Below are 62981 nucleotides of genomic sequence, written 5' to 3'. Positions count from 1 at the left end.
CCGTATTCGTTATTTATCACACTTTAGTAGATAGTACACAGTAAATCTAGTTTGACACTGCGAGATTTACTGTGTAGAGAGGAGGGCTGGTAGAGAGAGAGGAGGTAGAGAGGAGAGGAGGTAGAGAGGAGAGGGAGGTAGGGAGGAGAGGAGGTAGAGAGGAGAGGAGAGGAGGTAGAGAGGAGAGGAGGTAGAGAGGAGAGAGGGAGTAGAGAGGAGGGAGTAGAGAGGAGAGAGGTAGAGAGGAGAGGAGGTAGGGAGGAGAGGAGGTAGGAGAGGAGAGGAGGTAGGGAGGAGAGGAGGTAGAGAGGAGAGGAGGTAGAGAGGAGAGGAGGTAGAGAGGAAAGAGGTAGAGAGAGAGGAGGGAAGGAAGATAGGGAGGAGAGGAGTAGAGAGAGGACTGGTACACAGTAAATCTTGCAGTGTCAAAATAACATATTCCCGAGTGTATTTTGTTCCATTTGACACTGCAAGATTTACTGTGTAGGTAGTAGTATAGTTATAGTAGCATAGTAGGTAGTAGTATAGGTAGAGTAGCAAGTATATATTGTATAGGCTGGGGGGAGAGAGAAGGTGGATAGGATTGGAGAGAGATTGGAGCGAGAGATTGGACAGACAAAGATAGAGAGAGAGAGAGAGAGAGAGAGAGAGAGAGAGAGAGAGAGAGAGAGAGAGAGAGAGAGAGAGAGAGAGAGAGAGAGAGAGGGAGAGAGAGAGAGAGAGGGGGGAGGGAGAGGTAGTAGAGGCAGGGAGGGAGGGAGAGAGAGTTAGAGAGAGAGAGAGAGAGAGAGAGAGAGAGAGAGAGAGAGATAGAGAGAGAGAGAGAGAGGTAGAGGCAGGCAGGAGAGATGGGAGGAGAAAGACAGCACTGTTCTGTAAGAGAAGAGAGACCAACAGAGCAGGATGGGGGAGTCAATGAAGTAGAACAGAGTCAGACACAGACAGAATGCATTGCATCACATTACACTGCAGACGCTAGACAGGAGGTGAAAGGAGAAAAGGACGAGTGTGACAGAAATGTCAGTGCAGTTTCCCTGCAACTGCAGTTTCCCTGCTGCATGTTAGTACAGACAGAAAGACAGAGAGAGAGAGAGAAAGAGAGACACAGACAGAGAAATAGAGAGAGAGAGAGAGAGAGAGAGAGAGAGAGAGAGAGAGAGAGAGAGAGAGAGAGAGAGAGAGAGAGAGAGAGAGAGAGCTATCAGGAAATTCGCTTACCGTCTTCTCCAGAGAGAGACAAGAAGATAGATACCAGTTTCCTCTGTGCGTTCAGTAGAAAGCTATCTGGCTGCATGTTAGCCTAGCTTAGCACAATGAATGGAAGCGGACATGGCCGGTTAGCCTTCGGGAGAGGTGTTAGTTGGACAATGCCTAGGCTAACTGGCCATGTCCGCTTCCATTCATTGTGCTAAGCTCTATTTCCCAAAATGTTGGCATGTTCTTTTAGGTCAAATGCAAATGAAATGTGCACTGTGAGTCCTGGCATTAGACAGAATCACGAGGAGTGGGCAGTCCCCATGGCGTCTATATTAATCCCAGCCGAAGAGTGCAAGAGCGCTTCCGCATTTTGCCCTGATTGGCCCCGGTAACGCCCTCCAAATGCGCATTTTCTTTTCCCCCGCTCAGACGCCGAAATGGAATACATGTATATTATCGCGACGCGGACCAGATTCACTCGCAACGCCATAACGTTATTTCCCTGTACATTGCAACGTTAACACAACGCAGCTGTCAACTGTACTTTACATATTATCCAAACGAGGACCACATAACGCCATAACACGCCATAACGTTATTTCCCTGTACATTGTAACGTTAACACAACGCAGCTGTCAACTGTACTTTACATATTATCCAAACGAGGACCACATAACGCCATAACGTTATTTCGCTGTACATTGTAACGTTACATATTATCCAAACGAGGACCACATAACGCCATAACGTTATTTCGCTGTACATGAACACAACGCAGCTGTCAACTGTACTTTCATAACGCCATAACGTTATTTCGCTGTACATTAACACAACGCAGCTGTCAACTGTACTTTCATAACGCCATAACGTTATTTTGCTGTACATTAACACAACGCAGCTGTCAACTGTACTTTGTAACGTTATGTTATTTCGGGCATTCATAACGTTATTTCGCGTGACTGTACATTGTAGCCCAGCTGTCAACTGTACATTGTAACGTGCAACTGTAGATCAAGACCCACAAACACCACTATCTGTTGTTGTCTGTGCCCGTGTGCTTGTGTGCCTGTGTGCCTGCTGCGTCCATCGCGTATATATATATACCGTATTAGCGCTTTAATATGGCGTGTTCTGTGATTAATGTGATTGACCAGCGTTAATGTGATTGACCAGCATTGCGACCAGCGTTGCAAATATGAACCAAAGGCTTTAATATGGCGCGTTCTGTGATTAACCGTGTTGAATGGGGGTCTGAAACCAAGCGAGGACCTCATGCGCATGCGCGGCGAGCACCTGGGCGAAGGAAAAGGAAATGCGCATTGTTTACCGGCGAATGGGGAAGAATGCGGAAGCGCTCTTGCACTCTTCGGCTGGGATTAATATAGACGCGTCCCCATGCCCTTGAAGTGCTCATTAAGTGAAGGGGGGGGGGGGGGGGGGGGGGGCATGAAATGTAATTTTTTTTTACATTGGTACAGTATGTATATGTACCAATACAAGCCAAAAAGAGATAAACCCATCATTCATTCTGGGGTGTAAAATCCCTATTTTATAACTTGTAAAAACCCTATATCTTATAACATGTAGGCTAACCCTATCGTATAACATATAAAACCCCTATTTTATAACGTGTAGGTAAAACCCTATCTTATAACATGTAGGTCAGCGGTTCTTAAATTACGGGTTGCGACCCAAAGTGGGATCGTTTTGGCAAGTAAAACTATTATAATAATCATTTTTAAAAAAGAATTATGTTCTAGCAACATATTTTGGCTAAATATGCCATTTTATAAATGTGTATTGATAACATAGTGCTGTAATAAAATGTTCTAATAAATATGCATGATCATGTTCAACAACGTGTGCTTTTATTTTGATATTCCTTAATTCCACATTAAATACATTAAGTGTGGGGTTGCGAAAAAAAAGTCCTAAATAAAATAGGGTTGTGGTATAAACATTTTGAGAACCCCTGATGTAGGTAAAACCTGATCTTGTAAAATGTATTTATTAAAATAATCCCACTTCCCTCCATTTATGTGAGGTTTTGTCCGCTGCTCACCTACTCTTTCCTTCCTTTTAGCCTACTGTTTAGGAATTCCCTTCTCACTCACTCTCACTAGCCCCCACCCTCTCGTTCTTTACTCTCGTTTTCTCTCAGTGGCCACACCTGTACTACCTGTCATTATGTGTTTGATTGGTCTGGTGCCGAACTCACACTTTTAGTTCGATTATCAATTACCTCTCGCACCTGTGGTGCATTCTAATTAGTTCCCCTGTGGGCTTTAAATACCTGGCTCTTCCACTCTGTTCCTCGTGGGGTCGTGTTGTAACATGCCGTAACTTTCGGTATCATATTCTCTATCATCAAGACTCCTTCGGGAGGTCCTCTGTTCTGTCTATGCTGTTTTTATCTCCGGCGTAAAGATGTGCTCCAGCCTTCGCCTCCTGTCGCCGTTGCCTGAGGGAGAGACTGGACTGCGCTCCCTAGACTTCCACGGGAGGCATCCCAGTGATCCACTTCAGACCTCCGCGCAGCAGTCGTCCTGACGCACATCCAGACCTCCGCGCTGCAGACGCCCAGACACCATCCAGACCTCCGAGCTTGGCACGCTCCTCCGTACCAGCGCGCACTCCCAGCAGACGCGCATCATCCAGACCTCCGAGCTTGGCACGCTCCTCCGTACCAGCGCGCACTCCCAGCAGACGCGCATCATCCAGACCTCCGAGCTTGGCACGCTCCTCCGTACCAGCGCGCACTCCCAGCAGACGCGCATCATCCAGACCTCCGAGCTTGGCACGCTCCTCCGTACCAGCGCGCACTCCCAGCAGACGCGCATCATCCAGACCTCCGAGCTTGGCACGCTCCTCCACGCAGACGCACTCCAGATGCGTCTCTCTGTACCGGCGCACACTCCAAGCAGTGGCGCACCACTCTGACCTCCGCTCGGACAGCCGGCTCCCCGGTGGCGACGCTCTCGCCCCGCTGCTGTTCCAGCGCTCTTTGCGCACAAACGTCTGGGTGAGTTTTTACTGACTGTCTTGATCAAATTCCGTTTTCGTCTGTTTCTATAACACTGAAGATTACCACCTTTTTAATCAGACAGTCACTCACCCAGCGTGTGCCTTTGTTTGTTTTCACTGGGATAATATTTTTGGACTTTACATCTCCCACTGTGTATTTACACGAAGATATTTTTCACTTGGGATTGTGTTTTGGAACATTTGCTCACAGTGTGTTTACTCTTTTCCAGTATGCAGCTCCTGCCCTCGTCCTGTTCCAAGGCCTTACCCTGTTTGTCCCCAGCCCGCCTCCGCGGGCCTCTGTCCCTTCTCCCCTTTCTAGTCCTCCCTGTCCAGTTCCCCCTAGTTCCTCCCTGTTCCTGACTTCCCTTGCCTTCCCCTTAGCCAGCTCGCCTCTTAAAGGCACTGTACCTTTCCTTTCTTGTTATTTCCAGTATTTTGTGTTTCTCCCTTAAAGGGACAGTGCCGTTTTTTCCTTCTGTTTCAATAAATGCCCGTTTCTTGGCTTACCCTCATACCTGTCTTGTGTTGTGCGATTGGGGTCGGTTACAAACCATAACAATTTATCATGTAAACATTCTTCTTATTGTTCCTCATCAATGGCCTCAAGGCTAGGCAAGGCAAATAATCGATCAAAGTCGACTTTTGTAATGTGGTTGAAAGACTTTGGGTTGTTAACTCTTTGCCCGCCAAACCATGCGTTGAACACCAAACCCAGAGATTTCTCTGGTTTTGGTCCTTTGATCTTTTCCTTTGATCCCTGTTCTATATGGTCAGCCGGAGCCCTCTAGGTGTCTTTGATTCATCTGCCTACGTTGGAATTGCAATGACGATCGAATCTCACCAGGTGGCAGTATCGCCTACTTTTTTAACTCTGATTGTCTGAACTAAACTGTCTCTGTCCTGCTCCTTTTCTTTCCTGGCTCGCTCTGAGGGGGAGGAGCTCTTGCAGAGCAATCGCTAGGAGATCTCCTCGCCTCAAAACCTATAGTTTCCCATATATGAGTAATTATATAAACGAGTAATCACGACCGCCGATGGGATCATTGGAATTATTCTTTTTGGAGTACCTCCTGGCTAAGGTAAGGTATATTCTATGTCTACTTTACCGAACCTGAAACATGTTTCTGTAATGATCAGTGTCATCTTACCGGACCTAAACCATAACGCGCCTTATCTTGCGATTTATGGAAAAAGACTGGATCGAAAAAGCTTGGTTTAGGTCCGGTAAAATAAGACACTGATCATTACAGAAACATGTTTCAGGTTCGGTAAAATAGACATAGAATATACCTTACCTTAGCCAGAAGGTACTCCAAAAAGAATAATTCCAATGATCCCATCGGTGATCGTGATTACTCATTTATATGTAATTACTCTTGTTTACGGGAAACTATAGGTTTTGAGGCGAGCAGATCTCCTAGCGATTGCTCTGCAAGAGCTCCTTCCCCTCAGAGCGAGTATTGACAGAAAGGGATCAGTAGAGACAATGTCTGAACTGGACTATCAGAGTTCAAAAGGTAGACAATACTGCCACCTGGTGATATTCGATCGGCATTGCAATTCCAACGTAGGCAAATGAGCCAGGGACACCTAGAGTGATCCGGCTGACCGTTTAGAACAGGGATCAAAGGAAAAATATCAAAGGATCCAAAAACTCGTTATTGGCGCTCAAGCGTTGGCGGCGAAACACGAGTATACTCATTTTTGGCGACGAGATACAACGTAAGGAGGACAGTAATAGAGGCAGAACAGGCTGATTCCAGAGGTATGTGGCAGGGCCTCAGAACGATGACAGATTACAAAGGCACCTCCCTCAAGCTGAACAGCGACATCTCCTTGGCAAATTATCTCAATACCTTCAATGCGAGGTTTGAGGCTGTGAATAACAACACCAGCGTACAAACCACTGCAATGGAGGGGGGGGCACTGCCGATGGAGACTCAGTGTTCAGGATAACAGAACATGAGGTGAGGAGGACCTTTAAGAAAGTGAATATCAGGAAGGACCGGACAGTATCCTCGGCCGTGTCCTAAAAGTCTGTGCCGACCAATTGGCCCCGGTATTCACTGACATATTTAACCTGTCCTTAGAACAGGCTGTCATCCCCACCTGTCTGAAGAAGTCCACCATTATCCCTGTACCCAAAAAATCTACGCCCACTTGCCTCAACAACTACCGCCCTGTAGCCATGAAGTGTTTTGAGAAGCTAGTGAAGGGCTACATCTGTTCCTCCCTCCCCATCAACCTGGACCCGCTTCAATTTGCATATCACCCCAACAGGTCCACGGAGGACGCCATAGCCCATGTGCTGCACACAGCAGCATCACACCTGGACAAGAGGCAGGGGAACTATATATGAGAATGCTGTTCATCGACTACAGCTCAGCATTCAATACCATAGTCCCCTCCAAACTCCAAGCTCAGGGACCTGGGCTTGAACTATGACCTCTGCCAGTGGGTTTTAGACTTCCTGACGGGTAGACCCCAGGTGGTGAGAGCAGGCAACTGCACCTCCTCATCCATCACCCTCAACATAGGGGCCCCCCATGGCTGTGTTCTGAGTCCCCTCCTCTACTCGCTGTACACACACGACTGTGTGGCACAGCGGAACAACAACACAATCATCAAATTTGCTGACGACACAGTAGTGGTGGGCCTGATCTCTGCAAACGATGAGAGGGCATACCTGGAAGAGGTAGAGAATCTGGCGCGGTGGTGTCAGGAGAACTGCCTCTCCCTGAACGTCAGCAAAACAAAAGAGATGATTGAGGACTTTGGGAGGTCGGGGGTCAGGGACTACAGCCCCCTCATCATCGATGGGGCACCGGTCGAGAGAGTGAACAGTTTTAAGTACCTCGGAGTCCACATATCCGAGGACTTGACATGGACCACAACCACACACATTGACAGTGTAGTCAAGAAGGCACGGCAACGCCTCTACTTCCTTAGGCGCCTAAGGAAGTTCAAAGTGAGTCCGAAGATCCTCAAGAACTTCTACTCATGCACAATAGAGAGCATCCTGACTGGCAATATCACCTCCTGGTTTGGGAATAGCACCGCACAAGACCATAGCAGACTACAGAGAGTGTCCCGTTCAGCCGAACGCACAATTGGAGGGGGGCTTCCCACTCTCCAAGACATTTACATCAAGCGTTGCAGGAGTAAGGCTAAGAGAATAATCAAAGACTCTAGCCACCCAAATAACTGCCTCTTTGAACTGCTGCGGTCAGGCAAGTGATACCGGAGTCTCATGGCGAGCACAGAGAGACTCAGAAGGATCTTCTATCCCCAGGCCATCAGGATGCTCAATAACACTATGTAACAAACCATAAAATACACTCACAGCTAGGGCTGCACGATTTTGGGAAATAATCTAATTGCGGTTTTTCTGACAGATATTGCGATTGCGATTACATTTGCGATTATATATATATTTTTTAAGCAGCCCCACAGAGGTTTATTGTAAAATGCGGCTTGTATCTTAAATGTTTATTATCATCAACTATCCAGCTCGTTTTTATAGTGCAACGTTTTTAAACTTTTCTACATTAATTGAACCAGTAGAGAGAGAGAGATGCCCCCCCCCCCGAGCCCCGCTCCCCCCCACCCTTTCCTTACTCAGCTCAGATGTTTTCTCTGTCTTGAGCAGGGTTAGCTAGGAACAGCTTTCTCAAGCTTCGCACCTTGGGCATGGAATGGGCTACAGGACCATTATCCACTTAGACACCCCGGTCTCTCTTGGTGAATTTAAATCTGTATTACATAACTTCCTACAAGAAGAATGTTGCTGCTTTCTGTAGTCGGGTCCCAACTGCAAAAATACTGTATTACCCGGTATTATACACTTTTACTATCATGTAGACTATTCTGCTTTGTGTTTTTGTGTTTACATGTGATGTATTGTATTTTGTATACATGCACATTTATTATGTTCTTGTGTGATGTCGCACATTTTATTGCTGTGTGATGTATTGCAAATGTTATTGCTGTCATCTTGGCCAGGTCTCCCTTGCAAAGGAGATCTTGTATCTCAATGGGAATTCCTGGTTAAATAATTTTAAAAAAAAAGAAAAAAAATGTTTAATTGCAGGCCTGGCAATTTTTAATTGCATCCTTTCAAATCCTTTCAAATCACAAATCACTCACAGCACACACATCCACACATACACACTCACTATAAATAAACAACTCAATGTAGCAACCACTTTACCCACTTTAGACACTTTAACACACTTTATATTTATTGGTAAAGAGATTTGCACTACAACTCATACCTCATTGCACCTTACCCTAAGTTGTACCTCATCCCATTCTTGCATTGTACTGTATATTGTATTGTAACTCAGTTAAAAAAAAATCCTATTCTGTATTGTATATTGTATGTATATTGAACACTTTTGTTTACACTTGTTTACGTACTTGACTTTATATTTTATCTATTTTTATTTTTATCTAGCACACTCTCAGGAGCAGAACGGAAAAAAGCATTTCATATAAAAGTATTCTGTATTTTTGTATGACAACTAATAAAGAAACTTGAACTTGAAGTGTTAATATCGTGGGCACCTTAGTATGTATCTTTATTGAGACAGTACTCGTAGACAGGCAGAGAAGGAGACAGAGTAGGAGGAAAGGTTCTAGTGGGGACCAATCTCAGACTGGCAGGGGTCAGAGGTGGGGGTCCCAACCACCACAACATCCCTGGGCAGACTGAGCACACTAAATAGAATAGAATAGAATAGAAATACATTAATCATCCCGATAATGTCAAATTTCCCTCGGGATGATTAAAGTATTTCTATTCTATCTATAATACCAGTGCCTTATTAGCTAACTACACGTAAGCTAACAAAATTAGCGATCTTTTGTATGCTATGTACGCTAGCCGCAGTGCTAACTATTATAATGGTAAATCCCAGTCACATTAGCACGTAAGCTAACAAAATTTGCTATCTTTTTGAGAGCCTAAACTCTTTGTTCTTGGTGGTAAATTATGTTGATGTTGGTTTTGTTTCATCAATAAATGAGGCAGAATACACAGTGAATGTATCCTTTTTCGTTTATTGCACTTTGTTCTTGGTTCTTTGGTATCACTTCTACCCGCTTGGAACCTCGAAAAAGCAGGTACTAAAAGAGTACCCGGTACCAGGTACTATCCGCAAATGTTGGCAATGGAAAACCGAAAAGGCAGAGTAGAGTAGAGACGAGTCGAGGTAGGTACCATGCAGTGGAAAAGAGGCATAAAGGGCATTTTACCAGCTATAGTAGCTCTCTCTATAATGTATATGCTCAAGGATTTAAATGTGTAGCATAGCAACCGGCCAAATGCTGGTAAGTCAATTCCATAAGCCACTTTGGCAGGTGGCCAACCTGTGTTCAATCAGTCAGTCTTCTCTATTCTGACGAGGACACACAGTGTCAGAGATGTGAAGCATTGATGCATGGATTAAAATGCTTTCAGCTGCCACTAGGGGCAGAGTGGCCAACCGTGAGTGAATGACTTACTGACTGAGTGGCTGGGACGCGTCTATTCGAAGCGAAGCCCAAACAACTCGTGCTTCCGCGTTCGAGTTTTGCGCTCTGATTGGCCACTGACCTACGCTATTACGCCCCCCTTATCTACACCAGTTATCTACGCTACGAATAGACGCTACAGGGGCAGCGTGGGGCTCTGAGAGTCACAGGGCAGGTAGTGGCAGGAAGCAGAGAGCCTTGCTACTACTAGCCGCGGAGCTAGTCTCTGTTTCACCTAACACTATTGCTCCGTGATCATAGCCATTCATCTCTAAAGCTAACCACTATTTGTAAAAGCCACAACCACGTTACCATATTTGTAATAATGTACGCCATTGTGTCGTTGTACATATTGTGTATATAACGTTAGTAGCTAAGTTAGCTAACGTAGCTTAGCTTGGTAGCCAGCATTCTCGAAACTCCTAACAATGCCCGATTTAAAATGGTTCTCTCCTCTTTGTATACCTTTGTCCTCACAAGTATTCTGCCAGGGAACTTATGGACACGACAATAGTAGTAGTTATAAGGTGTTTGAGCTTGTAACGTTAACGTTAGTTAGCTCATAGCTATCGTGGTAGCCCGTTTCGTGACTGATGCACCGAGTGGGGCTGCGTCTATTCGAATCCCAACCGGTTCATGCTTATCAACATGCCGTGACGTGTAGCTTGCTAGCCGGCATGAATGGCCGATTTAAAATGGTTCTCTCCTCTTTGTATACCTTTGTCCTCACAAGTATTCTGCCAGGGAACTTATGGACACGACAATGAGAATGCTGGCTACCAAGCTAAGATAAGCTACGTTAGCTAACTTAGCTACTAACGTTATATACACAATATGTACAACGACACAATGATTTACATTATTACAAATATGGTAACGTGGTTGTGGCTTTTACAAATAGTGGTTCGCTTTAGAGATGAATGGCTATGATTACGGAGCAATAGTGTTAGGTAATGCTGGCTACCAAGCTAAGATAAGCTATGTTAGCTAACTTAGCTACTAACTTTATATACACAATATGTACAACGACACAATTATTTACATTATTACAAATATGGTAACGTGGTTGTGGCTTTTACAAATAGTGGTTCGCTTTAGAGATGAATGGCTATGATCACGGAGCAATAGTGTTAGGTGAAACATGGCTATGATCACGGAGCAATAGTGTTAGGTGAAACAGAGACTAGGCTCTCTGCTTCCTGCCACTACCTGCCCTGTGACTCTCAGAGCCCCACGCTGCCCTGTAGCGTCTTAGATAACTGGCGTAGATAAGGGGGGCGTAATAGCGTAGGTCAGTGGCCAATCAGAGCGCAAAACTCGAACGCGGAAGCACGAGTTGTTTGGGCTTCGAATAGACGCGGCTGGGACAACTGCTCTAGCTCTTAGTCATTGTACTGGGTACTGTATCAGTCAATCATCTAGCAAATCAACTGTCTCCATTTAATGCCATATTCTTGCCAGTGGGGCTTCCCATTTGTTTACATTTGGATCACAGATTATGTTTTTATCAGGATCCCCATTAGCTGACTGCTGGTCTTCCTGTACAACAATAAAAGCAAAACAGACACTCACAAAAATACACGAATCAATCACATTGGGCCAACACAGGTCATTCCCAGTAACTGTCTTGATGTAATTTTAAAGGGGTTTAAGGTTGGTTTCTCGCATAAATAAGAGATGTATGTCTTTTCCTTATTTCTATGAAGGTGAGGTATAATACATTGAATATAGACTGCCCACCTCTAACAGTGTTTTATTGATAGCTTAGGACAGGGGTGCCCACACACTCTTTGACATGGAGGGGCCAAGGGTTGAAACATAATGTTGTTGGTGGGTCGAGGAAATAATGTGACTGGGAATTGATAATGTTGAGAAACTGAAAATAAACTGTCTTACTGTCTTTTACTATTATATAGCCTACTATGCTACTACTGTTTATACTACTATCTACTATGTACTATGCTACTATGTCTAGACTACTATGCCCTCAGAGTGTAGCACTCAAACTCTGCACTGCTAGATGAACAATATCACTGACCCTTAGCTGCCAGAGTTGTACCCCTCTTGCTGACTTGTTGTACACAATTTGTAAGTCACTTTGGATAGAAACGTCAGCTAAAAGACAACATTCATAAGCAGCCAATATAATTGATATAATAGATAATGATTGAATACAGGTTGGTTAGTTGGTTACTCACGGTACCTGGCTGGTAGCCTAGAACCACACACTTTAGATTCAAATGTATTGTCATTATACAGCACAAGTACATTACAACAAAAAGAGGTTTGGCATTTAACCAGAGTACAGATGTAACAGTAATAAAGTGCAATACTATACAATGTACAGGAGATTAAACTGGGTATAAAATATATAAATGAGTACTACTGAGTAATAGTGCTAATTAGTACAGTACAGAGTTGTAGTATTAATATGTACAGTGATACAGGTATAAAGACACTATGGTAATAAGTCATACTGGCCAGCAGCTAGTAAGAGTAGGTAAGAGTACAGATATAGATAATAGTATCTAGATATGTCAATTTTCTTTTAAGAATTATAATAATAATAAGTGGAGTGAGGGGGGGTTGCAGAGTGTTACAAAGGTTCAGTAGATCTAGTCCATCTAGTTATTAGGCCCATCCCCCTTTTTTGTATATTTTGAACCGTTTGTCGTAGAGACTTGCGGGTTGTGCCATTGTACTCAGTAGGGATATCCTCTTTCATTGGTCTATGTTGACCACGCCCCCTATTCTTAGGCCATGCCCCCTTTTTTATCTTTTGAACCGTTTGTCATAGAGACTCGCGAGCAGTGATGCAGTGGTGGTACCACTCGGTACCACGCCGTCCTAGCAGTTCGCTGAGCAGAAGTGCGCGCACGGATGTGCATGCGCGTGCACGCGCGCACACACAAAAATGCGTTCACAACTTTCACTCTACTGTCGCGCTGTGCGCCAAGTACCCGGCACTTATCACCTAGTCTTTGCATAGCATTTACAAAGAAAGAGAAGTGCAAGACCAAAATACAAGCCCTGTGGGAGGTTTACTTGAGCTGGTCTGTGCACACGCGAGGGAACATGTATGCGCGTATGCGGGAGCGCGCGTGCACGTGGCGTCCAGGCAGTTCTGATATTACGACTGCACCCCTGCTCGCGAGAGACCCTCTCCTGTTGGCTGGCGGTGCACAGGCATCACCCACACTTTCACAATTTCCCCAGCGGAATTGTCTAGTTATTATTATTATTCATTGCCAGCTTAGCATTAGCATCAGGAGGTATATAGGCTGCAGTCACAATGGTATAGCTGTAAATTCCCTGCGCTGGTAGTCTGCACTTAACCATGATATATTCCACATTAGCGGAGCAGTGACTCACAATGGTGGTGTTGTTTGTGCACCAAGTTGTATTTGTATTTAAATGCATAAACCTTCACCTCTGGTTTTTCGGGAGCCATCAGTTGTTCCATCCTCCCTGTGGAGAGTGTGGCATGGTAGCTCACGCGCTGTGCATGCGCCACCATCTTGGTGTCACACGCTCAAAGCGGACTCCACGACACCAGTTCCATTCGTGAGGAAACGGGGTGGGTTATATTGACGAGGCTTGACAACAGAGGTTCAAAGATAACTTCATATTTATTGGTTATTCGTTTCTTTATATCGGGCATCCAGTTTCCATCTCTGTGTGTTCAACTGTTCATGTGTTGACGTTCGAGTGTGACATCATCGCCTACGGCAACTTAGACGCTTAAAGCGCAAACTTAAAACAAAGCCTGTCTATATAAATTGTCTTAGATGTAAATCAATTTTAAAAAAGTTAATTAGTGTGTCAGTAGACTACTCTTAGTACATTTTCATTTAATTATTTTTTAAAGCATCTTCATGGTTTAATAATGCAAACATATGTTGCAGGGACTATTATAATCATCATATTGGCGTGACTGTATGCATCAAAGGGTTAAATCAAGCATTTTTAAGTGCTTTAGACTTTAGAGAAAATGTCAAAATATCGCGATATATCGTGTATCGTGATATGGCCAAAAAATATCGCAATATCATTTAGAGGCCGTATCGCCCAGCCCTAGCTCCAAGTAGACTATAACATGTCAACGATTAATGCAAAGCAGCTTGATTTAATACATAAAAGGGCGTTATCTCAGTATTAGCCTATAGGCCTATCTCAATAATTTTGTCTAATGACCCCAACTGATATTGTTCTGTACAAATAATTGATTGGCGGCCAAACAATACGGTTGTACTCTGAGTTGGTATGATATCGCCTGGTTAAAAGGCAGTATTGGTAGCCTACATCATCATCATCATTCACAACAAGGCCAAGGTCCTATCCCGTGTCCTTTTACAGTAGGCCTACTTAATAATAGGAACCACCGGAGGCAGGGAAATGTGTCAAATCCTTGACAGAATCATAGTCTTGCCTACACAGCCTTCCAGTGTATGGCCTAGGATGAAGCACAGCCTATAGGCCTAGGTAGGATATATAATGGTGTATGACAGACAGGTACAAGGTTACACGAGGAAAGTGTATGTTGTATGAGAAAGACCTGCGTGCTGATAGATGCTGTCAAGTGACTTGTGGGGTAAAACTAACAACAGATGAGGGTTGTTCTTGGAAAAGTAAAATGTGCCCATACAGTACTGTACCATTATAGAGACACGAGTCACGACCCTCTCTATTTACAAACTGCCACACACACAGAGGGAGATAGGGGGATCGAGAGAGGGAGAGAGAAATAGAAAGAAAGAGAGAAAGAAAGAAAGAGATAGATAGATTTCCCCCCTTACCTGCTCTCTCTCTGCCCCTTCCTCCAAAATGGGCTCTTCTGCGGTCGCCGTCTCCTCCTCCGTCTGCATCTTCCCTCTTGTCCTTCCTTCCTCCACTCTTCTAGAACGGGGCCCGGTCTGTTCCCACCCCGGTAGCGGCCCACGGCAGGGACCTCCCGGGCGGAGCGGGCTCGGTCACCCCATCCGCCGCAAGTCGGTATCCGATTTCACGATGGCGGAGCCTGCGGCAAATACGCATTATCTCCGCCGAATTTAATAACGGTCGCCCTCTATCACGTTACCCCTCTCTCTCTCTCTCGTTCCCTTTTCCCTTTCTCTCTCTCTCTCACCCTCTCCTCTCTCGTCTCAACCACCCGCTCGGCGTCTCAACCTTCACCGTCTCCATCCCTCACCTTTCCCCGGTAAACACGTGAGGAGGACACACACAAATAACCGTTGTTCTCTCGTGAACACAAGGAGCCTATAGAGTAGACGACCGTTTGCCCTCTTTGCCCAGCTGTTTTCTGCTGCTTCTTCCGATGCGCAAGGGAAGCGATGGATGGTGTTGTAGCCGAGTTGAGAGAGAGTGTGCGTGTGAGTGTGTGTGTGCGTGTGCGTGTGAGCGCACGAGAACGGACGGTTTCCCCAGCAGCAGCAGCAGCAGCGCGAGGGCAGGTGGACAGCAGGCGTCCCAAGCAGCACGAGCGGCTGGTACTGTGGTGGGATTCGGGAAGATGGATGGAAGACGGGGGATGGATGGATGGAGGCTGCAGACTAGGGAGGAGGGGGGGGGGGGGGGGTAAATCGGTCGGTCATTTAGGTGTATATTTGGTGTATATTTTTGGTGTATATTTGGAGAAAAATGGATAAAACACGACCTTGAACTTGTAATGGGGTTTCACTTTTTTTCCCTCAACGTGAAATAAAAGCACGTTTCACAAACACATGTACACAAAAAACTAAACACAAACATGCACACACACACACACACAGTCTACAGAGGCATAAATAGTCAGATAACAGTAAGGATTCATTTAAGCTAAACAAAACAAGCTATGTTAAAGGAACATTCCAACATTTTGGGAAATTCACGTATTTGCTACCTATCTTCCCCAGAGTCAGACAAGAAGATTGATATAAGTTTCATCTCTGTGTGTCCAATAGTTCCTGAGAGAGATACAGGTGCATGCTAGCCTAGTTTAGCACAAGGACTGGAACTAGTAGTAGGGAGCAGCTAGCCTAGCTTAGCACAAGGACTGGAAGCAGTAGCCTACTGTATATCTTGTATGTCGTAAATATCTGGATGAAACAGTATACTGTATATCTGTATGTCATGTCTTGATGAATTGAAAATGGGGGACCCTGGTGTAAACAAGATGAAAGTCTTTTTCTGGTCTGCATCCCCTTAACAATTGTTTATATTGAGCCGTACTGTATTGTACCTATTCTGCAATCTGTTAATACAGTTTTCAATCAATCAATCAATCAATCAATCAATCAATCAATCAATCAATCAATCAATCAATCAGTAGGGAGCAGCTAGCCTAGCTTAGTACAAGGACTGGAAGCAGTAGGGAGCAGCTAGCCTAGCTTAGCACAAGGACTGTAAGCAGTATAGGGAGCAGCTAGCTTAGCACAAGGACTGGAGGGAGTAGGAAGCAGCTAGCCTATAGTTAGCACAAGGACAGGATCGAAGCAGTAGGGAGCAGCTAGCTTAAAAAGTGAAGAAACATAACTTCTAACAACTCCAAAACGTAAGCAAAGAGATAGGAGAAACATAATGATGAATGAATGATCTTTATTGTCATTGTACAATGAAATTTAAGGTGCAGACCCTGGGTGCTAGTGAAACACACAACAACGATAACGAGACACGCAACAATACACACAGTATTAATCGGATAATAATATAAAAACAATTTAAAAAGTGATCGCAGTGCCTGTGCAATATATTGCAGTGCAAATACAAAAAAAAGCTCACTATTACACTATGCCAGGGGTTCTCAAACTTTTTTATACCACAACCCCATTTTATTTAGGATTTCTTTTGGCGACCCCACACTTAATCCGCGGGCAACAGCACAGACTGCTATACCAAGAAGTGAATTCACTGCTTTGTAACGTGTCTGTGTCTTTTGAGGATGAGAGTGAGTTTAACCCATATCACCGCTACTCACCCCAGTCACTTCACAACATCTGAAGTCCTTCGTGACGGTGCTTTGCGGTACCATCCGTTACACTCACCCTCCTTAAACTCACTCCACTCCACCCAAGGCATCCGGGTCAGTCGGCACCATTGTAACGGTTGTGACATTGTCACCTTTTTGCGTTGTGTTAAACTTTGATGCCCCGTCGGAGTTTCGAACCCGGGTCTCCCACGTCACAGGCAACAGCACAGACCGCTATACCAATAATAATAATAATAATAAATTAATTTTATATAGCGCCTTACATTAGGAATCTCAAAGCACTTTACATACGTGGCATTATAGCATACAGACAAACACAATACAGGGACAAACACAGTACATGAACTTTCACAATGACGACATAGTGGGGATAATACAGAGATAGGGAGACAACTTAGAGACAAGACAGAGAACATTTTAAAATAAATAATAATACTAAAGTATAGGTCTGTACAGATGTGAAAATGTAAGTGATGCAGGGGTTGGGGGGTCAGGACTCAGGAGTGAGGGTATGCAAGTTTGAACAGGTGGGTTTTGAGGTGGGACTTAAATGTTTCTACAGATGGGGCTTCTTTGATGTGTGATGGCAGCTGATTCCAGAGTCGGGGAGCAGCGGAGGAGAATGATTTGTTTTCTGTGGATTTAAGGCGGTATAGTGTGGTGTGCTCAGAAGGGCTAAGTTGGATGAGCGGAGTGAGCGGGAGGGAGTGTAGTGTTGAAGAAGGTTGTAGATGTAATCAGGTGCTAGGGAGTGGAGGGCTTTGTAAGTGAGGAGACAGATCTTAAAGTCAATCCTATACTTGACAGAGCCAGTGAAGTGAGGAGAGGACAGGTGTGATGTGGGAGAATTTGGGGCAGCGGGTGATGATGCGGGCTGAGGTGTTCTGAATTAGTTGAAGTTTATGGAGGGATTTAGATGTTGAGCCAATGAGTAATGCATTACAGTAATCTAGACGGGAGAAAATGAGGGCATGGACCAGCTTTTCAGTGTCGGAGGGGGACAGTAGTGGTCTAATGCGGGAAATGTTCCTGAGGTGAAAGTAGCATGTCTTGGTGATGTTGTTGATGTGTGGTTTGAATGTTAGTTTGGGGTCAAAAAGAACACCCACGTTTTTCACTGTGGGGGAGGGGAGGATAGAGTGGTTGTTGATGGATATGGAGCAGTCAGGGTTTTTACGGAGAAGGTGAGGTGTGCCCATTACCAGGATTTCAGTTTTAGTGCTATTGAGTTGGAGAAGGTTGTGGTTCATCCAGATTTGTATTTCAGAGAGGCAGGAGGAGAGGGCAATAGTAGCAGCAGTGGTGTCGGGAGGGGAGTGAATGTATAACTGTGTGTCATCGGCGTAGCAGTGGTATTGAAGACCATGTGTTCTGAAAATGTGGCAGAGGGGTAACATATAGAGGGAGAAGAGTATGGGACGTATAGGACTGAGCCTTGGGGGACACCAGATGTAACAGGGAAAGAGGTTGAGGTATGACTGTCCATGGTAGTGAATTGCTGTCTGTCTGATATAGGAGTGAAATAGGTGGAGAGCTGAGCCTGTGATGCCAACTGTGTGTTCTAAACGGGAGAGTAGGATGTTGTGATCAATGGTGTCAAAAGCAGCGCTGAGGTCGAGGAGGATGAGTATGGAGAGAAAACCGGAATCTGAATTTAGCAGGATGTCGTTGGTGACTTTAACAAGAGCAGATTCTGTGCTGTGATGAATGAATGAATGAATGAATGAATGAATGAATGAATGAATGAATGAATGAATGAATGAATGAATGAATGAATGAAAAGTTTATTTCTTGGACATGTTATTCTTCTTATTTCTTCAAACAACTCACAGTGTCTTGATCCGTCAGACCAAACAATCATAACAACAAATTAAAAAAATCCTTAAAGAAAAAAAAACATTTAAAAAAAAAGAACAAAGAAAAAACAGGAATTATAAACAAAAGAGCAATGTGTTTGGTTGGCAGACATGTCCAAAAAAAGGAGTAGAGGGAAGCTTAGCTTATTGATCCCTACCCCTTACATTTGTATTTGTTCTTCCATTAATATGACTAGAATTTACATAATTTAGTATATTACAATATAGAATATTATTTTTACTTATATTAAAAGTTTACAATAAAAAACATGATTCACTTGACAGCAGTGAATATAGTACATCACTACATACACAATATAACATAATTTTGTTTATCCTCACTACTCATGTCTGTATTTTTCTAATGCGTATTTTTTAACTGCTTTTTAAATTGTGCCACATGTTTACTCAGTTTGATGTAATCGGGTAAATTATTCCACAACTTCACTCCACACACCGATATGCACATGCTTTTCAGCGTGGTGTGTACCATTGGTTGTTTTGAGATTCCCTCTCCCTCTTAAATTATATTCACCTTCCCTGTCTCTGAACCATTTTTGAATGTTGCCTGGGATTAGCTTGTATCTGGCTTTGTATACAATGAGGGCAGTTTTGTAATCCACTAGGTCCATAAATGTCAATGCTTGTAGCTTTATAAATAAGTTATTGGTGTGTTCATAATATCCTACATTGTTGATTATTCTTATTGGCTGTAGAGTGCTTTTGTAGGTATTACCCCACACCTCCGCACAGTAGCTCATATATGGTAGGAAGAGTGTACAGTACAGTGTATACAGTGTTTTTTGGTTTAGAATGTGTCTTGTCTTGCATAAAACACCAACAACACCTGACATATTTGATATGAGGTTTCCAGTTGAGTTTGTCGTCTATTATCACACCCAGAAATGTATTCTCAAATACCCTCTCTCTCCAGTTTAATACTATCAAACCTTAGTTCAACCGGTGTATTTACTTGTATATCACGTTTACCAAATATCATGAATTTTTTTTTTTTTAATATTTAATGATAATTTATTTACATCAAACCACACTTTCAGCTTGGTTAGCTCAGCTGCGACATCCTTTAAAAGCATTTGGAGGTTCTCTCCCTCACAGAAGACATTTGTATCGTCAGCAAAAAAGTGATGTTTTCGGAAGCCTGATTGAAAGGGTTCAAAAAGGGAGTTGTTCTCTAGGTGGGTGTGGAGCTGGTTGGAGATAATCTTTTCAAGTGTTTTGGATAGAAATGGTAGGTTGGAAATTGGTCTGTAATTACTGAGGGTATTGGGATCCAAATTGGGTTTCTTGATGAGGGGGGTGACAGCTGCTGTTTTCAGTAATGGGGGGAAAACACCAGATGAGAGGGATGTGTTGATGATGTGTGTGATGGGGGGGCTGAGGGCAGAGATGCAAGATTTTGTGAGAGAGGACGGAATAGGGTCAAGGAGACATGTTGTGGGTTTGGATTGCATTATAATCTTGGTGACAGTATCTGTAGAAACGTCAGTGAAGTGTGAGAGTTTGGTGCCTGTGAATATAGGATCTGGGGGGGGCTGGGTGTGCTGGGCGGTGTTGGCTAAGATATCTTTTCGAATGTTGTCAACTTTGTTGATAAAAAGGTTCATGAAGAGGTTACATTGGTCAGTGGATGCTGGGAGTGTGGCTGGTTTAACTGGTGCAATGAGAGTGTTGATGGTGGAAAAAAGAGACCTGGGGTTGTTGCGGCATGTTTCAATCTGGGTGGAGTAGTATTGGGATCTGGCAGTTTGCAGGGCTTTAGAATAGGACTGTTGATGGGACTGATAGGCAAGGAGGTGGATATTTGAACCAGTTTGCAACCATTTGCGTTCAAGCTGTCGACCAGTTGTTTTTAGGGAACGCAGTTCAGGGGTATACCAGGGAGCAGAGCGGGAAAAGGAGACTGTACAGTACGTGACTTTAGGGGGGCAGCTTTGTCTAGAATGGCGATGAGAGGTGAATTCACTGCTTTGTAACGTGTCTATGTGTCTTTTGAGGATGAGAGTGAGTTTAACCCATAGCACCGCTACTCACCCCAGTCACTTCACAACATCTGAAGTCCTTCATGACTGCGCTTCGCGGTACCATCCGTTACATATATATATATTGTAGTGATTGTTAATTGTACATAATTCACCCACGTAACTATTGTTAGGAACAAGAGTTCCGCCCGAACATTATATGAGGTGGCACTACCTGCCACCACAAGTCAGTCGACTGCAAGCAACGTAGCAGTAGCATGTTGTGTTTGTCTCACAAATAAATGCTGTTCGCTCTACCTCGAGCTACCGTCTCCGACTCCCATCTCTCGGCACTACAATATATTGATTATTTATTTTATTACATATTTTTTTACTTGCCACGACCCCACTTTGGGTCACAACCCATAGTTTGAGAACCGCTGCACTATGCTATACACTATATGCAAACATGTGCACAATTCCACAGGATATTGCATGTCCTGTTGCACGTCCTTTTGCACGGGAGAGTATGTTTTAGCAGCATTTAGTGCACTAATGGCCCTTGGGAAGAAACAGTTTTTTAGTCCATGGGACCATGTTTGGGACCATGTTGGAAACAAGTCGACAGACTTTCACATGTTATCCTTGTACCCCTTGTTTTTATACTTTTGTATAAATTGTATGTACTAAATAAAAATCAAATCAATCAAATCTAGTCTGTTTGTGCGTGTACGCGTGGTTATAAAATGTTTGCCCGAGGGCAAGCGTTTGAGACGATGGTTACCGGGGTGAGATGGATCCTTGATGATCTTCACTGCCTTCTTAAGACGGCAGGAGCTGTACAGTTATTCCAGGGAGGGGAGAGAGGGCATCCATTTATCTTTTGGGCAGAGTTGACGACCCCCTGGAGCATCTTCCTCTCTGCGGCTGTGCAGCTGAGGAACCACACACAGATGCAGTATGTGAGGATGCTCTCCACGGAGCAGCGGTAGAAGGACACCAGCAGATCCTGCCTGAGGTGGTAGTTCCTGAGTACTCTCAGGAAGTAGAGTCTCTGCTGTGCCTTCTATTATAGGGCCGTGGCGTTGGTCCTCCAGGACAGGTCCTCCTCCAGGTGAACGCCCAGGAAACGGAAGCTCGAGACTCTCTCCACACAGCCCCCATCGATGTACAGGGGCTGGATGGCGGTCTTCTTCCTCCTGCAGTCCACGATCACTTCCTTGGTCTTGTTCAGGTCCAGATCTCTCTGCACACCACTGACAGCTGCCCCACCTCGCCACGGTACGCAGACTCGTCACCCCCGGAGATAAAAAGATATATCATTACACAACAGGTAACAACTAGGGCTATCAATCGATTAAACTTGACAGCCCTAGGAAACAACACATAACAACACACAGGACATATCAACCAACAACCAAGACCACCCCCTCCCCTCCCACAGGACTTCCATAAAAAGGCACCCCAGACCCCGCCATGCCCACCACAAGCGGCCGCGAGCACAAGCCACGGCTCTCCCAGAAGAACCGCATTACCAACCCTGCACTCAGAACACCTAAAAAGTCATGCCATCACCTCATGGCAGGGGGCCTACAAATTTCCACACCCTAATGTCTCCAAGGGCTTTAACCCTTTCAGTATCACACTACAGACAGTTAACCGTCTGTAGTGTGGTAGTGAAAGGTTAACCGTCTGTAGTGTGGTAGTGAAAGGTTAACCGTCTGTAGTGTGGTAGTGAAAGGTTAACCGTCTGTAGTGTGGTAGTGAAAGGTTAACCGTCTGTAGTGTGGTAGTGAAAGGTTAACCGTCTGTAGTGTGGTAGTGAAAGGTTAACCGTCTGTAGTGTGGTAGTGAAATGGGTAAGCAAAGCAGCGTGAGGGTTCAGGGACCACCCTGCGCTCCAAAATGACTGCCAGCCCTACAACAGGCCAACAGTGGCTAAAGTAGCGACTCCATAGTTTCAGCAGCATTAGCTAAAACAGTTAAATGTTCTTGTTTTGCCCCATGTATCAAGTGCAACAGACTGTTTCCATATACATTATATCCAAATAGGCCAGTAACCACTGCTGCTTTGAAAGTGAATGTGGGGCCTGCCAACGCAAGGCAAGCATTTTCTTAGCCGCTGTTAGGCCAGCCAGCCAGCCAGCCAGCCAGAGCCCACGTTGTTGTAATGAGAATTTCAACTTGGAGTCATCATTCAACAATAGAAGTAATGGAGAGCAGGGTACATAGCAATTCAATATGTTGGACAGACATAAAGATACACAATTCCAAAAATGAAATACTTCCGGACACTCCCAAATCATATGGAGAAAAGTACCAGGAGCCACTTGGGGGGCAGAGGGTGCAGTTTGGGGATTGAAAAACGTTCATCAGAAATAGTTTGCATGGGGTACAGTACGTTCTGAGAGTAAAATGATACTGTATCATTTGGTGGTTTGGGTTTCTTGATGAGAGTGACATGTTGGTCCAGACTCTGGCCCAATCAATTTCAAAGTTAGTTAGTGATAAAAAAAACTTTTTTCCATATGGTGTCAATCAGACTTGGCTTCAGTGTTGCTTTTAACAGCAAGTAATATGTTTTGGAGACCAAACCTTGAGTAGAGTGACCTGTATATGCTATGTATTGGATGCAGAGGTATTTCTTCCCCCCAGGGAACTCCATAAGCACACAAGGCAGATCAAAGCTGCAAATAAAAGAAAAATGGAAGTGCCCGGGAGATTAAACTGTTACTGTAGCTCCTGAAATGTACGGAGGCTAAAATCGTTGGTAATATTGGATAATGTGTGTATCCCTCTGTCAGACCAGCGGGGAAATGAAACAGGCCACCTGCCCAAGAGTAAAGCATAATTATGGAATAATGGGATATTGGGGTGGAATTTTGGATTGACCTTGGTGCGGTTGCTCACCAAGCGGCATACTAAAATTAGTGGTGATATAATTGGACCAAACAGTCTACTCTACACTGTTTAAATTGAATATTAGAGTAGATTAGGTCTTGTAGTCATATGGGGAGACACTAGGTTCTCCTCTAATGGGCGCCAGGACGCCTGCACATTTCACACGTAAGGTAGAAAATGTTATACGAGGGCGTTTACCCTTCCAAATAAATGTAGACAGCATTGAGTGCAGCCTATCCCAATACCCCACTGGAGGTGAGAGGGATCATGGAGCTGTAGGAGTTGATGCGTGGTAAAACATTAATTTCAATGATTGAGAATCGAGACTGTATGGAGTTTGGGATTTGTATCCAATATATCTAAATCGGCCTGTGGTGGTGTGGTGTTAATTATGCTGGCGTCAGGCAGGTTGAAGTCACCCATTAGGAGGAAGGGGGTGCCACCTTCTGGAAAGGAGCTTAAAAGCATGTCCAGCTCGTCTTGGAAGTGTTTAGGGGATCTGGAGGGCAATAGGGAGTAACAACGGTGAGATTGAATGGATTAGAGACAGATACTGCATGACATTTGAGAGTGACAGAGCTGGAAGTGATCATATTAGATTTGTAGACCATGAGGGAGAGGTCAAAAGACCAATGCCTCCACCACGTCTGGAAGGTTGTGGTGTGTGAGTGAAGTTGTAGTTTGTAGATAAGGCTGCAGGCGTCTTTGAGTTATCCAGGTCTCAGTAAGAGCCAGAGACTGGAGGTTTTGACTATGGGCGTAGGCAGTAATGAAGTCTGCTTTCCTGATGGCTGATTGGAAATTCCATAAGCCTCCACGTACAGTGACAGGTATATTTGTGGCCGTAGGCAGGTAGCAGAGGTTGGCAGGGCGTGGGTGGCTTGAAGCTGGTCTGGAGGAGGGTAAGGTAGGGATGGGTAGGAAGCACATTGTTGAAGGGGATAGGTGTGAGTAGCAGGATGAAAGGTGAGGTTTGCAGGTGAAGAGGGGAGGAAGAAAGACAGAGAAATGCCAAAGAGGAAGGGAAAGGAGAAATTCCAGAATGGAGTAATAAATAGAGTAACAGTCTATTTAGCGCTCTGATGGGTCGGTTGGTTTCGCTCGATTTCCTCCTCTGGGAACTCTTGCAGGAAAACTCCCTGTCTTTGTGGGTCAACAGCACTTTGCTGGCGCTGAAATCAGCATGCGTTTAAATCTCTATCTCTAGTTACTAATGTCAGACACCTGTGGATAACATTTCCATTTTACATTTAGTCATTTAGCTGACGCTTTTATCCAAAGCGACTTACATGTTCTGTAAGTCAGTCAGCAGGAAGGGTACAACTCTTACACAGCCGAGTAACAATGTTCATCAAACAGTGCTGAAACTTGGGTGCTGCAGTGATGAGTGCATAGTAGTAAAGACATGTTAGTAGGAAGAGTGCATGATAGTTTAAGACAGTAAGAAGGTTCGTTTTTTTTTCATTTCAGATATTGATTGAAGAAGTGTGTTTTTAGTCGACGGCGAAAGATTGATCGTGTTTCGGCTGTCCTAACTGTGGTGGGATAACGTGAAACCTGAGTCTGACAGTTATAGCTCAATTAGCAGAACAAAAGGCAGAGGCAGTTTTAACACGCAGAGCGTCACTACACTCATATAACTATGGTTAAAGACATAACCGTACGTTTTAACGCGCCCCCACCCAGACCCAGTATCAGCTGACTGAAACCAGGCTGAATTTAAGATTTACTTGAACAGATTTAGTCAAGTTTACTCACTCTTCCAACGTTGCATTCAATGTTACCGAGTTAGACTATCCTATCCTTCTGGTCGGTGTTGTCATACGGGAGTGTTACCGTGGGCTGTATACAGTATGGCAAATTGTGGTCGGTCGGTCGGTCGGTCACTCACTCACTCACACATGGAGGGACATCTTGAGGGACGTTTTGAAGGATGAATGTGCTGGTCATGTAGGTGCAACACAAAAGCCTACACGTTGTTGTGCCTCATGCTTGTTCACTCCCATATTCACAAGGAACCTCATCAGGAACCAGTTGAAGAAGGGACACCGAACTGATGTCAAATGCCACTAGTTTTGTGTTTTCACATTTGAGTCCCACTGTTCTTCAAACATGCATTTGAAGCTGTTGAGATATGACATATAGAGACATGTGTATATTGTATGATGTACTATTGTGTACCATGTTGTTTATGTGAGTTAGCTGTGACTACCACTGTGTCCAATGGGAAGCGACGTTGCACTGTGTATTGTATTTGTCGCACGATTGTGATGTCACCGTCAGGGTATAAAAGGGGCAGTGACACACCCTGACGCTCTCTCTGAACGCTCTTATCTCTCTCTCTCTTGACACACCTGAGTTGTGAATAAACTATGCCGAATGAAATGGCTAAATAATACCACAGTGTGTGAACATTACGATCATTTTTTTATCCACTTTTTCTCCTTCTTTCTCTGTTTTTCTCCCATCCCAATTTTTTGTCGTGCCAATTCCCCCCTCCCCTGTCTTGATTGTTGCTCGCATGTGCCCCGCACTGGTCGGTCGTAGGGAGGGTTGAAGAATCTATCGCATGTCCCCTCCGATACATGCGGAGTCAGCCAGCCACTTTTAGCCTTTATTTACCCATGGTAGGTTCCTGAGCACAGATGCTCTTTTTCAGCTATGCCCTGCACACAGTTCCATTCACACCTGGGAGCTGCCCAGTACAACCACAGTCTGACACTGTTGCCCACTGAGCAACTCCACTGGAGCAGTTGGGGGTTAAGTGCCTTGCTCAAGGCTGCCCCACTTTAATAGCTGCCTGCAAGTTGGATGTGAACCAACACTAAATAACCCTATATCTAATCTGGTTTATTCAGACAAAAATGCAAGGAGTTAACATTTTTGTTGTATGTGCCTTGCAGAATCATAACAGTTAAAACTTGTTTACACAATCCAGTAATATCACATTCATAACATTTTTGTTCATCCATTTTTCATACCAACACATAGCAACCGTTGCACCTGCCAATATGGAGGTGAAATGGGCATTCTAAACATTCCATGAATGGCCTATTTGTTCTGATGTTGTATTAAATAAATTGAGGGGTGTGTCTTGGATGGGGATTGACGTGTGGGGTGTTTGGGGGACTGGCTGTTCACAATGCCTTCGAGCAATATTGTAATTATTGTACTTATTTTATGCCTATTCCTATATCTGTACGTTTACGTTGCACTACTTTTATACCTATTCTTATGTCTGCAATTTTTCGTTGTTTTTATTCTGTCAACTGTGTGCTGATTTTATGCCTATGTTCATTTTATACTAATTGCTGTGGGGCACTCTGGACTGTGGTCCATGTGTGAAACCTTGTTGCTGCTCCTCCTCTACAATCCTTCTTTACAAGAGAACATATATAATAATATACTGTATATATAATATAATAACAATGTTATTGTTAAGGCTGTGAAACTGGATCTTTGGGCTAAATTCCCACGGTGGCGTAGTCGTGTTTGACTGAGGTTGGGGACACTATGTCCCCCCAGTCACATTCATAATATAGCACAGTGCACCATCTGTGAACATACCCCTCTGTCTGTCTCCTGGGGGACATTCAAAAAGATTCCACCCTTAAAGGTGCTATAGATAACATTTAAATGTATCCTACTGTAGGCCTACAACTACATTTTTAATTAGGCCTAATTATTTCAGTGGCACAGGATCTTTTGCCAAGCTTTTGTAAATGTTCAAATAAAATAAAAAAAACTATAATTGTGTCTTATGTTAATCTTGTCTTATTAGTAGTAGAGGAAATGGCATGTTTGTAGCCTAAAATTAATTCTAGCCTGCATCTAGACCAGGTTAGGTGGGGCTCTGAAATATTTCCAACTACCCAAGTGGGGCCAGATGGAAAAGGTTTGGGAACCACTGTGCTAGAGGAAATGTCACAGGGTTCACCGAACTCAATACAGTTTTTATCCCTGCAGTCTTGGATGTGCACAGCATTTTATGGCAATCTCTTCAAGATATCTTGTTCTCAGTTTGGCCTGGTGGAGGCGCAAGAGGAAAGGCCACAAGGTCAATAGGGTTCTTCCTCCAGGGATTATGAATGTTCACAGCAGATTTAGGCCCCGTTTAGACGAGCGTTTTGTGAACAGAAACCGCAAAAGTCATCTTGCGGTTTCACTTTTAATTTTACGTTTAGACGAGCGTTTTGGGATGGAATTCTGCGTGCAGACGACGCTGTAACGACTCGGGACGACGGAGCCCCACTGTCACACGATTGGCGCATATGTCACATGACGTGCTGTGAAGACCCGCCCTACTCTGCCTCTGATTCACAGACTGTGGATGGGGAATGTGATTGCACCAAAGCAGAGTCACTCACAGACAGAGGGTCCAGTCACACCGCGGGACAGATTCTTGTGTATTTAACCGTTTCACTGCCACACGACAGCCGGTTGTGTGATAGTAAGGGTTAACCTTCTGTCGTGTGGCAGTGAAAGGGTTAAAAGTACTGCCAATGTAGCCTTCAGGTGATCTCCGTTGATATAAGTCAGACATACTTGCTTTGTTTACGTCTCGGCTACTGGCGCATACCTGCTACCTGTGACGTAAGCAGTACGCGCGACCAGAGCCGTGACAACCCTTTCGTCATCGTTTTAACAGATTTATACGTTTTGATAGTTTAGACGAGATCGCAAAGCTTTTGCGTTTCTAGGAATTCCACCCTGGAAGGTAGTCTCACCTTTTTGCGGTTTCACCCCGTAAAAACGCCGTTTCCGTATAAACGAAAGGCACATCAGCAAAAATATTTTTGCGGATTCACCTGCTAGCGTTTCCGTCTAAACGGGGCCTTAGTGACTGTATAACAGGTCAGAGATCATATGTTCATTTGAAAATGAAAGGTGTGGCTTTGTAACATGTCCTCCCCTAGGGGTCATGAATGTGGCCCCACCTTGGCGGACGTAACGAGTGGTATTTCTTCCAAGACTCCGTACATTTAAAGTGCAGTTTTGGATCAGAACACATAAAGTTAAATTGTCCTCTCAAATAGTTGAGGACAATACACACACCCATTAGGAACTACACCCCCCCCCCCCCATCTAGTTTTTTTTTTTTTTTTTAATGATGAGTGTGTATGTATTGTGACTGTATGTTGACTTTTAACCACTGCACAAACGAAGTTCCGAAAAGGAAATAAAGTAGTTTGAAATTGAAGTGAAAGGGTAAGTTCAGCCCTATTTAATACTTATGTTTATTTATTTGCACAATGAAACTAAATAAATATATCAAAGCAAATATAACAAAATGTGCAGGTGAAATCTTACATAATAAACCTACCTCAAAAGCTATCTCACCTAATAAACAATACAAACAATAATGAAACAGACTGAAAGAACATATCAAATAAGCACCAGTAAATAAACAAGGACATGATAGGTAATAGGTCAAAATAAAAATATATTCATGTAAAGAAAAATAGCATAACATAGCTAAATAACATCACTATTTAAATGCAGTGTCAGTACTTATCAATGATCGGTAGAGTCCTTTACATTTTTTTTAATCCACTTTTTCTCCTTATTTTCTATTTTTCTTCCATCCCAATTTCGTGTTTCCAATTCTCCCCTCGCCTGTCTTGAACGTTGCTCGACTATGCCCCCCACTGGTAGGGTTGTAGGGAGTATAGAAGCCTTGCATCACGTGTCCCCTCCGCGTGTATATTTTCCCTAACGGAGTTGCACTTCCGCGTTTGGTTTGCATGATCTGATTGGCCACTGACGTTTTTTTCAGTGCCAATCGCGTTACTCCTAACAATCGCGCCAGCAGGCTGTTACCCTAACCCTAACCTTAACCAACTAATCCTAACCTAACCATAACCAACTTCGAAAGAGCGCAACTTCGAAAGAGTCGCCAAGCTTAACCAGTTTGTTAGGAGTAACGCGATTGGCGCTGAGAAAAACGTCAGTGGCCAATCAGATCGCGCAAACCGAACGCGGAAGTGCAACTCCGTTAGGGAAAATATACACGCGTCCCCTCCGGTACACGAGGAGGCAGACTGTCACATCTTTTCACCTGAACAGCGCGGACTCTCAGTGGCGAGGTGTAACGCATGGGGGGCTCACACTACCCCCGCTACTTCCTGTCTCTGCTGTGCAGGCGTCCCCCAACCAACCTGTAGGAGTCGCTGTCCACAACGTCCAAATCCCCACCCATCGACTTCCACCCTCTAACTCTGCCAATGAGTTAGTATGACGGCTGGACCAAGCCGGAGGCAATGCTGACACCCGGATTCGAGACCGGAGTCTCTTGCATTGGTGACGAGCACAATCTCCGCTGCGCCACCCAGCCGCCTGGTAAGAGTCCTTTCTTAAACCTAGAAACCTAGTCAACAGGGCACCCAAAGCAGAGCCGTTGGTATTCGAGTACGCCCCATTTACACTGTTTTACATGATGTGGCTAAATTCTAAACGTAAGCTTTAAAGGAACACGCCAACATTATGGGAAAATGCGATGGATACCAATTTCCTCTCTGTGGATGTTTTATATAAAAAATAAAAAGAAGAAAAAAGATTACTCTACATAAAAAATTTATCTATAGTACCTTTAACATTTCAAATATTTCTTATGACAGCAGGTGTCCTATACAGGGTTTGATGAAGAATTGATGAGACGAGGGCCGTTGGTAGCCTCTGTTTTGTATTTGTGTGCCACCAGGACGGGACCCCTCTCCTTGCTTCTCCAAAACAAATCCATTTGAGGTGCTGCCAGGGTGGTAACGGATGGAAACCTCTCCTTTGCAACAGGAAGCAGCAGAGTTTATGGGATATGCGGTCTTAGCGTCCGAATTATGCTACCAACCGCTCCGCAATGTTTCATTTATTTACAACAGTTATACCAAGCTATCACAACTGTGTGCAATAGTGTGTTTGTGTCCGTCGGTGAGCGTCTCTTCGTGAATGTCTTTGTGTCTCGTCTGTATGTATGTGTGTGTGTGTCTTTGTGTGTTCGTGTGTGTGTGTGAGTGTGTATATACAGTATACAGTACCAGTCAAAGGTTTGGACACATCTTCTCATTCAGTTCAATGAGAAAGTGTGTCCAAACGTTCAACTGGTACTGTGTGTGTGTGTGTGTGTGTGTGTGTGTGTGTGTGTGTGTGTGTGTGTGTGTGTGTGTGTGTGTGTGTGTGTGTGTGTGTGTGTGTGTGTGTGCGTGTGTGTTTCTATGACAACGCTCCTTGGTTAGAGTACAGCTGGTACACCGTTCTGCTCAGAGCTGGACCAAAGTTCCTGAAACAAACAAACAAAAAAACACCTTTAATTTTCACAAATAAAACAAACACACCCTGTCCACCACAAATAAAACAAACACACCCTGTCCACCACAAATAAAACAAACACACCCTGTCCACCACAAATAAAACAAACACACCCTGTCCACCACAAATAAAACAAACACACCCTGTCCACCACAAATAAAACAAACACACCCTGTCCACCACAAATAAAACAAACACACCCTGTCCACCACAAATATCACACACACGCCCTGTCCACCACAAATATCACAAACACACCCTGTCCACCACAAATAAAACAAACACACCCTGTCCACCACAAATATCACACACACGCCCTGTCCACCACAAATAAAACAAACACACCCTGTCCACCACAAATAAAACAAACACACCCTGTCCACCACAAATAAAACAAACACACCCTGTCCACCACAAATAAAACAAACACACCCTGTCCACCACAAATAAAACAAACACGTGCTGCAAACCTTTTGAGTTTCCCACATCGGATAGAAGACAAGAGCTTCTCCTTCTCGGCCTCGCTGGAGCACTGCTCATAGGCTGAGAGAAGACTAGAGAGAGAGAGAGAGAGAGAGAGAGAGAGAGAGAGAGAGACAGACAGACAGACAGACAGACAGACAGACAGACAGACAGACAGACAGACAGACAAAGAGAGAGAGAGAGCGAGAGAGAGAGAGAGACACACACACACAGGGGTGAGAGACAGAAAGAGAGAAGAGAGAAATGGGGGGGGTTCTACCTTTAACACATCCTGCGCCAAGAACGAGTTATGCCGTTTTTGGGATCAATATTTCATTTTTTCGCCATGGCATTCATAATTCATCCAGCCAACCTCCGGACTCCAGCGGGCGGGACCCTGTATGAGATTGCAACGCCTCAATACCGCCACCTGGTGGATGGTCGGGCGAGTTACACTCTCGCCAAAACCGGAAGTGCCGATCGGTGCGTAGAGGAAATCCCTCCGGCAGTGATATCTTGTTACGTGGCTCCAGACAAACACTATAGTGCATTTGGATCGCTTTCTAAACTTAATAATCTATATGATTTCGGCGTTTATTGCGCCATACAAACCGGAAATGGATGTAGGAGATCGGCGTCAAATAATTGGGATCTTTTTCCTCCAGTCTCATCGGCAAACGGTAAGAGGACAGTAACGTTATTTTCAGCCCGATTGTTTATTAATTTCACTGCAAACCATCTGATCAATATATCAACCCATACTAAATAAAGCCGTTACTGACGATCAAGGAATTATAAACGACCCCCCCCCCCTTTCCTTCACGCATGATGAAACGTATATGATCGGTATACATTATGTTTAAATTTTTTAATATAGCGTGTATAGGCAAGAAATGCCAATCGATAATTATATGCGTCAGGGCCTATAACTCTCGTTTTTGGAATTACTGCTATACTGTCTAAAAACACTTATATTCTAGACGGTATTAACACAACAATGTATGAATGAAAAAATATAACGTTCCCACATCCTGAACGATAGATAATCGATGTTGAATGGGCCATAGTAATGTCAATATAGCAATACAATTTTAAAAGTTATAGCCCTGCAAAGAAGGTAAACATCTCCATAGGCTTTCAACGGTGGCAGACTGGGTATATTGATGGATATAACCCATGGCGCCCAATGTGTTAAAGGAATACATTGGACCTCATTCACTAACATTCTCGTAAGTTTCCTCGTAAATAACCTTGTAAGAAGTTCGTAAGAGGAAACCTACGATAGTCCTCCTCCGGATTCCTGAATGTGTGGAGAAGTGGTCTCGTACACCTGAATTTGCATACAGAAATGCCCCGCCAGCTCCTTATAAGGGCATGAAATACCATGTGCAAACTGATTCAACAGCTCCTTATACCGGAAGGCAGAGGCTAAACATTGCATCTGGGCTGTGCTGACCCCCGTATTCAACAGGTAGCGCGGAAGCGATTTGCGACTGATCAAAATTTTATTAGATTAGATTCAAATGTATTGTCATTATACAGCACAAGTACAATACAACCTATGTTACGTACGCTAGTGCGTCGTTGCTAATAAACTATAGATTTATAATATATATTAAATATATAGGCTACATGAAAGGAATGGGGTGTACTGAGAGCAAAATGTAGATGTGTCCATTCTATTCCACTATAGCTATATTTGCACGATTGAGTTTAGTTCTTATTTATTCATGTGTTTATTCACTGTCGTTTGTAGGGCTTTTATTTATTTTCAGACATCACGATGCATCGTTGCTATAAATGTAAAACGTTATTTTTAATGATACAAATATTCATAATCGTATTTATTATTATAACACATTTATTTGCTTTGGTTTTTAAACAGTTTTGAGAGACCTGCCTTTTTTATGTGACATATTGTATATGTTTTTATTGTGTGCTTTTATGTTTTTATCTTATGTTGTGGGACTTGTACAGCACTTTGGTCAACTTTGTTGTTTTTAAATGTGCTTCATAAATAAAGTGGATTGGATTGGATTGAATTCCGAGGATGTCTGTAGAATCGACGTGAACCCAATCACCATGATTCTCCTGAATGAAGTTAAGAACACGGCGCACACCAGTCTGTCTGACTTACGACTGCTTTTCCGCGCTCGTAAATCCTGCTCTTAACGAGTGAGTCCCAGAGAAGGAACCGTTCGAGAACAGCTATATCCAGTATAGCTGCAGCCTTGATGTACTGTGTGTTACCTGTGCAGTGTGCTGTATCTCTCCAGTATAGCTGCAGCCTTGATGTACTGTGTGTTACCTGTGCAGTGTGCTGTATCTCTCCAGTATAGCTGCAGCCTTGTCTCCTGACAGACCACTGATCTGCATCAGCTGCCTAGCAAACACCTCTTTGACGGTCTGACACTACAGAGAGAGAGACAGAAAGACACAGAGACAGACAGACAGACAGACAGACAGACAGACAGACAGACAGACAGAGACAGACAGACAGACAGACAGAGAGAGAGAGAGAGAGAGATAGACATTGAGAGAGAGCCATAGAGAGAGAAAGTGTACAGGCACACTAGTCTCACACTGTTCAGACCTTTCATCGCTCTAGCACTGTACAGGTGCAGAACAAAGGTCTGACAGAAATATCCTTACACTTAGGAATAGGGGGGGGGGGGCATTCATACAATCATCGTGGGCGGGGCTAACCTCGAGGGTCAAGGGAGTAGTGCGGAATGGGAGGAGAATTAATGGGAACGATTAACGGATAAGCAACATCCTGAGGGGAGCTCCCGTAGCTCACCGCATATCTCGGCGCTATGTCTGCGTCGGGGAAAACCGTGCTCGTCACGGATCTGGGGGACACGAGTTCGATTCCCGGACCCGCCGTCATTTCTCAGAATGTCTTCCCCTGCTCTACATCCCATTTCAACCTGTTTCTGTCGGTCATGCTTGACCAGAAAAGCGATAAACGCTAAAAAAAAAAAAAAAAAAAAGCAACATCCTGTAGGTCAGACACTTGAGACAAAAGAGATAGAGAGAGATGGTTCTCACACACACGCGTCGCGCACATGCACACCTTGTTCTTGACCGCCCCGTGGTTGAACTCAGCGAAGGAGATGAGGGAGCAGGATGGTCTGTTGTCTCTCCTCTTCCTCCCTCCTCTCTCATCTTCCTCATCCTCAGTCACTCCGTCCCCCTCCAGCTCTCTGGAGCGACAGATTAGGGTCTGATTCTGCAGGAGGAACGGAAGAAAGAAAGAAAGAAAAAAAGAAAAAAAGAAAGAAAGAAAGAAAGAAAGAAAGAAAGAAAGAAAGAAAGAAAGAAAGAAAGAAAGAAAGAAAGAAAGAAAGAAAGAAAGAATACACCAATGTGTTTATTTGACACCAATACAGGCATCCTAGTTTCCCCTCTTGGTGTGTGTGTGTGTGCGTGTGCGTGTGCGTGTGTGTTACCTGGTACAGTTTAGTGAGGTATCTGGTCATGACAGTGAGGTAGGCTACAGACTCTTTGACATCTTGAACCCTCTTCACAAAGAAACCATCCACCACCTAACACACACACACACACACACACACACACACACACACACACACACACACATGACATGAAATATTCATGCACAAACACAAATTAATGAATGGATAAACAAATGACTAGGGAGATATTGAGGAAGGGTACACATTTGTACACATTTGTACATACATGTGTGTGTGTGTGTGTGTGTACCTGTGTGTTGACTATAGCCTGCTGCAGGGTGGTCTCGGGTAAACTCAGGTGGGAGGCTGCAGTGCCACATTCCTCCACCAGGTAAATGGGTTTGTGCAGACCACACCTCTTCAGACGGAACTGGTGGAGGATGGATGGAGAGAGAGGAAGAGAATACAGTTTTAACAGCATTTATTGACACACAGTAACACACATACAACCGGTAGCTTCAAATCAATACAGACTGATTCAATAAATTAAGTATAGTTAACCCACCGTAATACATGTAATACATCCACAAAAATACAGACTGATTAAATACATTAACACTTTGATTGCCGGAAAATGCTTTTTCACGTCATTCAGAGCCATGCTAAAGGTGCCGAGGACGCCGTAACTCGTCTTTGATATCAATATTTCAAAAATCTGTGATCGAAATCATATTTTCTTTCCGGAGCCCTGAGATGTGCTGGTGGGCTCCCACCAACTGTCTAACGGTTCGAGAGCGCCATCTGGTGGCCGATCGGCAGATTGGCCAAGAGGGAGGGGCGCCCCAAACAGGAAGTGCTCATCCATATGAGCTCCGGGCACTCGCGTCCGGTAGCCGGACTCCATCTCAACACACTGGATGATCAATCGCTCGCCCTAACTCAATAAACAACATTATTTGGACGTATATAGTATTATACAAGCTGGAAATCGTTCATCAGGATAAACATCCCATAATCGAAAACGGTCTACACCACGCTGATCGTCCAACGGCGCGAGGAAGATGCGGTAAGATTCAGCGTTATTTTTGAACGTTGTTACGAAGGATCAGATTAAACCGAATATATATATTTATTTATTGATATATATTGAATAGTATTTGTATATCGTTTGATATCCCTTGTATATTCCTTGTACATATACACGGAATATCCCTTTAGCCTACTATAGCCCATAATAGTTCATTCTCCTATTGGACAAAGGACCAGGCGCCAGGGGACCAGCCCCCGGAGCCAAGTTCAAAGTTACCGACAAGACATGTCTGTACTAGCCCCGGCCCTGCGCAGGGATACGGCGACAGAAATGAGAGTGGCACTATTTGTTCACCGTGCATATAAATATAGCGCAGGTGGATACAGAAGTTAGTTAACCTAGTTTGTTACCCACTAAGTGAAGCCTCACCCACGATACGACGTGCGGTGAAGTATGGCCTGTTTGGCCCCAGAATAGCATTGAGACCGCGTGCGAATTAATAACTGAATTGTCAGAGTTTGGCACTGTACCGTCGAGTGCGACGTATTTCTATTAAGTTAATAATAGTCTATTGTGTATGGTGCATCGTGCGGTTAGAGTTCTAAAGTGACCAGCATCTCCAACGCTTCCTCGTGTTAGCTAGATTCTTATCCAGGCTGGGCCGACCACATGGCGCTTTCATCCGAGGAGATCTAGGCGAGGACCGAATGGACATGTACACTGGATTACCTACCCGACGACTGCTTAGCCCTTTGCGGCTGGAATATATATTTGCTTTGGAACTGTGATTTGTGGAGCGGATAATCGCCGACGCCTGTGAGTGTTGGATTTACCCCCGAGAGGAGTCAAGGTCGAGTCGGCGCTCAGAGAGCCTGAGGCCGCCTAGTTTTCTTCTTCACTGTGGAGCTACAGCCTACAAGAGAACCAAGCTGTATTCGTCTGCGGATCAAGAGTCTATATCGCACTATCGTCTTCTGTACTCGAAGTCTCCCTAGATATCGTTGACCAGACGTTCTACTACCGACAGCTCTCCTACCCCCCCTGCCGGCTTACAACCGGGAGGACCCCTTCCAGTATATCCCGCTATATCATTAAGTGTACCATAGATATAATTCCCTAAGAGCCAGGTTGTATACTTGCCTCCTGCGTAACCAGAGAATGGACATTCAGTGTTGATTTGCCTACGAATACTCATTTGCCTTACAAGTGCAATCAAATGTAATATAAGTATCATATGTACCTTTTGCTCCATTAAATACTTGATTAATACCTTTGACTGGAACCGATTTCATTGTGGGAAGTGTTCATCATATTCATATATTGTGTACTGTATGGCCAGTAGTTAAAGTACATAAAGCGGTAGTGGTTTAATGATACCATACTTATCAATACAGTCAGGGAATTGTACCCCTCAGTTACGTGTTCCATATAAACTGTTATGATGAACATATGACCCACACTAGATGAATGATATACCGCTGCCCACAGAATTATAAACGATCCCCCGCCCATCCGGTCATCATCAGATCATACGTAGATCATTCTAGAAGTACGTCCAATTGAAATTTTTTATATCGCCCCGATTGCCATCAAACTGTATTTCATCATCAATATAATGCATTTGGGGCTATATATCACGTTCTGGAGAAAGCTGCAGAAAGAGATGAAAACATACTTATACATTAGACCATACTTTACTATGAATATGTGAATGAAAAAGTTTAACGTTGCTACACAATGAACAATACATATAGGACTTTGAATGGGCCCTAATAATGGCAATGTAGCAATAGAATTTAAAAAGTTATAGCCATGCAAAGAAGGGGTACTTCTCCATAGACAAATAGAGCTGGCAATCTGTGGTATATCATGAATTTAACCCATGGCAATCAAAGTGTTAAGTACAGTAAACCTACCGTAATACATCCACAAAAATAGAGACTGATTAAATACATTAAGTATAGTAAACCTACCGTAATACATGTAATACATCACACACACCTTTTGCTCTCTGAAGCGGCCATCAATGATGCTGCCACACAGGTCATCAATCCTTTTTCTCTCTATGATGTAGTCGAGGACCAACTCCCTTCCTGATGGAGCGCGCAACTGACCTAGAGAGAGAGAGAGAGAGAGAGAGAGAGAGAGAGAGAGAGAGAGAGAGGGGTGAGTTAGTGAGAGATGAGAAGGTGAGATTATAAGAGAAGAAGAGAGAATAGGAGAGGAGGGAAGAGGAGGAGAAAAGGAGAACAGAGAAGAGCAGAGAAGAGAGGACTTTGACTTTCGATATTCTTTATTAGAACATCTCTACTTAAAAAAAGCCCAGTAGACAAAAAACCCTCACGACATCTTCAGAAAACCAACCTTCACCCACACACTGCAGGAAGAAGAGAAGAGATAGAGAAGAGATAGAGCAGTATAGAAACAGAAGAGTCAAGAATTGTGTTCCATGGTTGATAAGGAAAATAATGAGCAATGGCTCCCCCTAAAGGACAGGTATAGTACAGCGTTTAAGTCTTTGGACAGTGACATGTTTTGTTGCTTTGGCTCTGTACTCTTCTCCAGCACAACCAAATGTTACATAACAAGTAGACTTTATTTGTAAAATAACTTTTGGTCCCCTAAAATTGGGGGACTATATATAAATCCAAAGGTTTATGGACTACACTGTATAATGTCTGCTGAGGCAAAGCTGACAAAGGTTTGTGTTAATCCTATGTGTGTGTGTATTTCTGTATGTGTGTGTGTGTGTGTGTGTGTGTGTGTGTGTGGGTATAGATGTGCGTTACCTGGTACAGGCGCAACCTTTTCTCGGGCCACCCAGAGGAAGTCTCCGACGTTTAACTTCCTGATGTCAAAGGTCACACCATTCCTCTGTAGCTCCTTCACTAGCTCCTGCTTGCAGTTATGACTACCACTACACACACACACACATTACTGTTATTCTGTAACACTAATTAGCTTGCACATACACAGAAACACACAAAGTTCAAATATACACACACTACATGCTAAATAACACATATGTACTGTATATACAAAAGCATGAATAATAATTACTGGACATTGTAAGAGCATTCTGCTTCATTTGCCTACCTAGTGATTTCAATGTCCCCACTAAGCAAGCTCTCATAACTGCATGGGTATTCAGTCGGTCGGTCGGTCGGTCGGTCGGTCGGTCGGTCGGTCGGTCGGTCGGTCGGTCAGTCAGTCAGTCAGTCAGTCACACAGACAGACACACACACACACACAGACAGACAGACAGACACACATACCCGGTGGTCTCAATAAAGTCGACACAGAGGACAATCTCATAGCTGCCTGGTAACAGACATTGCCCGTTGGGCCTTCTGTTGCTGCTCTCTGAGGCCTGGGCCTTTCCTGGGCAGTTCACCCCAGCCACCTCACTCCTGGTCTGGGAAAAACCAGCTGGCTGGACAGGTTTCTGAACGGGGCTAGTGGAGATGAGGAGAGAAATGAGACAAATGTTGCTACTTGATATATGAATGCTCTGGAATATATTATGTTTAACTCATTGCCCATGCGTTGAACGCCAAAAACGAGTATACTAGTTTTTATGTTTTTTTTTTATTATTATGATACTAAACAGTCCTCCGGACCTTGTGTGTGATCCTGTTAACACTTTGGCGACCGCTGGGACCCGTCTAATATAGTGGTTGAGGACCGGGGAATGTAAACAGACGTGACCCTGTTTGTAGAGCTATATCTATACTTTATAGTATTGCTATCTGTCCATTCTCATTGTCAATTGAGTTCATAAACCGTCCCTTCAAAATGGCTTAAAGAAAAAAAAAATGCATCGGTAGGTTGTCATTTTATAGCGCCGTGAATATAAGCTTTATCGCAGATTTTGTCTCATATATTTTCTGGAAAGCTAGTTATGGAGCTAATAACTGCTAACGTTATATTCAACGGCATTTCCGTTTTATATATGCTAAAGAAATAACACAAACTGCATATGATCCGGGCTGTCCCAGAGCATGTATGCATGAAAGGGGGGGGGGGGCGGGGGACGTCGTTTAGTATTATTGATTACCAATACAGTGTCCGTGTAACTAGCCACATTCACTGCTAGGCTGCGTGCGTCTCACAGCAAGCTCCGATCCGGCTGTAATTTAGGTGAATAAGGTCTTACCGTCAGCCCGTGGGATACCCCCCAGCATTTCCCCGTCCTCGATCGGCATCTGGTAGATCGATATGTCCATTGGCTGATGATAAATCCCATTATTCCATGGTGAAATCTGCGATTCGAAACGTGATCCACAATACATTGTGTTGTTTCAGGATCCGGGTAATATGAAACTGATGGAAAAAAAAAGTTTTCCATTCGCCCACAAGGCATACTGCAGTGGAGCGATGGCGCCCCTAAGAGGATCTGGCCGGTATTGCATGTTCTCGATTTAACAGACAAGGGTAGATCTGCAGAGCCGGTCGGGGACCTTGATCCGGTTATTAAAATGCAATAACAGCAATAACAAATGCCACGGCTATATACATGTCTCTGGTCCACAACGCATGGATTCGAAACCCGTATATATACGTGGCCGGTCCCCATTGTGTTAACCCTAAAATATTTAGAATTGAAATGACGATCGAATCCCGATAGGTGGCAGTCTTGCCTACCTTTTGAGTACATCTGGGCTAGTTTCCTGTGGGGGGGGGGGGGGGGGGGGTTTGCTCTCTGGCCACAGTAGCCAGCAAACTGCCTTGGCAATGGCGATCGCGTGGAGCGAACTATTGGAGATTATTATGAAGAGGACAAAAGGTGACGATCCATCCATAAGGTTCGTTTTCACAAGACTACGTTGGACTCAGCACTTCTGGTAAATCATAAAAATACTAAAGTCAAACCGGCCGAGGATGTAACGTTATCTGTTCACCGCTCCGTGGTAGTCGCCGCCAGAGCCAACTAACGTTATTTATTTAAATTGTTCTAGTTCAGACTCAGACACTTCGGACCAAGAGTGGACGGGGTTTGGCAGACCTGCTGACCAAGGTAACCTCTATTTTACCGAACCCCATCCTAAAACATGCCTTTGTGATCCCAGCCTCAGAAAACGAGTCCGACGAGTATGGCGAGGGAACCCCCCCCCCCCCATGGTGGCTTTGTGAATAGAACAATTCTATGTATGGTCATGTTACCTTTGACCTGGAAATAATATAGGTGTCAGACGAGCAACAAGCACGAACGACGCATGCTGCGCACAAAACACACAATATCTCGCGTTCTAGGAAATGAGAATGGATTATTTTGAAACGGGATGCTTTTTAGCCTGGGATTGCGCAGGAACTAAGGTATGTAGAAATAAACGGTTTGTTCCCTGTTGGAGTATAAATATTGCCTTTCAAATGAGCCATACTATTGTCTCCATAGCTATGATATACGATGGGTCTGCATTGCAAACATCGTCAAAATGGTCTGAAACGCTGGCGCCAGATATTAAAGATGGAGAAACAGTGTGGCAGTCAATGAGTTAATTAGGCTAATTCACAAAACAAAGTTATTTAACATACATGCTTGTTTTTTAGTGATAAACCGATGAATGAGTTCAGCCGATATCTGGCATTTGGAAATAACCGGATTGGTGGATATCGGCGGGCCATAAAAACATTAGCGCTCCCCCTTGTGTCAATCACGCAGGTGTCAATTTTTTTTCCAATCAATTCATTTAGTTTGATACATGTGTAACAATGTACAACAAACAATAAGTAGAGTTCGGAGTGCAGATCTACAAAAGAAAAGAAAATACTTTTTTTTGTCCCATGTGTTGATATCAAAGTGCTATTATACATTTTTAGGTAGTCATCTACCTTTTTCCCCTTTTTAATAAAACATCCACAGAGCTTTTAGAAAGGTGCAGAATATAAGTATTGCTTTTCCCCCCAAAAAACGATTAATTAATGAATTTATGAAAGTCATTTATCCAAAATGAATGTTGTTGTTTACATGTTGCAGGCATGTGTCCCCTCCCTTAGTTCCCATTTCCCCACGTGGAATGCACCGGATTAGATAAATGGCACGCTGGTGCTCTAGTGAGACAAGAAACACAAATATTAAAAAAGACACACTGAAAACCAAATACCACCAAAACAAATAAGAAGAATAATGATGATTATATTGTATATTTTGTTCGCCCCTCGTGCACTCACTCTCTTCTTCTCTCCACTTCAGCCACCTCCTCCTCTTCTTCACTGGTAGTCAGGTCCACCACCCCTGGGCCTCCTTCTCTTCTCTCCTCCTCCTCCTCCTCATCTTCTCCTTCACTCCTCCCCTCCTCCTCCTCTCCATCCCTCCCTCCAATGGTCTCCTGCCCTCCGTTGATCCCACGCTCTCCAGACTCCAGCCGTTCTGCCAGAGCCAGGCCCTCCTCTGTCAGAGAGTACCTGAGAGAGGGGGGGGGGGGGGGAAAGGTTGAGAGCAATAGGGAAGAGAGGGGAGGGGGGGTGAGGGAGAGAAAGGTTGAGAGCAAGAGGGAAGAGAGGGGAGGGGGGGTGAGGGAGAGAAAGGTTGAGAGCAAGAGAAGAGAGGGGAGGGGGGGTGAGGGAGAGAAAGGTTGAGAGCAAGAGGGAAGAGAGGGGAGGGGGGGTGAGGGAGAGAAGGGTTGAGAGCATGAGGGAAGAGAGGGGAGGGGGGGTGAGGGAGAGAAAGGTTGAGAGCAAGAGAGAAGAGAGGGGAGGGGGGTGAGGGAGAGAAAGGTTGAGAGCAAGAGAGAAGAGAGGGGAGGGGGGGTGAGGGAGAGAAAGGTTGAGAGCAAGGGGGAAGAGAGGGGAGGGGGGGTGAGGGAGAGAAAGGTTGAGAGCAAGAGGGAAGAGAGGGGAGGGGGGGTGAGGGAGAGAAAGGTTGAGAGCAAGGGGGAAGAGAGGGGAGGGGGGGTGAGGGAGAGAAAGGTTGAGAGCAAGGGGGAAGAGAGGGGAGGGTGAGGGAGAGAAAGGTTGAGAGCAAGAGAGAAGAGGGGAGGGGGGGTGAGGGAGAGAAAGGTTGAGAGCAAGAGGGAAGAGAGGGGAGGGGGGGTGAGGGAGAGAAAGGTTGAGAGCAAGAGGGAAGAGAGGGGAGGGGGGGTGAGGGAGAGAAAGGTTGAGAGCAAGAGGGAAGAGAGGGGAGGGGGGGTGAGGGAGAGAAAGGTTGAGAGCAAGGGGGAAGAGAGATTGAGAGAGAGAAAGTTGAGTGCTTGCATGTGAATGTGTAACTGTATGCCAGTATATAATATCTCAGTCAGTATGTATTCCAGTGTGTGCACTTGTGTATGTGTTTGTGTGTGTGTGTGTGTGTGTGTGTGTGTGTGTGTGTGTGTGTGTGTGTGTGTGTGCTTGTGTGTGTGTGTGTGTGTGTGTGTGTGTTTGTGTTGTCTCTACCTTGCAGGATTGTGAGTCTTCATCACCAGGTTTCTCTTTGTCAGAGTAGAGACTGAAGACCAGGCGGTGTACTTGCTACCTAGATCTGGCTAGAGAGAGAGAGAGCTCTGTTCACCCATATCTTCATTCTAGTCAGGATTGGGGGGTGTAGTACACACAAGCAGACACACACAAGAGGGGAATCTTAAAGTTACCCCAAAACCAAAAGTGAGAGAGAGAGATTGCAATGGCCAATGATCACCCAAGACATATTTTAATACCAGGTCCGAACAACTATGTGAAATCAGTGATTCAGATGGAAACAAATGGGTAGCCCAGGCCTACCACTAAAAACAAGAAATCACATGAAGATATGCGACCAAATACATCCTTGAAATGACTTTGAATGTGCGAGCGAATGATAGTGAGAGTACTTTCAGATACAATGCAACACAGTGAAGACACGCTAGGGCTAAATGTAATCTAGAGCATTCATAGCTAATCTATTTCATATTCATTGTAAAGACATTTTACAATGAATACATTTGCTCAATCATGAACGAATTCCTCTATTCTCTAGAGTCCAGAGCAAAGCTGCGTCTGTTTGCATCTTTCCATTGATATTGAATGGATTCGCTCCGCCTCTAAATGTAATCTCACGTTGTATTTGAACATACTGAGAGAGAGAACCTGTGTGTGTGTGTGTGTGTGTGTGTGTGATGTGTGAATGTGTGTGTGTGTGTAATCCATTTACCACCGTGAAGGACTTGTCACAGAGGTGCTGAGCTTCAGTCTGTAACTCAATCTTAAACATGAAGTCTTTATTCCCCGGGATCTAGAGAGAGAACACAACAGGACACGTCTACATTTAACTCTTAGCTTTTCAAATTGGCACAGATTTTCCACCTTAATCCTACCGTTCTGTTGAGAGGAGGACGTGTGAAAATCAGACATGTACCGTGTTCTAGTGACAAGGACCAGGAGAACTGCTACCAATTTTATAAAAAATATATCTCTTTCTAGCATCAAAATTATGAAAATGACAAGTGGAAATAATGTACGTGAATTTTTGTTGCCGTTGTTATTTAGATCGTTATGAACGCATTTCAACAAGTGACTAATTTACTGCCATACATTTCAATGAGCGACTCATTTACTTCCATACATTTCAACACAAGGAAACTATGGGGGCGGCTAAGTGGCGCAGTGGGCAAGGCGCTCGCCACTAACACAGGAGATGCTGGGTTCGAGCCCAGCTCTCTGCATTGCTACCAGCTTGGCTGGTCGTTCATACTAACACAATTGGCAGTGTTAGGGGTGGGAAAGCTGGTGGGTGGGGATCGGACGTTGTGGACAGCGACTCCTACAGGTCGGTTGGTGCACCTGTACAGCAGAATCAGGAAGCAATGGGGGCGGTGTGTCCCTCCCACGCGTTACTCCTCACCACTGAGAGATCGCGCTGTACAGGTGAAAAGATGCGACGGCTGCCTCCTCGTGTACCGGAGGGGACACGTGATGCAAAGCTTCGTCCACATTGCAGCTGACCAGTGGGAGGCAAGGTCTAGAAACGTTCGAGACAGGAGAGGGGAGAATTGAAGGGAGAATTGGCGAGGCGAAATTGGGATGGGAGAAAAATAGAAAAATAAGGAGAAAAAGTGGATAAGAAAATAAAAACACGGGGAGCTCCAGTAACTCACCACGTACCGCGAGTGCTATTTCAGCGCCGTGGACAACCGCGCTCGCGCGGATCTGGGGCTGAGCGCGTTCGAATCCCGGACGGCAGCCGTGTCTTTCCCCCCCATCTGAACCCTTTCAGCCTGCTTCTGTCGGTCGAACTTGACCAAGTATGAATGCGACGAAAAAAAGCGATAAACGCTAAAAAGAACCAGCTGACTGGTCAAAGTTTAAAAAAAATAAATAAATAAAAACACAAGGAAACTATGGTGTATCTGAGTCACGGAATCACACGTCTGTAATTACTAGGGGTGGGGGAAAAAATCGATACGTAGTAGTATCGCGATACTTTGCGTGGCGATACTGTATCGATACAGGGACGCCAAGTATCGATATTTAATTATTCATAAGAAGATTTTTATAAAGATTTTGTATAAGGAAGTTTCATTGTTAATTTCAATACCTGTAATAGTACAGTAGTCCACACACACACATGGAATATGACTGTAATACAAACAGTTCAGTTTGTCAGGTACATGCAACACAGATTATAGTGTTTACATCTGTCTGCTTAAGAAAATACCATGTTCTGCAATAAAAATGATTGAAGTGAGATGAACTGACTGAACTTTATTTTATTAGATAAAAACATGTTGACAAAGTTTTACTTTGCAGTTGAAAAAAGGTAATAAATAAAATTTGAGCAAAAGAAAAAAAAAGAAAAAAAATATATATATATTGCAACATTTTCAACGTATCGCGATATATTTAGTATCGCGATACTATCGTATCATGACGCAAGTATTGCGATAGTATTGTATCGTAAATTTTCTATAGCAAAGTTTTACCATTGAAGTCAATGGAACACTTCCGCATCTTCCCACCCCATCAACCAGTATGGTCGCTGTGTGAATAAAGTCAATTATGACACGTGACACGAGGACTTGTTATTTTCTGACATGGACAGAGTGCGAAAGTGTGAAAAAGAAAACAGTTTCTGCCTGATCCGAATATTATTATTTTATTTTTAAAAGAGCATTTGGGTTGTTACTTGTTTTGACATTTTCAAAGGTGTTTGATATGTATGTTAACCCATTGAAACCGGGAAACACATTTGTGTGTATATGCAGGCTATATAATGCATTATTAAAAGGCGTTTTAGGTCTAAATGGGCTAATTGATGCTCCTTCATATAACAAAATAATTGAAATGGCATTTGGACTTGATTTTTCATGCAACTGAAATGACAAGCTGTTCAAAATAAACTCCTTCTCGTGTAGCCTATGTCTGCATTTTGAATGAGGGAGGGGTGAGGGGTTAGCTGGCCAAGTAGTTTGAATTCTAGAAAGTGGACCGGGCAGAAAATGTATTGGGAACCCCTGAAGTAGAGTGTGAGAAAGAGACAGTACCTGTGACTGCCTGTAGAGGGTGAGAAAGAGACAGTACCTGTGACTGCCTGTAGAGAGCGAGAAAGAGACAGTACCTGTGACTGCCTGTAGAGGGCGAGAAAGAGACAGTACCTGTGACTGCCTGTAGAGGGTGAAAAAGAGACAGTACCTGTGACTGCCTGTAGAGGGTGAGAAAGAGACAGTACCTGTGACTGCCTGTAGAGGGTGAGAAAGAGACAGTACCTGTGACTGCCTGTAGAGGGCGAGAAAGAGACAGTACCTGTGACTGCCTGTAGAGGGTGAGAAAGAGACAGTACCTGTGACTGCCTGTAGAGGGTGAGAAAGAGACAGTACCTGTGACTGCCTGTAGAGGGTGAGAAAGAGACAGTACCTGTGACTGCCTGTAGAGAGCGAGAAAGAGACAGTACCTGTGACTGCCTGTAGAGGGTGAGAAAGAGACAGTACCTGTGACTGCCTGTAGAGGGTGAGAAAGAGACAGTACCTGTGACTGCCTGTAGAGGGCGAGGAGGACAGCGTATCCCCCGGATCTCTTCTGTGGTATGTACTCCCTCTTCTTCCTCCCCCCTCCTCCCCCTGTTTTCTCCTTCACCCCATCCCCCACGGGTTTCTTCTGCAATGATAGATGGATTAAAAAGAAACAATTAAAAAAAATATATAAAATACATTTGAACCTTTATTTACCAGGGCAGGTTCTCTGAGCACGGACATCCTGCTTCACACTGACAGTTCCACACATTCATACCTGAATATGTGAAGTCTGACACTGTTGACCACTAGGAGCTGCCCAGTACAACCACAGTCTGACACTGTTGACCACTAGGAGCTGCCCAGTACAACCACAGTCTGACACTGTTGACCACTAGGAGCTGCCCAGTACAACCACAGTCTGACACTGTTGACCACTAGGAGCTGCCCAGTACAACCACAGTCTGACACTGTTGACCACTAGGAGCTACCCAGTACAACCAGTCTGACACTGTTGACCACTAGGAGCTTCCCAGTACAACCACAGTCTGACACTGTTGACCACTAGGAGCTGCCCAGTACAACCACAGTCTGACACTGTTGACCACTAGGAGCTGCCCAGTACAACCACAGCCTGACACTGTTGACCACTATAGCTGCCCAGTATAACCACAGTCTGACACTGTTGACCACTAGGAGCTGCCCAGTACAACCACAGTCAGTACAGACACTATGTTGTGCAGTCACTATGACGTATTATATGCGGAGGTCCACTATTGCATGGTTTTAGTCTGTGTGGACTCCAGCGGAGTCCGGCCCGTGTACCGTATGTCTGGACTACGTCTGGGCCTTTAATCTCCTGAACAAACCTTTTTGGGAGCCAGGTTGTTGTTGTCTGATCTACCAGGAGGGGGCGCTCCTTTAGGCAGGGAGTGGATGGGCGCGTCTGGACCTGGAATAGAGGAAGACAGGGATGATTCAGATTCATTTATTGTCACGTCATTCAGTACCGTACAGCAAAAAAAGAAGAGTGAAATTCACTTTGTTGTGGTTCCTCGACCGTAGCAGCATCCGATATGATATAAATAAACTAGAATAAAAATAGGATAGGATAAAATAAGATAAAGTAACAGCAAGATGACTATGTACAGTTCTAAAAAAAGAGTGTGCAGTGTTGCAGATAACAGGATGCAGATATTACACTATATAAAATATAAATAACAAAATGGATATGTACAGTTCCAACAAGAAAAGTGTGATGTGCAATAATTAACAATGTGCAGATGAGAGAGGAAGGAAGAGAAAAGCTGCGTCCCGATTGGTCAGATGGGTTTACTCTCTACTTCTCTCTCACAGTTCTCTCTGTAATGATGGGTTTACTCTCTACTTCTATCTCACTGTTCTCTCTGTAATGATGGGTTTACTCTCTACTTCTCTCTCACTGTTCTCTCTGTAATGATGGGTTTACGCTCTACTTCTCTCTCACCGTTCTCTCTGTAATGATGGGTTTACTCTCTACTTCTCTCTCACCGTTCTCTCTGTAATGATGGGTTTACTCTCTACTTCTCTCACCGTTCTCTCTGTAATGATGGGTTTACTCTACTTCTCTCTCACCGTTCTCTCTGTAATGATGGGTTTACTCTACTTCTCTCTCACCGTTCTCTCGGTAATGATGGGTTTACTCTCTACTTCTCTCTCACCATTCTCTCTGTAATGATGGGTTTACTCTACTTCTCTCTCACCGTTCTCTCTGTAACCGCTCAGTCATGAGCAGTGTTGGAACTAACGCGTTACAAAGTAACGCGTTACAGTAACAGTTACTTTTTGCCGTAACTAGTACTCGTCTCTAACGCATTACTTTTTAAATTCAGTAACGCTGTTACCGTTACTAAATGGTTTGTTAGTTCGTTACTGCGTTCTTTTTATGTAGATTCATAGCGAGCGTCCTCCTGACTCCGTTTGATTTCGCCTGCGTTTGTTTTGTTTACAATAGAGAGTGTCTATTTCTTTCCGTAGCCGCATTTCTGGTTTCCGCATTTCTGATTGGCCACTGACTGACGTTCTCTGACGTTCTCTGACCAGAGAGCGTCAGTCAGTGGCCACTGGCCAATCAGAAATGCGGAAACCAGAAATGCGGCTACGGAAAGAAATAGACCCTCTCTATTGTAAACAAAACAAACGCAGGCGAAATCAAACAGAGTCAGGAGGACGCTCGCTATGAATCTACATAAAAAGAACGCAGTAACGAACTAACAAACCATTTAGCAACTACTTGGAGAGATAATTAATATACAACATGGAAACGAGATAAAGAACATGTTTGAGGGGCTGCTGGAGTCAGCTGGACTAACGTTACTACATCTCGACCACCGCAGACTTTGGTGAGTGCAATGTGTTCACTGAAACTCAAGTTGATCAACGGATTTTGACTGTACGAAATCTGCCAGGGAATCTCATAATACTAATCAAACAATATAAATATAGTCCTTTCATGCACAATTGATATCCTAACTATTCTAACGTTGCAATGCTTTGATTGATATCTTAAACAACGTTGCAAGATGGTTATAATGAAACGCTCCGGCGACATCAAGGCTGTTCCTTCAACCGGCGCACTTCTTATTATATCGACTCGGGACAACATTTGTTTGTGTCAGATTTGTGTTTGTATCTAGACCACATTGCTTAGCAGAGTTCGGTGATGTGAATGGAAACTGTCAAGTTGATCAACCGATTTTGAGTATCTGGGGCATGGGACTCGGGAGCAATCTTTTTTTTTTTTAAATAACTAAATAGTTACTTTTCACAGTAACTCATTACTTTTGGGTGTAAGTAACTAGTACAGTAACGAAGTTACTTTGAAATGAAGTAACTAGTAAAGTAACTGAGTTACTATTTTTCAGTAACTAGCACAACACTGGTCATGAGTCACGGTGCACATGTGTGGTGGTTTGTCCACCAAAAAAGCGTAAAAAGATAGAAAAGAAACTAGCAGAGCCAGAACGGTTCAACTCCCCTGGAGCCACAGCCAGCAGAGAAGCCGGTTTACTTTCGCTTTTAAACCAGCTGCAGCCTGAGAACTGGAGTGTGAGGGGATGTAACACTAAAGATGGCGGCAACGACAAAGAATTGCTGCAAAAAAAAAAAAAAAAAAAAAAAAACATACATCTGTTGTTTAACACTTTGATTGCCTAAGGCTAAATTCATGATATACCATCCCTTGCCAGCTCTATTTGTCTATGGAAAAGTTCCCCTTCTTTGCAGGGCTATAACTTTTTTAATTCTATTGCTAAATTGCCATTATTAGGGCCCATTCAAGGTCCTATATGTATTGTTCATTGTGTAGCAACGTTAAACTTTTTCATTCACATATTCATAGTAAAATATGGTCTAAAGTATAAGTATGTTTTCATCTCTTTCTGCAGCTTTCTCCAGAACGTGATTTATAGCCCCAAATGCATTATATTGATGATGAAATACAGTTTGGTAGGAATCTGTGCGATCAAAAATTTCAATTGGACGTACTTCTAGAAGTTTCTACGTATCATCTGATGATGACCGGATGGGTGGGGGATCGTTTATAATTCCGTGGGCAGCGTTATATCATTCATCTAGTGTGGGTGATATGATCATCAGAGCAGTTTATATCGAACACGTTCAAAAATAACGCTGAATCTTACCGTATCTTCCTCGCGCCGTTGGACGATGAGCGTGGAACTGAAATATTCCTATTATGGGATGTAGAAATACGCAATCTATTTCCAGGTTGTATAATAGTATATACGTCCAAATCATGTTGTTTATCGAGTTATTGGCAACGGATCGCTATGTATTGTGTCGAGATCGAGTCCCGGGACCTATAGAGAGTGCCCGGAAGTAATATGGACGATCAGCACTTCAACCACATAACTTCCTGTTTGGCGCTTCTGCCGATCGGCCACCAGATGGCGCTCTTGAACCGCTAGAGGTTTGAGAGGAGCTCAGAACTGTGTGTGAAGGCTGCGGATGGAAAATATGATTCCGATCACAGATTTTTTAAATATTGATATTAAAGACGAGTTACGGCGTCCTCTGCAACTTGAGCATGGCGGGGAAGGACGCCTAAACACGTTTTCGGCACTTAAAGTGTTAATAAAAACAAATTAAAAAAAAAAATATATATATTTTTTTAATACTTGATTTTTTTTTATCGAGTGATATATTGTTATCGATATCGTTATCGCGATATCATTTTTGGCCATATCGCCCAGCCCTAGTTTACTCTCTACTTCTCTCTCACCGTTCTCTCTGTAATGCCGTTGGAGTTTTTCATCCAGTATTTTGCAGATTCCGTCTCCAAAGTTCTGGAGGATCTTCGCCTCTCTGGCGTTCTGAAGAGGTAGAGGATACCTCTGTAATGAAGCGATGGCCTGTTAGGAAAAACATTTATATATTTAAAATTGTATATCTTCATCAGTTTTCCATTTAAAAAGGTAGAATCTGAATGAAAACATGGATTATTTCTACTTATACAACGGCATGCAAATTTCTCGATTCTGATTGGCCATTTACACGTCTTTATTGGCAACAATCCACGGTCCTGGGCTCAGGACCCGCCCACAACCGAATCACATATCACTCCCCGGCTCACTCCGGGAGAAAACAAGATCGCGGACAACAAATGGTTATGTTGAAAGCACCATAACGACTAAATATGAAGCGATTCTGTCAAGGGGAATGTGTTAGTCCTTTAAACAATGTTGGATGATGTAATTGATGGGTCTTGAGTCAATCTAGAACAAAAGAAAAATCGCGGATTGATTGATTGATTAATTGATTTAAATTTCTTCCTTCCTACTTTCTACTGACTGCAGCGTTCTCTCTCACACTGTCCGACGCTGGCGTACCCACAAACACACACACACACATACACACACACACACACACACGCACGCACACACACACACACACTGTGACACACACACACACACACACACACTCCTGTCTGCAACAGCGGGGGAGTCAGACTGAGAGAGAAGCAGCGCTGTTTTAAGTGAGCATGGTCTATTGAATTGATTGATTGGTTGATTGCTAATTTTATTACTGTACCCCTGGTTTCCAACTGGTTAAGTTTAGGCTAAAAGAAATAAATAAAAAAATAGGGCGAAGAAAACGTTTTTTTCCTATAGGGCAAAGAAAACGTTTTAATTTGTTTTACCTACTTTATATAGAAGCATCTAAGAATGAAGTTCTATGGAAAGTAGGTCTGCATTCCCTTAACAATTGTGTGTATTGAGCCGTACTGTATTGTACCCATTCTGCATCTGGTAATAAAATTTTCAATCAATCATTCCAATAATACACAGTTGGATGTGTTAGTTGGTTGGATGCACTTCAAGCTGCTTCCACATGAGGCAACTTCTCTCAATCATTCCAATAATACACAGTTGGATGTGTTAGTTTGGTTGGATGCACTTCAAGCTGCTTCCACATGGAGGCAACTTGTCTTTTTTGTAGTTGTGGGAACTACTTTTTCTGGCGGATGGTTTTTTCAATAAATCTTCGATTAATGTGTGTTTATTGTATAGAAATAAGGTTGGATGAATCTGGCAGTTGTATAAAAGCTTTACATCACGCGCAGGAGTGGTTTGTGACCAATAAACCATGCCTAGGGGGGTCTAACGACCCTTGGCTGCGCCTCGGGCCTAACGACCACCCCTAGGCATGGTTTATTGGTCACAAACCACTCCTGCGCGTGATGTAATGCTTAAATGTCTAACTGTCCATTATTCCATGCACCCAAGGTTCTGGTTTCCTTTGTACCTATAGCTGATGTAGACGAGAAGAGAATGCTGTGTGCTTTGCAGTGGTGGAAAGTACTGTACTTGAGTACAATTTCAAGCTACTTGTACTTTATGTGAGTATTTTCATTTTAGGGAACTTTATACCTTTACTCCACCACATTTCAAGGGAAATATTGTACTTTTTACTCCACTACATTTATCTGAACCCATCAGTTACTAGTTGTTACTTTGAAGAAACTGATTTTGCATAGAAAACACAATATATACAAAATAAAAAATGTATGAAGATTATATATTTTCACATTTGAAGCCTGTCAACAAGAGGACGTAATCAGGGCAGCATAACTGGACCACATACCACTTTAACACAACCTATAGAGAGGTAAATGGATACACAAGCGCCATGTAGAATGTGTATTTTTTTTAATAACTTTAGATACTTAAATACATTCAATAGCAAATACTTCTCTACTTTTACTTACAGTAAGTAGAATTTTAATGGAGGACTTTTACCAGAGTACTCATTTATCTGAGTATTTCTACTTTTACTTAAGTAAAGGAACTGTGTACTTCTTCCACCACTGGTACTTTGTCTGGCAACACTGTCCATGAGTGCATGCTTACCACTGTCAGTCTGCAACACTATATATACTATCACCGACATCTAAGAAGGGAGATCCCCCTTGAATGGCCCTTCTAAGGTTTCTCTCCTCCACATGGCCTGTGGTGCTTTTTTCCCTATTGTTAGGTTTTAGTGAGTTTTTCCTTACCTTCGCGTGGGGTATGTCTGGGAGTGTTTGCATTCATTTATTTGCATTTATCTTACATTTGTTGGACCTTATGGTGTTCTTGTTTTGTTCTTGACTTATTGTTACGTTTCTTCTTGACTTGTTTAAAGAAGACGTGTCCGGCCCATGGGGACATTAACGTGTGTTGTCGGGCCTTACAAATAAATTTGATTTGATTTGATTTGTCCATTTTTACTCTAGTCTTATATTCTAGTCTTAAATGATCAATAGGTGGTTGTAGATTTTTGGCAACATTTTAGATTCCTTATTATATCTTGACAGTAATCAATAGCACTCAAAAAACAAGACGTTTGACAAAAAAAACTTGTATCTGTTGTTCCGGCAAGGGGCAGGAGCTAAAACAACAACATCCAATCAAACGAACAACCAAGTCAAATGATTGGAATGAGCAAGCTGTCTATCAAACCCTCTAGTGACACACATTATTTGTATGTGCATAACAGTGCACACAGGCGAAGGCCTGCTGCTAAAACATAGCTGCCTGCTAGTTACCTTGGCTTTGTTGGAGGCATCTTAATGTGTTCTGATTGGGAAGGGCATTGTCGAATTCAGTTTAAGGATTCGAAAACATTTCTAAGTTCTGCCCAAAATCAACAGCCGCATATTGCTCCTTTAATGTCCACAGAACAATCATTATGGCTAAATTATATAGAAGAGGACTTCACTGCATAAGATGATGAGGATCCCAAAGGAACAGAATATAATACAGTAGAACATAATACAATAGAATAGAACAGAATACAATAGAACAGAGTACAAGATGATAGAACAGAATAGAATAGAGAATAATTATAGTTTATCATAATTGTATCTTGGTGACATTATATCTTTGCACACAGCTCTGTCATCTAAATGAAAAATAGCAACCACATATAACTTCAATTTATCTCAAAATGAGTCTTCAATATTTGATGGGATGTTAATTGAAAAGAACAGAGTTTTAGTTTGATCACACTCTAGTCTAAATGATCATGGAGTTCAATAGCAATTGGATTATTTATGGTGTGACTTTGCATACTGTTCACATAATATATATAATAAATATTCCAGGTAATTATCGCCACCAGCCCTAATTCCAACAGAATAGAACAGATTGCAGAATGTGTTACCCTCTGGTATGTATGTTGTGCCTTCTGTCCTCTCTCTCTGGCCTGGTCCCGTAGGTCAGTAAGCCACTGGAGGAAGAGAGGGTTTGGACAGGAAGGCAGGGCTCTCTTCCTACCCAGCCGAACAACCGGGTCTGAAGCTGGCATCCCTCTGTCAGTCAGAACGTTGTTAAGAAGAGAAAAGTGAAGAAGCCAGCAGCAAACAGACATGCAGGGGTTATGTCAGTAGTAATTACTATGTGATGGATGTAGCCCTGGGGTCAATGATAGCTATGATGAACCAAATGTATCAGACTAATGTATACTCTTCCATCTCTGGGGTTAGTGTTAACGCATATCAGACTAATGTATTGATTGATTGAAAACTTTATTAACAGATTGCAGAATGGGTACAATGGGTATAATACAGACCAGAGAAACACTTTCGTCCTGTTTACATCAGGGTCCCCCATTTTCAATTCATAATGACATTTATGACATACACATACAGACATATATATCATGACATCCATTATACAAGAATGTGTATATACCCCTCCATCTCTGGGTTTAGTGTTAACGCCTATCAGACTACATTCAACTGAACGCAAATCAATCAGATGGTGGAATTAGAAGACAGCTGGTTTTAAAAGGTCAGCAAAATTCACAGCAAAGTAACCAATAAGTGAAATAACAAAACAGCCAGCGTTGTTGTTGTTGACAGCTTACGATATCAATATCATAATACTAATGATTCCCTAGTACTTGTGCATGAGTTATTGACTTGTGTTGTTATTGACTATGTATGAGTTAATTTCGTGCATACGCGTGTTGTTTTGTTGTTGACTGCATCAATGTAATGTAACGTTAACTTTGATACGATGATTTGTCGTATGCAAGTTTGCAGAAACATGCGTTCAATTCAACAAATAAAGCAAAATAAAACGGGCGAACGTAATATATAAAGTTGTAGCAGTGACGCAGTTATATCTGAACTGTATAATGTGCATGAAAATGTACCTACCGATTCAATGAACTCGCTAACTACATAAAAAAGGCTGCCTTGTTGTTGTATTCAAGTGTGTTTGAAACGTTCTCTTCCTGGTGACGTGACGTAACGTAATGAGTCACATGGCCATGGGAACTTGACAGCCCAATAGTGACGCCTAGTGGCAACTGTAGGAAACAAACATTTCTATTTTCTTTATCAAAGTTGCTGTCGAGAGGTTTTGATTTTATTTGAAATCTTTATTTCGAACATGTAAATAAAACAAAATAAAACAAAAATAAATCATTAATCTCTAGCAATGAAATGGAAAAAAACGGGAAAAAACAAAAACAAAACAAAAAGAACAACTCAATTTACATGTTCGAAAAGGAGTAGGAAGAAGTATACACTTATTTAATCCTACCCCTTTTCCACTACTCAAAATTAATGTAATTCCTTACCGCCTGTGTCACTAGATGGGTAGAGCATGATGGTTCAGGTGTGTGTGAGTGTGTGTGTGTGTGTGTGCTATATTGCTCAAATATAAACAGCTGGAACGTACCATTTCACAGCTAAGCCAGGGGGATAAAGCTCCTGAGGTTTTGATAGTTCTAACAGCAGGCTACATCTCCACCAGATCCGGTGACCAATGGTGTGTCCGTGCTTTCTATAGACCACTACACTTCCGCGTTACATTGAGCTCATGGAGGAGAGAGCGGGGGGGAGAAAATGAATAAATGTGGATGAGAGCCTTGACATTATGTGGTTGTAGCTACGGGAAAGTGACTATAGCTCGGCAGAGAAAGTGCCGATCGACTTGGGATTGGTCTCTCCGTGTTCAGGAGACTCTATTTGGATCATGTCTCCAGCACCCCCACAGCCGTAGCTACAACCACTTAATGTCAAGGCTCTCATCCACATTCATTCATTTTCTCCCCCGCTCTCTCTCCCATGATTCCAGAATACCGGAAGTGTTGCGTGGTCTATAGTATGTTGGTTTCAAAGTTGGTGTCAAAGTGACAACAGTAACAGTCTAAAAGGACCCAAGTTTACTTCCTGTTGCAATGTCTGCTAATGCAGTAGTTGACAGGTATACAACACTTGGGTACCCACTGTTCCCGAGCAACAGAATTCTAGGGAAACCATCTAGACTAGAGTGAGAGACTTTCAGATTGGCTGGTCTCACTTAGGAGTAGGGATGAGTATCGAACTTGGTACTTTTAATGGTACCGACCAAATTACGTCTGTAACTCCCTCTACTTGCAATGATGACAGCGACACATTCTTGATATTACTGATTGGATTTATTTCAATCCGAACCGAACCGATTTGAATCCGAACCGTGAGAACTGTGAACAGTAAACACATACATGAAATACAATAAATCACAGATCAAACCATAACAACATACATCCATATTATCTCTACTTGTCTCGGAGTGGCACATGTCTTTGCAATGTTGTTAACCAACTGAACTTAACCTACAAGCACATTACGTCCGTCAATCATTGATGCTTAGCAAGCCTTTAGCTAGCACCTTAGCTACATGGCATGGGCCTACACATAGCAACATTTACAACCCCAAACGTACCTTATTGGCATGCAATACGAGAGGAAATTATGGACTGTAGCAGATTCTTCTTCTTCTTCTTCTTGCTTCTTCTACCCGAAAGGACTGGTTGTGGCCGAAACGTCCACTTATATAGGGACGTGAGCGGTTCTAGAATGTTCAGCTATGACATCATCACGAACGTTCCAGAATGTTGTGGCAGAGCTAATGTTCTAGCCTGTTCTACTATGACATCAACTTAAACTTAAACTGAACACAGAGGCAGTTACAACGTCGGTACTACAGAGTACCGATTCATGTCAGCAATCTGTGCCACATTGCGATACCTAAGACCCTCCTAGTTCGAAAATATTCCGAATTCCAATGACGCACAATTGTCATTTCATAATAACTACACAGACCAGCGTGAGCAACAGTCCAATGCGTCTAACATGCTTTGCATCCTCGCCATTCCTGTATGTCCAAGTCACGGTAAAAACTGTACCGTTAGCTTCTGTGGGAAATATTTTCAGGCTTCAGAATATTCAGTTGACTTTGTGCTTACTTTATATTTACCTCATATCGATCAGGCCTCTTCTTAGTCCAGTGGCGTCTGTTTCAAGGCCAGGGCACATGTGCATTTTTGTTATCTCTGGGCAGAGCTGAATGGGGTATGGGAGCCAAAAACACATCGGCTATGCATTTGAACCTAGGTTTGGTGGGAAAATGCACAGATGCCGTGTTTGGAATTGGCCACCGGCCATACGCCTATGGACAGAGGGAGCAGAGTAATATTGAGGGCTATAGTAAGGGAAATATATGGAAATCTGCAAACTAAATCCTTACCAATCAATTTCTTCACTAATGTGTTTGTAAAGGTGTGTAGTAAGATGTATTAAAAAGTTGAAGTTCAAATCCTGTATGTTTTTTTCGTAACAACTGCTCAAAGTCGAGGTACCGAATACCGATTTTCGAAAAATCTAAAATGTTCTGTTTGGCCTTGGGTAACTTGTGAGGGGTCAAACTAGGGGGTTTTCATGATTCTGAGTTGATTGCAATAATTTATTTTTCATTCAAATCATTCCTTGGGAGCGGTTAGGTGGCGTAGCGGAGATTGCGTTCGTCACCAACCCCCGGAGACGCTAGGATTCGCCTGTTCGAATCCAGCTCACAGCTCCGGGGTTGTCACCAGCTTGGCTGGCCGTTCACACTAATACAATTGGCAGTATTAGAGGGTGGGAGAAGCTGGCGGGGTGGGTCCGGGTCGTTGTAAACAGCGACTCCTACAGTTCGGTCGGGGCGCCTGCTAAGCGCGGATAGGACCTGAGTGGGATAGTGTGACACGCTACGCCCTCTCAGAGAATATCCGCGCTGCCAGGTGAAAAGAAGCGGTGATTGGGTGGACGTGTGTCGGAGGAAGCACGTGGTAGCCTCCACTCTCCCAGACCGACTGTGGGGGGTAAGTGCGCAGCGACCAGGAAGGGGATTGGGAATTGGCATAACGACTAACATTGGGATGGGAGAAAATCGGAGGAAAATGGAGGGGAAAAAGATTAAAAAAAAAAAAAAAAAAAAAATCATTCCTTGGTTGAAAAAAGGCCACGCTCCCACTATTATATTTATATTCAAAAGTAGCTTTATTTGTAGTTACAAGTAGTTACAAGTGCTGATCACTTCAGGAGTCAATCTCTGAGTCTTCTCCAGACTCACCACCATCATGACCACAATTCTTGCATGAAATTCCTTTACAGACTCCACATGCTGAGATGCACTTAACGCCATTCCTCTTGCAGCTGCACCGCCGGTTGCTGCAATCTCCGTTACAGTTGCAGCTTGTGAACTGCAGTAGCTCCTCAGGAGCCATGGGGTCTAGTGTTGGGACTGGCTCATAGCCATGTACACCTAATGTCCATCCATAGTCACTGGGGTTCAGAGACATACTCTGCTGACCAGAGTGTATCGCCCGGAGTGAGGAGTAGCTGGTCTTGTGTCACAGAAGAGGCGAGCTCAGTAATGGGAAGAAATGTGATGGTGTTTATCCCTGTCCTAATACATCTTACTACACACCTTTACAAACACATTAGTGAAGAAATTGGTTGGTAAGGATTTAGTTTGCAGATGGGTCAAATATCTGATAAAATGCCCTTACTACTAGGGCATTAGCTCTGTACTCTCGCTTTCTGGAGACTCTCTTTCTGGCTATACTCTCTCTTTCTGGCTACTGTCTCTTTCTGGCTACTCTCTTTCTGGCTACTCTCTCTCTTTCTGTCTTTCTCCGCTTCTATCTTTAATCTCTCTTATTCTCCATCTATTCTCTTATTTCCTACTGTAGCCTACTTCTCTCTATCTCCTTCCTGGTTATTCTTTCGTCATATTCCGCTGTCATGTTAATAATGTCTTGTGAAGTGTTCCATGGACCACCCCACGTAAATATGATGTAATTATGATTTTGATATTTTCAATAAATACAAGACATATTGGTTGAACTCTTCTATGTCTAATGATTTATATTATTCTGTTTTAACCCTGAGTAAATGGACCAGCTGAGGTGTGTCACCCACACTGCTAATGCTAACTAAGCTAAGCTAACTAACGTAGTAGCGAGAGGGAGGTAGGAAGGGTGTGGTGTGATAACAATGTTGAAATTGAGAAGTTTAGACTAGTTTAGTTTTACAACAGAAATAAATGTTTGTTATAATGAAAGTACAGAAAAAAGGTACCGTGCCAAGGTTCTAGCCACCCGACTTCAAAAGTATGACATCTCTAGTTCACCCTGATCAGTGATCAGATCGGCTTCATAAGAGGCTGCCTGGTTACTGATAACTTCAGACGGTTACTGCACGTGCTTGATGCCAGCAAGGATGTTGCAGTTCCTACAGCGGTCATGTCCTTGGATGCAATGAAGGCATTTGACAGATTGGAGTGGTCTTACTTGTGGGCAGTTCTTAAAAGGATGGGGCTGGGAGAGGGTTTTATTCATATGATCAAAGTTCTCTACACAGGGCCTTCGGCCATGATCTTAACAGGGAAGTTCTGCTCGCCACTCTTCTCTGTCTCGCGCTCTTCTAGACAGGGTTGTCCTCTTAGTCCTGGACTTTTCGCCTTATCCCTCGAACCTCTAGCTCAATACATAAGACAATCCCAAATTATATCTCCTGTTTCAATTCAGGGCACACATCACCATATCAGCTTATACGCAGATGATGTACTCCTGTTTATGCAGAATCCATCCGTTTCTCTACCTCATCTGCTCAGCGTGATAGATGAATTTGGCAGCCTATCCGGCTTTAAGATCAACTGGCCAAAATCTGCTTTTCTTCCACTTAATGAGCCTTGCGAAGGCTACCATCCTACCTGCAAACATACTTATGGTGGAGCACTTTAAATGTCTCGGGATTGAAATATTCCCTACTATTAGCCAGACGGTAAGGTATAATTACTCCAGCTTGGGTGACAGGATTACGAATGACTTCAACAGATGGTCCAAATAAAAAAATTCATTACAGGCCTGTGCGTCAATAATTAAAATGAATATTTTACCCAGAATTAACTTTATCAGCTCCATGCTCCTGTTACCTCCTCCTGTTGGTTACTGGCAGAAATTGCACTCTGCCTCATATAAATTTGTTTGGAACAATAAATGCCAGCGCTTGAAGAGATCAACTGCCCAAAGAAGTAAACTCGACGGAGGCTTAGCATTTCTAGACTTTAAATATTATTTTCAAGCTTTCTCTCTGAGACCTCTGATCACTTGGTTTGACGCTCAAGCAGCCGTGTCTTAGCGACCATTGGAGGAGAAGATGGTGTCCCCACATAGACTTCAAGATATTGTGTATACCAACATTTCAATTAAGCAATGCAAATTACGATTTGGCCCTCTTATCACACATGTGATCCAGACTTGGCGTGACACCCAGAAAGCATGTACTAACCGCCATAAATGGCACACGCACTCCCCCCTATTTAATAATAATTTACTCCTTATTGGACAACAACCTATTAGGTACCCTAGATGGAAAAGAAAGGCATCCACACGTTGGGGGATATCTTCGATAACTCTGGTCTCCGTTTTTTCCAAGATCTATCCAACTGATATGATTTCCCCGGAACCTCCCTTTTCTTTTATTTACAAATAAAAGCAGCTCTGAGGGCTCATGGCGTCCCATGGGACGTTCCACTAGAGCGTCACCGTTTTCACAAATTCTTTTATGACAAAGAGACATCGAGAGGCTTCGTTTCTGACTTTTATCGCCATTTACTTATGTCATCGTATAAGGACCTCCCCCTGGCCTGGATATGATTTGGAGAAAGGATGTCCCGAAGTTGGATGTAGATTTTGATTGGGATGCAGTCTGGGAAAATGTTCGGCTGTCCTCTCGCAACCCAGATCACCAACAGATTCATCTAAATTTTGTTCATAGGACTTATTTGACCCCTAGACGATTGAATCTAATGGGTCTCAGACCTGACTCTCGATGTACCTTATTTCCAAACGGTGCCACCGGAACATTTATGCATATGTACTGGGAATGTCCTCCTGTTGAGCTCTTTTGGGAAAATGTTACCTCCCAGCTATCAGATATTTTCTCTCTGACCATACCTGTTCTGCCTTCTGTATTGTTATTGAATGATGTTTCTCAATTACCGACCTCTATACATGTGAAGAGACTCATTCTAGCCGGCCTCACAGCCGCCAAAAAATGTATTGCCTCAAGATGGATACACCCAGATAAATTATGTCCGAAGGTATAGATTCTCACTTATCTTGATGTGATTTATCTGGTTAGCAGCGGTTGCAAAGATAAAAGAACGCATATACATTTGGAATTTTTTTATTACTAAATAGTGCATTGGGGATGTGGCTCACGTTGAGGTCCTGGGGTGAGCGCGGATCGGGGGGGGGGGGGGGGGGGGGGGGGGGGGGGGAGAGCGAGTACCGGTATCGATTCCCAGGTACCGGTACCGGTTCAAATATGAACGGTACCCAACCCTACTTAGGACAGTTAGCGAGCTATTATCCAGTATCTCCAGGTTGTTATTGTGCCTTGTGCTGCAGGCTGCAACTTGAGCACATTGGTGTCTGACAGGTGATGTTCAGCTGCGCCTGTAATATTTATGTTCTCTTGCCTGTTTGTGATTCTACCATGTCTTAAATACAGCATTCAACCCTGTGTGTGTATGTGTGTACATGCATGTGTGTGTGTGTGTGTGTGTGTGTGTGTGTGTGTGTGTGTGTGTGTGTGTGTGTGTGTGTGGTGTGTGTGTGTGTGTGTGTGTGTGTGTGTGTGTGTGTGTGTGTTTATGCAGCAATAATAGTGGTGTTGCAAGGTAACACAAGTGGGCTCATGTCTCCTCTGGTAAGTAGGCAAATGAGGCAACAGACCCACCACCCTACACACCCTACACACACACACACACACACACGCACACACACACACACACACACATACACACACACACACCCTACACACACACCTGCACACACCACCCACACACACACACACACACACACCCACCCAAACACACACACACACACACACACACACACACACACACACACACACACACACACACACACACACACACACACACACACACACACACACACACACACACACACACACACACACACTGCCATGTTTTCATGCTTTGTCGGGACATGCCATTGACTTAGAGTACATTCATCCCTTAAAGGTAAGACTCTGTGAGGCTGTCAAACAGCGACCTCTAGGCAGAAGAGCCCTGCTTGGTACTGCACTTTGTTTACTTTCTTTGTTATGCTGTGGTTTTCTCCAGCAGGCCTCGCTTGGCAGAGCCTGAGGTGTGGCCAGCAGTAACAACCCCTCCCCCTATACCTACTCAACTCCAACCCACACATCAGACTAAAACAAAACATGTAAACAAAGTGCAACACCAAGCGGGGATCTTTGAATGTGGAGATGTGGGTCACAAGCGGTTGGCTAGCCCTCACAGGAAGCAGGTAGCCCTCACAGGAAGCAGGTAGCCCTCACAGGAAGCAAGTAGCCCTCACAGGAAGCAAGTAGCCCTCACAGGAAGCAGGTATCCCTCACAGGAAGCAGGTAGCCCTCACAGGAAGCAAGTAGCCCTCACAGGAAGCAGGTATCCCTCACAGGAAGCAGGTATCCCTCACAGGAAGCAGGTAGCCCTCACAGGAAGCAAGTAGCCCTCACAGGAAGCAGGTAGCCCTCACAGGAAGC

The 62981-nt window shown here is 43.7% G+C and overlaps 2 protein-coding genes across 2 annotated transcripts in view; both read right to left on the bottom strand.

Annotated features, from left to right (window-relative positions):
* Positions 1–14603, bottom strand: part of LOC311243585 (transmembrane protein 151B) — a gene marked incomplete at both ends in the record, with an annotated part of 80344 nt that extends 65741 nt beyond the window's left edge. The window contains 1 exon segment of the mRNA XM_084332867.1: positions 14535–14603. Within this exon segment, the coding sequence (XP_084188993.1) occupies positions 14535–14603 (69 nt within the window).
* A 14629-nt stretch (positions 14604–29232) lies between these two features.
* On the bottom strand, positions 29233–55322 carry mus81 (MUS81 structure-specific endonuclease subunit). The gene is made up of 17 exons (XM_084320455.1): positions 55251–55322; positions 54251–54398; positions 50829–50958; positions 47419–47501; positions 46566–46694; positions 43756–43836; positions 43023–43111; positions 41820–42053; positions 38924–39103; positions 38438–38565; positions 37650–37762; positions 34929–35048; positions 34655–34750; positions 34279–34434; positions 33511–33614; positions 31211–31294; positions 29233–30711 (listed from the first exon to the last, which is right to left on the bottom strand). Exons 2-17 carry the CDS (start codon positions 54392–54394, stop codon positions 30645–30647), a joined length of 1938 nt encoding a protein of 645 aa, XP_084176581.1. The 5' UTR covers positions 54395–54398; positions 55251–55322; the 3' UTR covers positions 29233–30644.
* Positions 55323–62981: the final 7659 nt, after the last annotated feature.

Source organism: Notolepis coatsorum (genome assembly GCF_963971535.1).
Source record: "Notolepis coatsorum genome assembly, chromosome: 1".
NCBI lineage: Eukaryota > Metazoa > Chordata > Actinopteri > Aulopiformes > Paralepididae > Notolepis > Notolepis coatsorum.
The sequence above is the reverse complement of the archived record's forward strand: the minus strand, read 5'-3'. Positions and strand labels throughout refer to the sequence as shown.

Coding starts and splice junctions, on each gene's coding strand:
- mus81 (XM_084320455.1), bottom strand. CDS start 54,394: ATGCCAGCTTCAGACCCGGTTGTTCGGCTGGGTAGGAAGAGAGCCCTG. Junction 38,566..38,923: donor GACTTTATTGAGACCACCGG/GTATGTGTGTCT, acceptor GTGTGTGTGTAG/TGGTAGTCATAACTGCAAGC. Junction 37,763..38,437: donor AAAGGTTGCGCCTGTACCAG/GTAACGCACATC, acceptor CTCTCTCTCTAG/GTCAGTTGCGCGCTCCATCA.